Raw genomic sequence first — 72,089 nt, forward strand, 5'->3', positions numbered from 1 at the left:
GTGGAGAGCACAGTTACATGGTGCCCTATTAAACATTTTATTTACTTCGCTGACTATAGGATACTTCCCAAGGGCCAAAACATATCAATCTTTAACGTTATTTCCCACGTACGTTTATCTGTACTATCTCTACACTAGTGTTTTGTCGGTAGCATCTCATTCACGGTAGTCATTTCTTTCACAACTTCCCTGAGTTAAAGGTGGAAAAATATTTTTCATTTAAAATTCCGATGTTTTGGTCTTCCGCACGTTCCTTAGACAACTGTTCGACTAGCTTCTAGTCACCGTTTCTTCTTAGTCTCGGTTAGGTAAGTATACAGGGTGTTACAAAAAGATACGGCCAAACTTTCAGGAAACATTCCCCACACACAAATAAAGAAAAGATGTTATGTGGACATGTGTCCGGAAACGCTTAATTTCCATGTTAGAGCTCATTTTAGTTTCGTCAGTATGTACTGTACTTCCTCGATTCACCGCCAGTTGGCCCAATTGAAGGAAGGTAATGTTGACTTCGGTGCTTGTGTTGATATGCGACTCATTGCTCTACAGTACTAGCATCAAGCACATCAGTACGTAGCATCAACAGGTTAGTGTTCATCACGAACGTGGTTTTGCAGTCAGTGCATTGTTTACAAATGCGGAGTTGGCAGATGCCCATTTGATGTATGGATTAGCACGGGGCAATAGCCGTGGCGCGGTACGTTTGTATCGAAACAGATTTCCAGAACGAAGGTGTCCCGGCAGGAAGACGTTCGAAGCAATTGATCGGCGTCTTAGGGGGCACGGAACATTCCAGCCTATGACTCGCGACTGGGGAAGACCTAGAACGACGAGAACACCTGCAATGGACGAGGCAATTCTTCGTGCAGTTGACGACAATCCTAATGTCAGCGTCAGAGAAGTTGCTGCTGTGCAAGGTAACGTTGACCACGTCACTGTATGGAGAGTGCTACGGGAGAACCAGTTGTTTTCGTACCATGTACAGCGTGTGGAGGCACTATCAGCAGCTGATTGGCCTCTACGGGTACACTTCTGCGAATGGTTCCTCCAACAATGTGTCAATCCTCATTTCAGTGCAAATGTTCTCTTTACGGATGAGGCTTCATTCCAACGTGATCAAATTGTAAATTTTTCACAATCAACATGTGTGGGCTGACGAGAATCCGCACGCAATTGTGCAATCACGTCATCAACACAGATTTTCTGTGAACGTTTGGGCAGGCATTGTTGGTGATGTCTTGATTGGGCCCCATGTTCTTCCACCTACGCTCAATGGAGCACGTTATCATGATTTAATACGGTATACTCTACCTGTGCTGCTAGAACATGAGCCTTTACAAGTACGACACGACATGTGGTTCATGCACGATGGAGCTCCTGCACATTTCAGTCGAAGTGTTCGTACGCTTCTCAACAACAGATTCTGTGACCGATGGATTGGTAGAGGCCGACCAATTCCATGACCTCCACGCTCTCCTGACCTCAACCCTCTTGACTTTCATTTATGGGGGCATTTGAAAGCTCTTGTCTATGCAATCCCGGTACCAAATGTAGAGACTCTTTGTGCTCGTATTGCGGACGGCTGTGATACAATACGCCATTCTCCAGGGCTGCATCAGCGCATCAGGGATTCCATGCGACGGAGGGTGGATACATGTATCCTCGCTAACGGAGGACATTTTGAACATTTCCTGTAACAAAGTGTTTGAAGTCACGCTGGTACGTTCTGTTGCTGTGTGTTTCCATTCAATGATTAATGTGATTTGAAGAGAAGTAATAAAATGAGCTCTAACATGGAAAGTAAGCGTTTCCGGACACATGTCCACACAACGTTCTTTCTTTGTTTGTGTGTGAGGAATGTTTCCTGAAGGTTTGGCCGTACCTTTTTGTAGCACCCTGTATAGTAAGTATTTAAAATAACGTTACAATTTTCCCGCGTTAAATGGATCATACATCTATATGGTGACGGTATGTGACACTCGAACTGCTGATCCATCATAAGAATAGTGTAGTCCTAAATGATCCACGACTATCATGACTCATCGTTCCCTTGCGTACCGGAAGGTGATATATAGGTTTAGTGTTATTAAGTGCATTAATTATTCCTGATACGCAATAATAGAATTGTGATCGATGAAATGAAATTTCATTGTAGCCATAGTAACCACAGATACATCATTCGAAACAACTCATACCTTCTTGTTTTTTAAAGACAAAACGAAGGAGCTCCATGTTCAAGCCACTGGATAAGTGCCGGAGAGGTCCTGGTATCATGGTTCCCATTTTCTGTGGTTTCTCTAAATTATTCGATACAACTGCCTTGTCGGCTCTTTAAATGGGCTGCAACAATTTACTTCGCTCCGTCCTCCCCCCGTTCCTATTCAGTACCCCGTCTCTAATAGTTTCAACGCTGACGAGACAGACTCCTACTCCAAATTTTTGTCTTCATTTTTAAAAACTAGGGGGGATCGGACATCAATGTGATTTTGCAGAAGAATCGGTAGAAATGTATAGTCCGACTGTTGTGGTAGAGTGGTTAAGATACAGGGCTCTTAGCCGTGAGGAATAAGATTCAAGCCTCCTTCCAGCTACATTAATTTAGGATATTCACAGTTTCGCTACACTACTGCAGGCTATAGCTGATTCTTGACCCACCTGTGTCGAGGTAAACTTATACATTAGTCAAATGCTCAAACGTGTGTGAATTCCTAGGGTACCAAATAGCTGAGGTCATCTGTCCCTAACTTACACATTACTTAAAATACAAGGTGCATTCAAGTTCTAAGGCCTCCGATTTTTTTTCTAATTAACTACTCACCCGAAATCGATGAAACTGGCGTTACTTCTCGACGTAATCGTCCTGCAGACGTACACATTTTTCACAACGCCGACGCCATGATTCCATGGCATCGGCGAAGGCTTCTTTAGGAGTCTGTTTTGACCACTGGAAAATCGCTGAGGCAGTAGCAGCACGGCTGGTGAATGTGCAGCCACGGAGAGTGTCTTTCATTGTTGGAAAAAGCCAAAAGTCACTAGGAGCCAGGTCAGGTGAGTAGGGAGCATGAGGAATCACTTCAAAGTTGTTATCACGAAGAAACTGTTGCGTAACGTTAGCTCAATGTGCGGGTGCATTGTCTTGGTGAAACAGCACACGCGCAGCCCTTCCCGGACGTTTTTGTTGCAGTGCAGGAAGGAATTTGTTCTTCAAAACATTTTCGTAGGATGCGCCTGTTACCGTAGTGCCCTTTGGAACGTAATGGGTAAGGATTACGCCCTCGCTGTCCCAGAACATGGACATCATCAATTTTTCAGCGCTGGCGGTTACCCGAAATTTTTTTGTTGGCGGTGAATCTGTGTGCTTCCATTGAGCTGACTGGCGCTTTGTTTCTGGATTGAAAAATGACATCCACGTCACATCCATTGTCACAACCGACGAAAAGAAAGTCCCATTCATGCTGTCGTTGCGCGTCAACATTGCTTGGCAACATGCCACACGGGCAGCCATGTGGTCTCAGTCAGCATTTGTGGCACCCACCTGGATGACACTTCGCATTTTCAGGTCGTCATGCAGGATTGTATGCACAGAACCCACAGAAACGCCAACTCTGGAGGCGATCTGTTCAACTGTCATTCGGCGATTCCCCAAAATAATTCTCTCCACTTTCTCGATTATGTCGTCAGACCGGCTTGTGGGAGCCCGAGGTTGTTTCGGTTTGTTGTCACACGATGTTCTGCCTTCATTAAACTGTCGCACCCACGAACGCACTCCATCACCACATGTCTCCTTCAACTGTCGATGAATTTCAATTGGTTTCACACCATGCAAATTCAGAAAACGAATGATTGCACACTGTTCAAGTAAGGAAAACGTCGCCATTTTAAGTATTTAAAACAGTTCTCATTCTCGCCGCTGGCGGTAAAATTCCATCTGCCGTACGGTGCTGCCATCTCTGGGACGTATTGACAAGAACGCGGCTTCATTTTAAAACAATGGGCATGTTTCTATCTCTTTCCAGTCCGGAGAAAAAAAATCGGAGGCCTTAGAACCCGAATGCACCTCGTAACTAATGTTAAGAACAACACACACACACACACCCATGCCATAGGAAGGACTCGAACTTCCGGCGGGAGGGGCCGCGCAATCCGTGACATGGCGCCTCAAACAGCGTTGCCACTCCGCGTGGCTTTTGCATTACTGCTAATGATCTTGATGTCGACAGACCATTACATTGTGCGTGTATTTCCTATTAACACATCATCATACGAGAAATTTGAGTTAAGAAAAGAGATCGTCTGTTGAATCCCGTTACACAAAATGCACTACTGGTGAATTTGGTGTACGTTGCCAATCATGGCTGATGCAGAAAAGTGCCTTAACATAAACGACACTGAAAGGGGCGAGTGTTTTCTGTTTGCCCTTGCAAGTGTCGGATGACAGGTTCCGCCGCATTCCCGGAGTGTGCAGACGATGAACCGGCAACCCGTCCAGGCGGAACCACCTGCTCGCACCGCGGCTGACGTAACCGGAGAGCCGAGTTGCCCCACCGCTAGTCACCGCCAATTGTTTCTGCTCCCGGCTGTGATTGGCCGGCGGCGATTGCGCATACTCACTGTCACAACGGAATCGTAGCTTTCAGTACTTTGCCCTTCAGTTGTTCTTTCGACCGGACAGTCAAGCACTACTCGAAACAGTTTCGTAGACATCGCTGGTACTCTGGATGTAAGCACACTGGACAAAAAAATTAGTCACCGCCCAGGAAACCGAGTCCACAGGTTTCTTCAGGTACGCCATATGCAGATGAATATACTCATTGATGATCGGATACCCTAGAAATGTTAAATTCTGGGAATGTGGGTTGTTACGTTTCATCTGTTATTCCAAACAGTCCCAGACATTTTCTGTGGCTAATATAAAGCGGGCTAGCGGCGGTGGCTGAATATTTGTCAAACCGTGAAAGTATGCGTGCAGCCCTGTGAAGAAGGTAGTTGTCACTCTTGGAGTGTGCGGAGTATTCTCATCATGAAGGTGGAGAAAAAAGAGCATCACTTTGTTACCGAGAACATTGAGTTAACCCTACTTCTCGTACGTATTCTGTATGATTGGGTCTTTAGTCATGGTAAGAAAAACGCCGTCAAAACATCATAGAACAACCTCCGCATGAATTACAGCAGACATACACAGTAGGTGAAACACATCAATGGGCCACCGCTGCATTCGGCACCTTGCCTAATTTGATAACAGGCAAAATCTCAGTTTTTCGGACCACGCTGCACGCTAGTCAACTGCTGCCCAGTTTGTGTGTTGCTTGACTCACTGAAGCCGTGCAACTTCATATGTCGCTGTGAGCAACGGCGTTTTGCGACGTAGCCGCCAACTTTTGACTGCATGCAATTCCTGGCACAACTTCCGCTCGGAAACTGGTTGAGACGGACTTGCATTAACTGACAGCAGTAGTCCTGTCGGGTTTGAAACCGACTGTCATTGGCAGTGTCTTCTTAATACAACACCGTCGTTACACGGCTGAGAGTGGTACAGCATTCCTTGTAGACACACTGAGCACCTCGCATCGACCAAAAAAAAACGGTAAACAAATACACGGTGTTATCATGGGAACGTTCAGACGCGATAGTTTCTTTCTGTCTTGGCTCCACGTAGGCCACCTGTTACGAATTCTTCACTATCTACAGCTCGTTAAATCAAAGTCTTTCACAGCCTCGTCTTGCAAAATTTGTTTTGTGCCTCAGATATGCTATCATATAGTAACTTCTTGAATTCCTCTTCCACATTGCTATGGAACTATACTTAATCATCTGAAAAGTGAGCATGGTGCGCTGTAGCAGAACAGCGTTCTTCTCAGTCAGTTCCCAGCACATTGGAAATGATTGTGACCAGTTGGTAAATTTTACACACAAATGTCGATAATCCAACTGACCTACCCGCTACAGTAGCCGAGGTCGAGCACTCCAGTGGGAGGAACGCCGGTTCAAGTCCTGGAGGTGAATGAAATTTTCAATGCAAGTATCCATCCGGCTAGGGGAGAAGACGTGATGGGCCACTACCTTTTTTTTTTTCGCTGTACGTATTGTAAAACTTCAGTATTAAGCATGACGTTTTAATTTATTACTTCTTCGCTACTAAATCTATTCACAACCCCTTTTTGCAGTCAGTATCCACATCTACCACTGAATTTACCTGCAAAATTATGTCTTTGTATGACAGTACGAGATACGTTAAAAACTAGGTTTCCTAAAACGGAGCGCGTCGTCAAATATTCAACATATTAACTCATTTGTGAAGTAATTCAGACGTTTGAAGCGGTTTTCCAGGGGAGTTCGGTTCCTTTACGAGTCGGGGATAAGGGGTTACTGGCTAAGGAACGCTTTGCGTGGCGTATTTTTGCGCAGCTTGTTTTCCATAGTGAAATTTTTCCTTGTCGTGTGAAACAGTTATAAAAAATCGCTCAACTCAGTGGCACTAGTGAGACAGTTTACTGCGGACGTGCTCTTGTTTTCCGCCGGAAGGCAAAGAGACAGATCTCCCGAACACTCTCGCGGAAGACGAGGTGCAGAAATGACAGAAGCAAAAGGAAGAAATGTACTTGTGTGTGAACTTAAATGAGTTCTATTTTGAAGGAGACCACCGTAATTTCAACATTTTTGTTATGTACACAAATTGCAGCTTCAGTCTCTTGTCTTTTACCCCGCATACGATGTTGTTTTACCTCGACCAAAACATTGTCCCGCGGGCACAAGAACGTGTCTGTACCATACTACTCGTTCGTTATCGATGAGGAGATCGATTTTGAGGCAAAGAGGTTAAGGACACAGTCAAAGGTCGGAAAATAGTCTCGTTTTACGGAAAACAGTCTCGTTTCACAACAAATAAACGATTCGGGAGATAATCTGAGCAGCCGTCTTCGGTTGTTTGTAGATGACGCTGTCGTTTATCGACTAATAGAGTCATCAGAAGATCAAAACAAACTGCAGAATGATTTAGAAAAGGTATCTGAATGGTGCGAAAAGTGGCAGTTGGCCCTAAACAACGAAAAGTGTGAGGTCATCTACATGAGTGCTAAAAGGAACTCGTTAAACGTCGGTTACACGACAAATCAGTCAAATCTAAAGGCCGTAAATCCAACTAAATACCTAGGTATTACGATTACGAACAACTTAAATTCGAAGGAACTCACAGAAAATGTTGTGGGTAAGGCTAACCAAAGACTGCGTTTTATTGGCAGGACACTTAGAAAATGTAACAGACTGCCTACACTACGCTTGTCCGTCCTCTTAGAATACCGCTGCGCGGTGTGGGATCCTTACCAGATAGGACTGACGGAGTACATCGAAAACGTTCAGAGAAATGCAGCACGTTTTGTATTATCACGAAATATGGGAGAGAGTATCACAGAAATGATACAGGATTTGGGCTGGACATATTTAAAAGAAAGGCGTTTTTCGTTGCAACGGAATCTTCTCACGAAATTCCAATCACCAACTTTCTCCTCCGAATGCGAAAATAATTTGTTGAGACCGACCTACATAGGGCGGAACGATCACCACGATAAAATAAGGGAAATTAGAGGTACTGGAAGATATAGGTGTTCATTCTTTCCGCGCGTTTTAGGAGATTGGAATAACAGAGAATTGTGAAGGTGGTTCGATGAACCCTCTGCCAGGCACATAAATGTGATTTGCAGAGTATACATGTAGATGCAGGTGTAGATGAAATGGTTCCTTAGTAATGCGGGCAGCCTCGTGTCTCTGTGTCGCTGTACAATGTAGGAGAGTACTCGCTTTTTTGTGCAGGCAGTATTTGGGATCTATAGATATCTTAGGCAAACCCTGTTGTTCAAATCCTACCAGAGGAAATTTAATTTTAACTACTTCGCAAAAATACTATTTTAGAGAAGTTATTGAATCAGAAGACTATAACGTAGCATTTGAGGTTCATAATTTAATTCTATAAAATTTTGCTACACAATTTTTGGTTTAACGACTTTGTACACGTCGCCTAGGCGGTCTAAGGGACGTCACAAATTTATATTTTTTAGCCAAATTTTTCACTTAAATTGTCACCTCCGACGCCCAAGTATGATTCATTGTGGCCAACATGGCGAGTAGGATCACCGCTTCATCGAGATTGTTCATTCCTGTTGAACGTGCTGAAGTGCGCGTATAGGATGCTAGTGCGACCTATTCTTGAGTACTGCTCGGGTGTTTGGATCCGCGGCAGGTCGGGTTAAAGGAAGGCATCGAAGCAATCCAGAGGCGGGCTGCTAGATTTATTATCAGTAGGTTCGAACAACAAACAAGTGTTACGGAGATACTTCGAGAACTCAAATGGAATCCCTGGAAGGAAGGCGGCGCTCTTTTCGAGAAACGCTATAGAGGAGACTTAGAGAACCGGCATTTGAAGCTGGCTGCAGAATGATCCTACTGCCGCCAATATACGTTTCGAGTAAGGACCACGAAGATAAGGTACGAGAAATCAGGACTCATACGGAGAGGCATACAGAGAGTCGTTTTTCCCTCGCTCTATCTGCTAGTGGAACAGGAAAGCAAAGGACAAATAGTGGTACAGGGTACCCTCCGCCACGCACCGTACTGTTGCTTGTAGCGTACGTATGTGGATGTAGAAACAAGCCACCATTCACCGCTGTGAGTAGCCACTAGCGAGGGAATGAGAGAAATGACGTGCTGACTACTGACTGCTGCTGCATTGGACGGTGTCTGTGGCACCGGCTTTCATCTAGCAATTACGTGAACTATATCTCTCCTTATTTTCAGAACTTTGTTTCGACACTAAATAAAAATAACTTTCTTTGAACATCACTTTGACTGGCTAACTCGCGCCCGTACAGCATACCGTCACGAGAAAACATCTTAATTTTTAAAGAACTATTTTACTACAGTAACTCCCTTTATATGTCTACACCCTTAACCATCCTCGCCAGGACTCACTCTAACCTTGTAGAAATTCATGAAAAAATTAATTTAAAAATGAAAATAATTGAACTCATTAAGGATTTACTAAAATCACTTTGAATGACGATATTGATTAAGAAACAACAACAAAGAGTTGTGCCTCGTCGTATTGGAGCTATAAGCAAATATATTCCTTAAGGAAACGCAAGATAACAAAAGAAATGTAAGAATAAACAAATTTTACATATATATTGTGTTCAAACGAAATACTTTCTTACAATACATCGTCAACAAACAAAGGTATCCAGAAATTTATTATTTATTTAGTTTTCCATCACACGTGCATATAACACAACTGTGTTTGTCTTACAACAAAGGATTTGTAAATAATTTAGTGAAGCTTTTTGCGTTAGCTACTATGCTCCGTAGTAAGCTACTATGCTCCGTAGTACAGCTGCTAATGATAACTGTCAGTCGCTCATTCTTGAATACATGATCAAAATATGATCGTGCTAATATTGTAAATATTACCACAGTGTTTGTTTTTGACGGCCGGAGTGGCTGAGCGGTTCTAGGCGCTACAGTTTGAACATTTTTTTGGTTTGTTTTTGTATTAATATCGTTAACAACCGTTTATGCGGTCTAGTGGGCAGTGTCATTTGCTATCCGTGCGAGGTTAACTGTTAGGACTTTTCCGCTTACAGATGGTCTGGGACAGGAGCCAGAAAGCCTCGTGAAGTCAATTGAAGAGCAGATTGAATAAGCAGTGACATTGACACGCCAACTGCCGAGGTGGAGACGAATAAAGAGGCCTAAGACCGGCTGTGAATCACGCAACAATAAAGGGAGCTGTCGGCTCCCGTTCTGCAGCAGTAGGACTCAAATGCCCGACCGCACTGAGTAAGATTTCCCTCGGTTTTTCTAAGCCTTGCTGGCTGATTTACAGGCCCATCCTTGTCCAACCCGAGCTTGTGCTAAGTCTCCACTAATCTCATCGTCGACGAAATGTTAAACGCTAAATTTTAATTTGAAACGACGGGTAAGTTTCACTTCATTAGGCATGCCATTGAGTACTTCTCACGATGATGTTGTTGTCACATAGCTTTTACTGTCAAGAGTTAGATACTGTGTCGCGAATTGTCAATTTCACGTTTACGCTTGAACTGCTGCCCCAACTGACAGTCGCACAAGCGTTGCTCCTACTTTCCTGATGCGCCAGAGGTTGCAGGTATCTGCTCGTTGCCGAGTGCAGCGCCACAGCGAGGCGAGTAGTAGCGCGCTTTCACAAAGCGAACTGGAGTCTGACGAACGGAACTGAAGTGGCAACTTCAACTTGGTGCCAGTGTCGGACCACAGTGGGTGAAGGCCGGCCGACAAGTCTTCAGGACATCGCCGGGCCGGGCCGATGCATGGCGCGACGGCCGAGCTGGTTTGGATATTGGCATAGCTGGCCCAGGATTTGCCAGTTTCAGCGCAGTTCCGTATAGACAGAAGATGGGCAGTCACTGTCACTGTTGTCGTGAGGAGGCTGAGGTGGAGAAGAGTATAAGTTCGTACTAGCCAGAGAAAGCGGGAACAGCAAGCTGGAGATCGAGGGCGGACACTTGAATGTCGAGTTGGAAGCAGGGTACAGCAGCAAGGCAGTTGGACTGACGGACTGCCAAGGCTTGGTCCAACTTGCTGCCAACACGAGGCATGGTTCTTGCTGGAGCAGTGGGCGGTATTTGCCTACCTATGTCCAGCAGACACGGAGCAACTGAGAGCAGGTAAGTACTAGCTGATGTGTGGTTTCATTTATTACAAGTGGAAGGCAGCATGTAGTGTCTTCTGCTACATTGTCGTGCAAACCGTTGAGCTCGTGGTAGCATGCTTAAGTAACCAAGGATTTACGTTGGTCAAACTCAGCAAATCCACTGTTAGGACTAGAATTTGAAGAACAGTGCTATACCTGACCGAATCGTATTTTAGGGGCAAGATGCCTGTTATTAATGTTGCTTTTCTCTACATCCTTTCTATAGGATGTACATACACTGTCGAAAATAAAAATCGCAACACCGAGAAGGAGTTGTCCGACATAAATGAAAGATGGTAGGTGTGTTTCTACTTCTGAAACATGATGTCTGTCCAGATTTCGCGCCAGTCACATAGGAGTGGTGCTAGTAGCGCTAGTATGAGCATACAAATCAGGTTTGCTTTAAAGACACTTGTACCGGTCGTGAGGGTTCAAAATGGTTCAAATGGCTCTGAGCACTATGGGACTTAACTGCTGTGGTCATCAGTCCCCTAGAACTTAGAACTACTTAAACCTAACTAAGCTAAGGACATCACACACATCCATGCCCGAGGCAGGATTCGAACCTGCGACCGTAGCGGTCGCGTGGTTCCAGACTGTAGCGCCTAGAACCGCACGGCCACTCCGGCCGGCTCGTGAGGGTTAGTTACCTATGAGACTGGACGTGGTAAGTTGATGTCAGTCAAGAATTTCCTTAAGGCGATAAAGACGTCATTATCAACACTTCACTAAGAAGAGTACAACAGACGGATCGAAGCGTCGATCATTGAAGAAATCTGAAGAGGAGTATGATGCAATCTAGGTACTCATAAGATTTTATCATCAATATTTCTGAATCTTTCCGCCAACACACTGGTCTCTTCGGACCAATGGCAACCGCTTTAGTTACGGAAGAGCTTTTCTTTACTGCAATACTGCAGAAAGATTTGGCAGGAATGTTACCATTGTTTGTCATTGCTGGCAGCTGTGATCATAGGAATGTACGGTCGCATGAAGACAAGGCTGGTGTGCCACATGGCACTTTCGCGAGGGAAGATTATCGTCTTTGACGTATGGCTCTGACGCATCGTACTGTATCTGGAGCAACAACTGGAGCCAGCACAGCCACACAACGAACTGTTACAAATAGGTTATTTCAAGGACATCTACGAGCTAGAGTCTCTGTAGCGTGTATTCCACTGATTCCAAACTATCGCCGTTTGCGACTTCAGTGGTGTCAAGCGAGAGCTCATTGGAGGGCAGTGTGAAGGTCTGTTACGTTTTCTGATGGAAACTGGTTCCGCCTCGGTGTCAGTCACGGCAGTGTGTTGGTTAGAAAGAGGCCAGTCGAGGACCTACAACCAATTTGTGCGCGCGCTAGATGCAACTTCGTAGGACAGTGGTTATCACACGCACAGACTGCAACTCTGTTCCTCTTTCTGGTGATCCGACCTGTTGCGCTTCCATTAGTGAACAACATTCCAGGGGCTGTTTTCCAACAGGATAACACCCTCCCACATTCCAATGTCGTAACCCACATGCTCTACACAGTGACGGAATGGTGCCTTGGCCTGCTCGGTCACCAGATCTGTCTCCAATCGAGCACATGTGGGACATCATTGGACGACAGCTCCAGCGTCATCCACAAACAGCTTTAATCGTCCCTGTAATGACCGGCCATGTGCAACAGGCATGGAACTCTATCCCACAAACTGTCATCCGGCACCAGTACAACACAATGCATGCTCTTTTACGTGCTTACATTCAACATTCTGGCAGTTACACCGGTTATTAATGTTCCAGCGTTTTACTTGTGCAATGGCCTACCTTGCACTTACATGAATTTGTGATCCTGCGAAGTTAATCACATAGCTCATCTAGACAAATATATTCCCCAAATTTCATTACCAGCATTAATTACTTTTTGGTGTTGTGATTTTTTTTCGGTCAGTGTATGATTTATGATTTACTGCAAACTGTGTCTGTTAGTGTCGTCTGTCTGATGTTTGCTTAAGGTGTCGGCCTTTGTTGGAGTCCGCAGCTCGTGGTCGTGCGGTAGCGTTCTCGCTTTCCACGCCCGGGTTCCCGGGTTCGATTCCCGGCGGGGTCAGGGATTTTCTCTGCCTCGTGATGACTGGGTGTTGTGTGCTGTCCTTAGGTTAGTTAGGTTTAAGTAATTCTAAGTTCTAGGGGACTGATGACCGTAGCTGTTAAGTCCCATAGTGCTCAGAGCCTTTGTTGGACGCATTTATGATTAGGCTCTGGGAATCACTATGACTCACGATCATGATGTGATGCGCGACAGAAAGAAGGTCAGCATCGGTCGCCATGTCATCTGTCTTTTCTATTGCATTGCAGATCTAGGTTTCAGCTGACAGCGCTGTTATCAACAGTGTGTTTTAACTCTGTATCACTATTTATCACGCAATGCTGATAGCTACACTGTCAGCTGAAACCTATATCTGCAATGCAATAAAAAAGACAGATGGCATGACGACTTTCTTTCTGTCCTATATTGATATCTGATGCTGTGTATCAGATCTCCTTTGTTTACATGTTTGTGCCCTACAAGGCTGGTTACTCCAGTGGGTCAAGAGTGTCATAAGTATTACTGTATTATACCAGGTATCAAGGTAAAAAAAATGGCTCTGAGCACTATGGGACTCAACTGCTGAGGTCATTAGTCCCCTAGAACTTAGAACTAGTTAAACCTAACTAACCTAAGGACATCACAAACATCCATGCCCGAAGCAGGATTCGAACCTGCGACCGTAGCGGTCTTGCGGTTCCAGACTGCAGCGCCTTTAACCGCACGGCCACTTCGGCCGGCCTATCAAGGTCATCTGATAACCTTAACGACAACTCTTGGTTCGTGCTTTCTCAACATGCACTTTTATATTGTTCAGGTATTTAATAAAGTTGTCTGCGCTTACGCAGCCCCCAGCCACTTTCTTCTCCCACCGTCATCCTGAGCCACGATATAACTGAGATACAAGATACGTAGACACGCTCAGTGTTAAGATGTATCGTGGGACCTCCAGAGCATGGAAGGCCATTCCACTATAGAGTGCGGCACTGCGATCGTGTGTCAGTCGTCAGTCCATGTGAAAATCTGAATGTCCGCCATAAATCACTGTTTGAGAAATGCAGTGGGTGTTTCGACAAGCGCGAACAGTTCCAACTGCTACGATTGCTGCCAATCATTTAACAGTGTTAACGATTGTACGGCGAGCTTTGAGTAGCGCTACTTTTGGAAAATACGAAGGGCGTCCAGAAAGTAAGTTCCGATCAGTCGAGAAATGGAAACGACTATGAAAATCCGATAAAGCTTTGCACAGATGTGTTGGGCAGTGTCTCTTGTATCACATCACACAGCATCACGTCGCTCTTCTCATTTCTGAGCTCACAGTGAGCGCGTAAAGATGTCTAGAAAATAGTGTCTCCCGCCAAGTACGAGGTCCTGGTGAGAAATTTCGCCTGAAGCTATGCAGCCAACATTACATGTCTGTCGTGCTGTTACTTCTTCAAGACAATTCTCAGCCGCATTCTGCAGGGGCAATGAAGTTGCTCCTGCATCGTTTTCAGTTGGAAATGTTTGATTACCCACAATACAGCCAGTAATTGTCTCCCTCTGAGTTTCATCTCTGCTCACATGAACCGCTGGCTATGAAGACATCATTTTGGCACGGACAACGAGCTGTAGGCCAGCGTGGAGAATTAGCGGAAAGCACTGGCGGCTACCTTCTATGATGAGGGTCTTGAAACGTTGGTACAACGCTACGACAAATGTCTAAGTCATAACGGCGACTACGTAGCGAATTAGCTGGAAGATGTAGCTAACTGTTACAAATAAAACATTTCTGATATTCACCGTGGTTTCCATTTCACGATCAATCGTAACTTACTTTCTGGACAGGCCTCGTAGTTGCATGATGCTGGTTGAACTGTACTCTGACCGTCACGATTGCCGCTATTACCACAGCAACATAACACTACAGATTTATATCTTGTTCCAAATAGTGGTCGTTGTGTTTTGCCTTGGGGCTGACATGACCAGAACGTTGTTTTGTGTGAAACTTAATCGCCTTAAAGTTATTTTGACATTGCAGTCGTAACTATAACTACATCTAAACACCGTAAACCACCTTACGGTGTGTGGTGGAGCATACTTCTGGTACCGCTCTCACTGTTCCACTAGCGGACGCTACTTAGTAAGACCGGCTTTCGGTAAACCTCTGCACGAGCCCCAGTTTCCTTATTTTCCCGTCCTGGTCATTTCTCGGGGTGCGTGTGATAGGAAGTAATAAGTTGCGCAAGTCTTCTTGGAACGTACACACTAAGAATTTCAAAGGAAACATTTTCTTGATGCACAACGCTCCTCACTAAGTGCATGCCACAGATGTTTGATGAGCAATACCGTACCAATCTAATGTTTTCTAAACTAATTCGTGACGAAACTCCCACCGTTTCTTTGAATCTTCTCTATTTCCTCTAGCAAACCTACCTCGTAAGAGCCCCAGGTGGCCGGGCAGCATTCAAGGATCAATAGATCGATCAAGTATTTTGTAAGCCACTTCAATCATGGATGAATCACCATTTTCTTATGACTCTTTCCGTGAATCTCAGCCTGCTTTTCCTACAACTAGTTTTACATGGTTGCACCACTGTAGGTCGCTCCAGACGATTCCTTCCAAAAGTTTTATAAATGTTGCTGTGCCGGCCGGAGTGGCTGTGCGGTTCTAGGCGCTACAATCTGGAACCGAGCGACCGCTACGGTCGCAGGTTCGAATCCTGCCTCGGGCGTGGATGTGTGTGACGTCCTTAGGTTGGTTAGGTTTAGTTAGTTCTAAGTTCTAGGCGACTGATGACCTCAGAAGTTAAGTCGCATAGTGCTCAGAGCCATTTGATTTTGTTACTGTTTCCAGTGCCTTGTCGCCATCAGTGTAGCCAAACAGCATTGCGTCTCTCTGCCTATTTAAGCGTAACAGGCTACATTCATTTTTGTAGACAGTCCATTGTAACTCCTTGTACGAAGCGTCGATCCTCTACGTCTTCCTGCATTTCATCACAATTTTCTGTCACAGGAGTTGTCTTATCAACAACAACATCGGTCGTGAACAGCCTTATGGGGTTTCAACATTAATCAGTAGATCGTCTACATATTACGTGAACACTAACCGCCCTATAACACTCCTTTCGAATGTTCTCGAGATTACTTTTACGTCGGATGATTTCGGCCCCTCACGGACGACGTGTTGAGTTCTCTCTGCTGGGAAGTCCCGAGTCCAGCCACAAAGCTGGCCCGATACTTGCTCGTGTTTTGTTCTCTAAGCATCAGATAGGAACTGTATGAATAACAAGCGGAAGTTAAGGGAACAGGGTATCAACCTAGATGGCGTTCGACGCTCTGGATTTTATGAACGTGGAGAGTCAGCTGAGTTTCACAAGTTCTCCATCTGAAGAACCCATGTCTATTCCTAAAGAGCACATTATTGTTCTCTGAAACAGCCGAGCATAAAGTGTATTCTGTAATTGAATCAGTCGTTTCTAATAGGTCCTTTAACGTATTTTCTGGTAAAAGCGTTTTACCGTGGTTTGTGGTCGCCTGGGTGTAAATGTGTGATTGTGTGCTCAAGCGAACTGTCTCCGTGAGCCGGTTTGACACAGGGAGCCGACAATATTTTCATTCTTTTCTGGAAAGCTCCTTCCCCTGGAGGAAGCGACACTTCCCCAGAAAACCGTGCTTAGAATAACCACTTTAAAGCCCACGTGGTGAATACGGAGGAAATTTGTTACAGTTAGTAGCCGCCAAAAAAGGTGGATTTCCCACGGCACTCGAGGAAGAGATGCGTATCGTCAGTCTTGCTAGTTATTCACAATTCAAACAATTCACGTGTGGTGACGACCTTTGAATTTATGAATGGAATTTTAAAGCATATGTTTGGATTAAGATTACCAATATCAAAACGTGCGACTCTTTCTCGGTGACCGGTGCACAACAGAAGCGTTTGAACCAAACATAAGAAAATAAAAGGCGTAGGCAAGGCTATGAAATACATACCATACAATTAGCTACAGCATTATGAAGACATACTAACAATATCTGTAAAAAATGATTAGTATGAGAGACTAAAACGTTACTATATCCACTGCATATTCGTCATACAGTCAAATATGCTGGTTGTATTTAAGCACTGGATAGCAAACGCGTAATATATGTTCTTCCAACACTCTAGCGCAAAAAGATAAACTCTTAAATACAGCCACAAACAGCGAGGTGACGCTGTCGTTAAGAGTATGGAAGGAGGATGCCGTCGTAACGTGCAAAAATAATGTTGCACACTGCGTTGCGGATTATGTGTCGCTTCAACTGATTACGGATCGAATTACAGGCAGTGTGCAACTAAGAAGTACGGATATGATTGCGTAGTATACCATTACATACTGCTTCAGAGAGAGAAAGTTTCGGCAGAAGGAGAGAAGCTGCCGTATCTGATGGAGCCAGAGACGGTGAAAAGAAGCAATAAAAAATCAAAAAGTAATTAAAAAAAGAAAAATAATCAGTATAAGAAAAATAATCAGTGTTTTGACGAAGCATTGGTGTTCACGAATGAACTCACCTTCAGAGTTATTCTTTGCAATAATTGGCAAAATAGCAATCACAGGTAGTGAAATATACTAATAAATTAAAGCTAAATTGTATTCGTAATATAATCGGAGCTTTACATTAATCACTGACATTATTCCAGCGAGTTTACGTGAAAGAAGGCAATTCATAACACAAGGCAAAACACAAAAGAGTATTTTGTTGGTTTTCGACCAAAGAATTGCTGAGACGGTCAATACTAAATCGCTGACTGGTCAATACTTGAATGTTTGTTTAGGAGAGATGTTAAGATCGAAACAAAACAAGGGAAACCGCTCGTAATTTTCAAACGTCATTAAAAAAAGAGAAGACAATAAGTATATTTTCATATGAATGCGCTCGCTTTTTAATATAAAATCAAAATTTGGACTTTTCTCAGTGGCTGTCATAGGCTACTATTAATGTGGATTGAGAATTACTGCCACCAGCGCTGTCGTATTTTTCAAGGCCACGTATTTCTGTTAACTTAACAATACGATACATAGTGAACGTTGTAAAACATATGGTTCGTTGCAAACTCCTTGCTCAACTGGTTATCTTTAATTGAAAATATAAGCTTAATGTGACCGCAATACAGTGCTAAAGCGTATTTATCTAGTGTTTAAGCACAGTGGTCTCTAAATTAATAAATGGATACACTAATGTATAAAGCTACCCAAGCAGCACGTGCTCCTCCACAGTTTCAGACGAACAGTGTTCAGTCATAAAACCTGGCATGTCGCTGTTAGGCCTTGACCTTTTTACGGTATTACTGTTAATTTTTACTTATTACAAGTATCCATGTTTATGTGTTGACTTTGGATTGCATCCGTCCATATGAGCAGAATTTCATGAGTTGTTATTTTACAGTACGTTGTTTAGTCCTCCTGTGACAGAGTCCTGTAAGCGTTCTATGATGAACTGCCACTACACGGTTTTATGAGTATGTAATTTTTGTTATTTTGCTTTTGTGTATGCCCCAGTGATTTTTTTTAATGTAAGCCTATAATTTCGACATATTTCGTTTTTATAGATCTGAGTGTGGCGGAACATATTGCCGACACTAGGAATCCAACAATTGTGTTAACATGTCGGTCTTGGGAAATAAATTGGTTTTCAAAAGAAGATTACAATACATAATATTTTTGTATATGAAAACCAAAAAGCACACAAAGAATACATTCTTTCCTCAAATATTGTTTAGACCGAAGTATTGTAATGCACTGTAAATAACTTTGTTCAAAATTATGTGCATGAAAATATATAAACAAGGATGTATCACGTATTCGTTATTCCACGTCGTTCGGTTTTCATTTCCACAACTACTCCTACCCAAACGACTACACTTATCCCAGATATTGTCATAATTTAAAACTATAAAAGTGCGAAAGTTTCCTACAGGTCCCCTTGTGCAAATAAATTTAGGCTGCAGTACTTAGCCAGAAAGAAAGAGACGTGCACGGGGCAGATTAGCGTGCAGCGTTGCATCACAACAGTCTCCGGACTGTAGTCTGTAACAATAGTTTCCTTAAAACGCTTCAACCGCATAAAGAGGGAATTTTTTCCGGCAAGGCCACGGCGACTTTTCATTGCTTGCTTGATCGTCTACTTCGTTTCTAATGACCTTGCGTTCGCGACGAACGGTTCAAATATTCGCTCTGCCTTCCTGAGTTAAGTTTTCCTCGATATTCCTAGATCACTTCAGAAGAATGTCGAGGCGAAAGCTTAAAACGATAACTTTCCTTCTCCGTCGTTTGTTTTACGGAGCAAGTGATCTATCTCTAACGACCTCGATGCTAACAAGTTGCGAATTTCTAATTTACTTTCTAATGACCTTGATGTTAAGCTTTGTTTCCTTCCTCAGCCACAAGCCACCACCGCTTTAGTGATATACTCCTCATATCGAGACAGTGTGATTGTTTGCAGTGCAAGGAGTCTTCAGATACGCTTCATCGGGGAAATCTCCGTATGTGGCGCAAGGCGGAAGCGAGATGGCAGGAAAGATGATTACAGCTTAGGTTCCTGCAAACTACTAGGGAAACAGATAATCAAGTTTTTCCTTTCCTGTTGCCGGAAGTAAAGGCGAGCGGGTATTTCGTTTTACGTCATTTCCCATATCCGTAGGCGACTCCTCACCTTGGCCGCAGACCCAGAGCGCTAACCGCCTGATACATAGAAGTCCGTGTATGGCTTTCAGAACCTTGGCAGGCTTCCTGTACCAGGCATGAAGCCACTTACGTTGTGTGTGTGTGTGTGTGTGTGTGTGTGTGTGTGTGTGTGTGTGTGTGTCTGTGTGTATGTTCGTTCGTCCGTGTACGTGTTCCCGTGTGTCGGGCGTTTCTGAACTTTTAAAACTGGTAAGTATAGTTCGGTTCTACCTTGGATGTATGTCGGCTTAGCGGGGTTTAGATATCTTGAGTTTGGCTTCAAATCTTATGGCACCTGACAATTTTTAATTCCTGTAAATTCTTCTTATATGTGGTAAATATCAATCCACACTGTGTTTGGGATTCCTCTGATAATTTGCAGAGACAGCTCTCAGGTCAGTTAAAGGCAACGGCCTATCATTGCTTGGTTTTAAAACCTACTGCTAAACTTTTCTTTAACGTGAAAAGAACTGTTTTATTTCTGAAACTAACTTCGTAAATATATTTTGCAGCTGTCACTTCTCTATAAAAATGTCTGTCTTTGTCGCTGTTCTATGAGGATATTACTTCAATTTAAATTTTATTGAGGAAAACGACACGACTGAGAATCAGACATACTGTTGTCTATGATTCGTATTTCTCTGACAATGTAGCGATAAAGTCAGCAAGGTGCCCCAACCGTTTCTCGGATATTCTCTACTTTATTTTTTAAAAGTTTTTCCTGTCACAAGTATGGCATGTTTCAAGTGGCAACCGAATATTGGAATTAGAATGGCTGCGAATCTTAAATGACTTAGAGCATGAGTAAAATTTCAGCTTGCACAGTAATTGTTTGAAGAGTAATTGACTGTTATTGTTGAAAATTCAGAAATAAAATTTTTCTGAGGTTAGATAAATAATTCTGTTCTTTTAATTTCTCTGATCTGCAATGGAACCTTTTCTGATGAGGATGAAATTAAAATTACTTGCTCTTCCGTTGACAGTTCGTATAACGTATTAGCGGGTACCAACAATTTTTCTAAATCTCACCCATTTTATAGAGCTGACGGATGTCGATCTCTTTCGTGTGTCAAAGATAAATTGCAACAAGAAAATTTTAAACTTTATTTAAAATAAACATGTTTAAACTTACGAAAGGGACGAAGAAAAAAATTGACTCGTTCTGTGGCACACAGAGAATGTAGACCACTATAAAATTCCAGCAAATAACGAGAATATGACATGGTCAATTAACATTCCTGCCACACCAAAGCATATGACAATCGGTTTCAGTGAATTACATTGAAAAAGAAAACTTGAAACCTAATTAATGGTGAAAGATGAGAATAAGAAATCATATAGAAGAGGGCTAAAATAAAAAGTACAGGGTTATTACAAATGATTGAAGCGATTTCACAGCTCTACAATAACTTTATTATTTGAGATATTTTCACAATGCTTTGCACACACATACAAAAACTCAAAAAGTTTTTTTAGGCATTCACAAATGTTCGATATGTGCCCCTTTAGTGATTCGGCAGACATCAAGCCGATAATCAAGTTCCTCCCACACTCGGCGCAGCATGTCCCCATCAATGAGTTCGAAAGCATCGTTGATGCGAGCTCGCAGTTCTGGCACGTTTCTTGGTAGAGGAGGTTTAAACACTGAATCTTTCACATAACCCCACAGAAAGAAATCGCATGGGGTTAAGTCGGGAGAGCGTGGAGGCCACGACATGAATTGCTGATCATGATCTCCACCACGAGCGATCCATCGGTTTTCAAATCTCCTGTTTAAGAAATGCCGAACATCATGATGGAAGTGCGGTGGAGCACCATCCTGTTGAAAGATGAAAATAGCTCCCTGCTTGCTTTATTCGTCGACTTCCGCGGGCTACGCGTGAAACTTGCCCGCACGCGTTCAACCGTTTCTTCGCTCACTGCAGGCCGACCCGTTGATTTCCCCTTACAGAGGCATCCAGAAGCTTTAAACTGCGCATACCATCGCTGAATGGAGTTAGCAGTTGGTGGATCTTTATTGAACTTCGTCCTGAAGTGTCGTTGCACTGCTATGACTGACTAATGTGAGTGCATTTCAAGCACGACATACGCTTTCTCGGCTCCTGTCGCCATTTTGTCTCACTGCGCTCTCGAGCGCTCTGACGGCAGAAACCTGAAGTGGGGCTTCAGCCGAACAAAACTTTATGAGTTTTTCTACGTATCTGCAGTGTGTCGTGACCATATGTCAATGAATGGAGCTACAGTGAATTTATGAAATCGCTTCAATCATTTGTAATAGCCCTGTAAATGTTTTTACATGCAAACAATGGCTAAAATTCCATTAGGAGAGAAAATAATTGAAATTGCAAAGGTGTATATTGCCAAAAGAAAGTAAAAAGGTACTCAAACTGAACTTGAAAGATAGAAAGCATTGTTTTCAATCAGATGTTAGTGCAGGTGTCAGTACGTTATGCAGTACCGGGAGACTTGCTATTGATAAAAGGGAAAAAAGAATAAATTCAGTTCCAACGAAAGCTATAGTATAAAATACGAAATTTCATTTAAAAATGCTAATTTTTCGCAGAAAACTAAAATAAAGTAATACATGTTCACCAAGATATTAGCGTCGTCTGATTATTTTGTATGAGTAACTTAGGAAGTTTTGATTACCACTGCCAGACCTAAACGTCATTCAGGACTTGCAACTGGACACCCGCCTTTAATGGCGGTTCTCCTCCGATTGCGTCACCCGAGTATACCCACTGATTCAACCTGCCACCGGCTCCGCCTCATTACTTCCAAAATTTGCAAAAGTTCTCCTGTTGTGGGTCCAGGGGCCCCTGAAAGAACTGATACAGCGGGGAGTTTGTCTTATCCAGAGCTGCAGCAAAGAAATTCATTCTTTTATTCTTGGCGAAACACAACTGTGTTGACCATTCCAAAATTTGCAAAAGTTCTCCTGTTGTGGGTCCAGGGGCCCCTGAAAGAACTGATACAGCGGGGAGTTTGTCTTATCCAGAGCTGCAGCAAAGAAATTCATTCTTTTATTCTTGGCGAAACACAACTGTGTTGACCATTTGTAGCAAGTTGAGATTGCACATGGGGTCACAGTACTGCTCTTCCGTGTGAACCTGATTATTGGTAAGAGCATTTCTCGAGTCTCGAGTCACGGTCCAGTGTACGCTCAACTGCACAGTGAAATATTAATTATTGAAACAACCTTAGGCTATGTCAAATACATGCTCCATCACAGCCATTCCCAAAGCGACGCTATACTATCTAGGTACGCAATAGGGCCTGTGCAGAGTCACAGTGAAAAACTGAAGTTGTGAGGCGACCCACTACGAGTGCCTATATAATTCCGTCGGTAACAACACTGAATGAGAATATCTGGGGCCGAATCTTGGTACACACACACACACACACACACACACACACACACAGAAGTTTCATTGCAGCATACTACGGAGTTAGAAATTCATTTTTTATTGTTTCTCTATTTTTCTGGTAGTTCAAGGTTGTCCAGAAGAACAGGCCACTTGTGCTGTTTGTGATCTAGCTGATCGAGCCAATAAAAAAGAAAAATAAAGCGTTTCCATCGTTACAATAACAGAAATGTACTTCCTGTTCCTGTTCCTTAGAACGAACGTATGCGTTGAACTCTGCTGCTTGTTAATAGACTAAAAAATAAGTTTTTTTTGTTTGAATTACCTGCTGTATTAGCGCATTTAAGCATACCTGCAAAAGTCCACCATTTTTTCTGTAGTCAGTGGTATCAGATGTAATTATTTGAGATTACATAATTAAACTTACGTGGAGCTTTTTTACATGAATATTATAGGAGAAAAATAAATGTTCGAAGTTTGGTAGATAAAAGTTGTCATGTGCTGCTCTAGGAACGAGACGTTGCCAGCCAGACCAGAATCACGACTAATCTGATCATTGCACAAAAACCATCGAAATTTCACTTGGATAGTGACTGTAGCAAAGAATTCCCACATATCTCCTGATCGCTAGTTTATGTGGCAGACTACTAGGTAAAATTTTGGAAGTGATAAGCAACTGTCGAAGAATCGGTCATCGGATCGCAGCATCAAATTGAAGGCGCTATGGGATTTTTTAACTAGAGTTGGTATAGTGCCCCATGTTTGTTCGATTCCCACATAAGATCTAACATGTCATACTGAAAATTAGCCTGCACGTGACATCATTACCAACAACCTACATTTACATATTTGATATACACGGCAGCACCTCATCAACTGGATGTGGTAGGCAGTGTAAGAACAGCACGAGCGTGTATTTCTTCGAAATGTCAGTACGCGCAGTGGTCACAAGCTGAGAGTGGAAGTGTATTACACCTCTTGTCTAAATGATACACTTGTCATAAAGTTAGAAATGCGAATGGGCAGTCTGGAGGACTCCGACGCAAGTAGCATTGCGTGAGCCTGTCCCAAGAGTTGTCGCCGGCAGGAGTGGCCGTTCGGTTCTAGGCGCTACAGTCTGGAACCGAGCGACCGCTACGGTCGCAGGTTCGAAACCTGCCTCGGGCATGGATGTGTGTGATGTCTTTAGGTTAGTTAGGTTTAATTAGTTCTACGCTCTAGGCGACTGATGACCTCAGAAGTTAAGTCGCATAGTGCTCAGAGCCATTTGAACCACTTTGAGCCAAGGGTTGTCGATTCTGCTACCGGTTCCAAAAACGAATACGTCAGATCTGCCAGGCACTTGAATAGCGCTAAGGGCTGACTGAATTTGCTATCGTATTCTCTGACAGACTGAAACGATTTACCAAGAAAACCTGTACAAGAGCCGTTGGTCCACTTTTTCTTTCAAAATGATACCTCGCGGAGCGTTATGGCCAACTCACTCCTGTAATGAGTCACGTCCCGTTAATACTCGCGAAGGCACGAAAGAAATGTTAAGTATCGACAATAGGTTATGCATTGGCGAGGCAGCCAATTGCCGAATCACAGATGGGCGAATCAGCCAGCCGTAACGGATAGAGTTTAAGATGTCTCGTCGACGATATCAATAGAGCACTGATTGTAGTGAAAGAGTAAGACGGCTATTCTCTATTTAAATATACCAGCACCAGTGTTACGTGAATTAGGAAATTGGGGATAGGCGAGTGGTTCGTGGATATGTAACCTGGAGGACCCAGACGTAAGTTGCGGAGGCACTCTGCATGGGCATCTATTGTCATGGAGTAGCACGAGCGTATCTCACGTGTTGACGATGCAGCTATCGATTTAAGCAATAACAGGTTTCTTTCATCCAGAATGTAAGAAAAAATATGGATAATATATGCCTAGTCAGAATATTTTAGCAGTACAATCAACTGCTGTTTCTATGACACCGCCGAGGCCGGCTCCAAAACACCTGCCACAAGGAACACTGTGCTGCGTACGTGCTGCTGTCGGTAACGGGCATGCACGCAATTGAACTATAAAAGGAAAAAGTGTCTCGAGGGTGAAGAGCTATTTTCAGCTGTCGAGACCGGTTCGTTTCGTGCGTAATGTGCGTCTCAGTGTGCCTCTGGCTAGGCGCTGTGGCGAAACGGCGCCTCCTATCTGCGAGCCGGGTCGCGAGGTCACATAATCGCGAGGTCGACACGCGTGATTTCGGCAGTCTGCCTCTGGGCGTTTAGAGGACCTAATGAGGGTCGCCGATCCCGTAAACACGCAGTCTTGCCCCATCATCAGACGCATTTGTAAACATTAGCGCCGTATGTAACGCAGGATAAACAGCGCCTTATCTAGCGGCGAGCGCGCGATGCGAGTCGGCGGCGATTTCGCCACTGGGCGGTCAGCTAGCGCGTGCTCCTGACCTTCTCGCCGGCCGACCATCACGTAACGAGCCGAGCCGAGGCCCTTCGCTGTAACGACGCCGTCCGCGGCGAATAACGCAGTGAGCGCCCCAGGGGTGCTGAAGCCGCGGACGAGGTGATCGTTAAGCGAGGCGGATGTCTGCAGGCACGTGGGCGGCCCACGCGCTGTGTTTGCGCACCTCACCAACACTCGTATGCAGCCAGCTTGTGCGTCTTCAAACACGGCACACTGTTCCGTGAGAGTAAACGCAGTCAGAGTTTGGTTTGCAGTCTGTACACAGTACTCTTACGAGGAACAGCTCCACGGGTGTGTGTGCTCAGGCATCACCCAGCCCAAGGAGAACGTTATTGACCGGCGCGTCGTGTTCTAATTACTGACCCATTTGGAGCAAGGCGATCTAAATGACCTTCACGATCAACAGATTTAGTACTTAACTCGGCTTCTATTCACTGACTACGATGAGTTGCTACTTAATTACTGCGTATCTGGGAATACCGATGACATCTTGACCGCAAAAGTTAGAAGACCCAAGATGTTGACAACGGGCCTTCAGAACTACACTCTCTAGTAGGAAATTTGATACTGGTTTATGAGAGCGCCGTGTCTGAGAAGTTAGTGTGTCTTACCGCACACTCGAAAGATCCAGGTTCGATACCTAATCATGTAAGCGATTTTTCATCGGTCAGAGAGCTGCAACCAAGTGATGAGTCTGATGACACGAGCGAGGACAAGGAGCTGCTAGGAGGGAGTGTGACGACTTCGAAACACAAATTTACTGCCGCATGTGAATGATGTGTTTTTTTTTTCATTCATGTCTCCCGCAAACTTCCTATCAGTTACGCTTCAGGCGTAGGATAAAGAAGCGATCCAATTTGGACGACTCCGCCGCTGACTTCAGGGTTAAGGTGTGTTGAAGACAAAGTAAACACAGGAAGCTCTATTTAGAATTTACATTACTGCGTCACATCATGTGGAAGGAGAGGTGAAATCTGTATTGTATTTCTTGCTTCTACGGAACGAGGAGGTGAGATTATCAACAATCTGCCGTTTGAAGCATCGCCGTTGCATTTTCTTTCGAGAATAGTGAAAGAACATCACTAACATTAAGAAATATCTTGACTGTATTTCCTCAATAACGCGTCGAAGGTAAAAAAAAGTTACATTGTATGGTGAAAGAAGACGAAAAATCAGAAGAAAAAGAAGACCATGAAGGAGAAGAATTAAAAGATTTCTACGAATTTCGAAGTGAAAATGAATCACTGTGTCGACTGAAGATAGTTGGTATTGACATTTTTGCGCCGTTGTCATACAAACAAAGTGCATCTGCCACTTCCATCAGGCACAAAATTTTATCGTTGTTGTTTGTTGTTGTGGTCTTCAGTCCTGAGACTGGTTTGATGCAGCTCTCAATGCTACTCTATCCTGTGCAAGCTTCTTCATCTCCCAGTACCTACTGCAACCTACATCCTTCTGAATCTGCTTAGTGTATTCATCTCTTGGTCTCCCCCTATGATTTTTACCCTCCACGCTGCCCTCCAATACTAAATTGGTGATCCCTTGATGCCTCAGAACATGTCCTACCAACCGATCCCTTCTTCTGGTCAAGTTGTGCCACAAACTTCTCTTCTCCCCAATCCTATTCAATACTTCCTCATTAGTTATGTGATCTACCCATCTAATCTTCAGCATTCTTCTGTAGCACCACATTTCGAAAGCTTCTATTCTCTTCTTGTCCAAACTATTTACCGTCCATGTTTCACTTCCATACATGGCTACACTCCATACGAATACTTTCAGAAATAACTTCCTGACACTTAAATCTATACTGGATGTTAACAAATTTCTCTTCTTCAGAAACGCTTTCCTTGCCATTGCCAGTCTACATTTTATATCCTCTCTACTTCGTCCATCATCAGTTATTTTGCTCCCCAAATAGCAAAACTCCTTTACTACTTTAAGTGTCTCATTTCCTAATCTAATACCCTCAGCATCACCCGACTTAACTCGACTACATTCCATTATCCTCGTTTTGCTTTTGTTGATGTTCATCTTATATCCTCCCTTCAAGACACCATCCATTCCGTTCAACTGCTCTTCCAAGTCCTTTGCTGTCTCTGACAGAATTACAATGTCATCGGCGAACCTTAAAGTTTTTATTTCTTCTCCATGGATTTTAATACCTACTCCAAATTTTTCTTTTGTTTCCTTTACTGCTTGCTCAATATACAGATTGAATAACATCGGGGAGAGGCTACAACCCTGTCTCACTCCCTTCCCAACCACTGCTTCCCTTTCATGTCCCTCAACTCTTATAACTGCCATCTGGTTTCTGTACAAGTTGTAAATAGCCTTTCGCTCCCTGTATTTTACCCCTGCCACCTTTAGAATTTGAATGAGAGTATTCCAGTCAACATTGTCAAAAGCTTTCTCTAAGTCTACAAATGCTAGAAACGTAGGTTTGCCTTTCCTTAATCTTTCTTCTAAGATAAGTCGTAAGGTCAGTATTGCCTCACGTGTTCCAGTATTTCTACGGAATCCAAACTGATCTTCCCCGAGGTTGGCTTCTACTAGTTTTTCCATTCGTCTGTAAAGAATTCGTGTTAGTACTTTGCAGCTGTGGCTTATTAAACTGATTGTTCGGTACTTTTCACATCTATCAACACCTGCTTTCTTTGGGATTGGAATTATTATATTCTTCTTGAAGTCTGAGGGTATTTCGCCTGTTTCATACATCTTGCTCACCAGATGGTAGAGTTTTGTCAGGACTGGCTCTCCTAAGGCCGTCAGTAGTTCCAATGGAATGTTGTCTACTCCGGGGGCCTTGTTTCGACTCAGGTCCTTCAGTGCTCTGTCAAACTCTTCACGCAGTATCGTATCTTCCATTTCATCTTCATCTACATCCTCTTCCATTTCCATAATATTGTCCTCAAGTGCATCGCCCTTGTATAGACCCTCTATATACTCCTTCCACCTTTCTGCTTTCCCTTCTCTGCTTAGAACTGGGTTTCCATCTGAGCTCTTGATGTTCATACATGTGGTTCTCTTATCTCCAAAGGTCTCTTTAATTTTCCTGTAGGCAGTATCTATCTTACCCCTAGTGAGATAAGCCTCTACATCCTTACATTTGTCCTCTAGCCATCCCTGCTTAGCCATTTTGCACTTCCTGTCGATCTCATTTTTGAGACGTTTGTATTCCTTTTTGCCTGCTTCATTTACTGCATTTTTATATTTTCTCCTTTCATCAATTAAATTCAATATTTCTTCTGTTACCCAAGGATTTCTACTAACCCTCTTCTTTTTACGTACTTGATCGTCTGCTGCCTTCACTACTTCATCCCTCAGAGCTACCCATTCCTCTTCTACTGTATTTCTTTCCCCCATTCCTTTCAATAGTTCCCTTATGCTCTCCCTGAAACTCTGTACAACCTCTGGTTCTTTCAGTTTATCCAGGTCCCACCTCCTTAAATTCCCACCTTTTTGCAGTTTCTTCAGTTTTAATCTACAGGTCATAACCAATAGATTGTGGTCAGAGTCCACATCTGCCCCTGGAAATGTCTTACAATTTAAAACCTGGTTCCTAAATCTCTGTCTTACCATTATATAATCTATCTGATACCTTTTAGTACCTCCAGGGTTCTTCCATGTATACAACCTTCTATCATGATTCTTAAACCAAGTGTTAGCTATGATTAAGTTGTGCTCTGTGCAAAATTCTATCAGGCGGCTTCCTCTTTCATTTCTTAGCCCCAATCCATATTCACCTACTACGTTTCCTTCTCTCCCTTTTCCTACACTCGAATTCCAGTCACCCATGACTATTAAATTTTCGTCTCCCTTCACTATCTGAATAATTTCTTTTATTTCATCATACATTTCTTCAATTTCTTCGTCATCTGCAGAGCTAGTTGGCATATAAACTTGTACTACTGTAGTAGGTGTGGGCTTCGTATCTGTCTTGGCCACAATAATGCGTTCACTATGCTGTTTGTAGTAGCTTACCCGCATTCCTATTTTTTTATTCATTATTAAACCTACTCCTGCATTACCCCTATTTGACTTTGTGTTTATAACCCTGTAGTCACCTGACCAGAAGTCTTGTTCCTCCTGCCACCGAACTTCACTAATTCCCACTATATCTAACTTTAACCTATCCATTTCCCTTTTTAAATTTTCTAAGCTACCTGCCCGATTAAGGGATCTGACATTCCACGCTCCGATCCGTAGAACGCCAGTTTTCTTTCTCCTGATAACGACATCCTCTTGAGTAGTCCCCGCCCGGAGATCCGAATGGGGGACTATTTTACCTCCGGAATATTTTACCCAAGAGGACGTCATCATCATTTAATCATACAGTAAAGCTGCATGCCCTCGGGAAAAATTACGGCCGTAGTTTCCCCTTGCTTTCAGCCGTTCGCAGTACCAGCACAGCAAGGCCGTTTTGGTTATTGTTACAAGGCCAGATCAGTCAATCATCCAGACTGTTGCCCTTGCAACTACTGAAAAGGCTGCTGCCCCTCTTCAGGAACCACACGTTTGTCTGGCCTCTCAACAGATACCCCTCCGTTATGGTTGTACCTACGGTACGGCTATCTGTATCGCTGAGGCACGCAAGCCTCCCCACCAACGGCAAGGTCCATGGTTCATGGGGGGGATATTATCGTAACAGTTCTAATAACCCTGTCACTGTGAGACCGTGATATTTTCATACTTCTGTGCCTTGGACAGAATTTGAGTGTGTCGCCACATCTGACGCGAGTTCAGCGCTACAGACCCCTTTTTCGGCCAAGAAAATGAGGGACCGCAATATTCTTGGTTTTGTTGTCGATGATTTCGTAGAAGTCGAAATTGCTTGGTTAGTATCTCCAGGTTCGAAATAGCAGATTTGTACAAATTTACGTAATGATTTTTAATGTTAACTGCAACAAATTAAGAAAAGGTAACTACGAGATTTTAGTAATATTCATTTGTCGATTCTTATTCCACTTATGTATCAGATATACACTCCTGGAAATGGAAAAAAGAACACATTGACACCGGTGTGTCAGACCCACCATACTTGCTCCGGACACTGCGAGAGGGCTGTACAAGCAATTATCACACGCACGGCACAGCGGACACACCAGGAACCGCGGTGTTGGCCGTCGAATGGCGCTAGCTGCGCATCATTTGTGCACCGCCGCCGTCAGTGTCAGCCAGTTTGCCGTGGCATACGGAGCTCCATCGCAGTCTTTAACACGTAGCATGCCGCGACAGCGTGGACGTGAACCGTATGTGCAGTTGACGGACTTTGAGCGAGGGCGTATAGTGGGCATGCGGGAGGCCGGGTGGACGTACCGCCGAATTGCTCAACACGTGGGGCGTGAGGTCTCCACAGTACATCGATGTTGTCGCCAGTGGTCGGCGGAAGGTGCACGTGCCCGTCGACCTGGGACCGGACCGCAGCGACGCACGGATGCACGCCAAGACCGTAGGATCCTACGCAGTGCCGTAGGGGATCGCACCGCCACTTCCCAGCAAATTAGGGACACTGTTGCTCCTGGGGTATCGGCGAGGACCATTCGCAACCGTCTCCATGAAGCTGGGCTACGGTCCCGCACACCGTTAGGCCGTCTTCCGCTCACGCCCCAACATCGTGCAGCCCGCCTCCAGTGGTGTCGCGACAAGATTGAATGGAGGGACGAATGGAGACGTGTCGTCTTCAGCGATGAGAGTCGCTTCTGCCTTGGTGCCAATGATGGTCGTATGCGTGTTTGGCGCCGTGCAGGTGAGCGCCAAAATCAGGACTGCATACGACCGAGGCACACAGGGCCAACACCCGGCATCATGGTGTGGGGAGCGATCTCCTACACTGGCCGTACACCACTGGTGATCGTCGAGGGGACACTGAATAGTGCACGGTACATCCAAACCGTCATCGAACCCATCGTTCTACCATTCCTAGACCGGCAAGGGAACTTGCTGTTCCAACGGGACAATGCACGTCCGCATGTATCCCGTGCCACCCAACGTGCTCTAGAAGGTGTAAGTCAACTACCCTGGCCAGCAAGATCTCCGGATCTGTCCCCCATTGAGCATGTTTGGGACTGGATGAAGCGTCGTCTCACGCGGTCTGCACGTCCAGCACGAACGCTGGTCCAACTGAGGCGCCAGGTGGAAATGGCATGGCAAGCCGTTCCACAGGACTACATCCAGCATCTCTACGATCGTCTCCATGGGAGAATAGCAGCCTGCATTGCTGCGAAAGGTGGATATACACTGTACTAGTGCCGACATTGTGCATGCTCTGTTGCCTGTGTCTATGTGCCTGTGGTTCTGTCAGTGTGATCATGTGATGTATCTGACCCCAGGAATGTGTCAATAAAGTTTCCCCTTCCTGGGACAATGAATTCACGGTGTTCTTATTTCATTTTCCAGGAGTGTATTAAAGTGTCATCATGGCCGCTACACTGGGCGACACTTTAACATGCCTAGATATTACGAGACACGTCTTTCTGACAAGCAACTACTTTCTCCGTTTTCCCGTGCCAAACACGAGGTACCCCTGAAAGTCACCGTCCTCTGTGACCGAGCGGTTCTAGGGGCTTCAGTCTGTAACCGCTCGACCGCTACGTCGCGGGTTCGTATCCTGCCTCGGGAATGGATGTGTGTGATGTCGTTAGGTTAGTTAGGTTTAGTTCTAAGTGTAGGGGACTGATGACCTCAGATGTTAAGTCCCATAGTGCTTAGAGCCATTTGAAGCTTGAAATTCAAACAAATTTTTCACGAGGACTTCCTTATGTAGATTCATAATTGTTCAGCTTTAGGTTAGATACACTGAGGTACAAAACTTGAAAATGAAAGTAACTTTCAAATGATGTATCACTACTAAGTAACATAGTTCGATGAAACTTTGTCCATACATAGAAATAACTACCGTAGGTAACTGAAAGAAATACGCAGCGATATGAACAGAAACTACACTCTGATTCAAAGATAGTAAATACATTAATTCACCGCGATTCATGATGGTCCCCTTGGGCATTGCAAAAGGCGGGTGTATTGTCACCAGGGACCGTAATACATGCTCTGTAACGTGCTCCCATCCTGGCCACAAGGTTGGGAAGGAGTTATTGTGGTAGAGGGTTCGAGTCCTCCACCAGCGCCATCAGTAGCTGCTGTATGGTCACTAGTGCCCTTTGTCGTGCTGAAGGTCATCTCCGCAACGCATCCCAGACGTGATCGATGAAATTTACGGCGGGGGGACGGGGAAGTCAGTCCATTCCCGAATATCCTCTCGGTCCAAGAGCTCCTCCACTTGCGCAATTCGAGACTGTCGTGAGTTGTCATCCACAAAATAAAGTCAGGGTCGAATGAAGCCCTGGAAAGACGCACACGGGGAAGGAGTACAGTGACACAATAACGTTAACCGTTGACTGCACAGTGTCCAGTGATATGGAGGTCAGTATGCTCACGTTTCATTATGCATATCCACAGCATAACGCCTGGACCACCAAACCAATCGTGTTCGACCATGTTCTTGGGTGCATTACGTGTTCCCACCTCTCGTCAATGAGAGTACGTTTGGCAGCCGTATTGCAGCAGGTCCACTTGCAGGAAGGACCGTCCAGCAGTTCTTGAATGCGGCTAGTGAAGCAATGGGAAGCCGTACCACAAGAAGTCCTTACCACCCTCGTGGCCAGAGTGTGAGCTCGCTTCTGAGAAGGCACTGCCGTCCATGGTGATCGCACTTCCTTTTAAGAACCGTGTTTTACCTTTTGTAACATCCAACGCGGGGATTTCAATGCAATAATAATCTTTGACTGGAAGTGTACATTTGTACTGGTTTCAGTTACCTCCTGTACTGTACTGTAGCAGCTTTTTCTATGTAGGGATCAAGTTTCATCGAGCAGTCTACTTGGCACTTGCTTTCGTCCTCAAATTTTGGACACCAATGTATTAAACAGATGTTCGTAACTTTAACGTAATACGAGGGACATTCAATAGGTAATGCAACACTTTGTTTCTCTGCCAATTTTGGTTGATAAAAATGCAGAATTTGTTGTTGGACATCGTGAAACATTCACGATTCAGCTCATATACTTCATGAAGATCCGATTTGTGGCGGTGCTATACATAGCCTTCAAAATGGCGTCTGTAACGGAGCTGCGTTCCAAGCAGACAGACGTCATTGAGTTTCTTTTGGCGGAAAACCAGAGCATGGCAGGTATTCGCAGGCGCTTGCGAATGTCTACGGACATCTGGCAGTGAACAAAAGCACAGTGAGTCGTTGGGCGAGACGTCTGTCATCATCGCAACACGGACGCGCAAACCTGTCCTTTCTGCTGCGTCCCTATTAGGCGTACACAGCTGTCACTGCTAAAATGTTGGAACGTTCCGACACCCTCATTCGACATGTTAGACGGGTCACAATCAAACATCTCGCTGCTCAACTGTGCATCTCTGTTGGTAGTGCTGACACACTCGTCCAACGAATAGGGTACCCAAAGGTGTGTGTCCGCTGAATTCCTCGCCGCCTAACACAAGGCACATTACGAGGCTGATCGTGACAATATTTATCGAACATCATCACAGGCGATGAAACATGCGTTCACGACTTCGAACCGGAGACGAAACGGCAATCCATTGAGTGGCCTCACACCAAACCTTCTCCGAAGAAAAAGTTCGAAGCTGCACCCTCAGCCGGTAAAGTCATTGCGATGGTCTTCTGGAGCTCTGAAGCGGTTATTATGTTTTATGTCCTCCGTCACGGTGGGTGCAACGATCAACGGTGAAGTGTATTGTTCTGCTTTCAGGAAGTTCAAGAAACGACTTCAGCCTGTGCGTTGCCACAAAAATGCAAATAAAATTCTCCTTCTCTGTGACAAAGCAATGCCCCATATAAGCCTGCACACCCGAGAGGATCTCACAAAACTTTCTTGGACTCTTCTTCATTATCTGTCCTGCAGTCGGGATCTCGCACATTCCATCTGTTAGGCCCAATGAAGGATGCACTCCGCGGGAAGCAGTATGTTGGTGATGGGGAGTTATTGATGCTGCAAGACGTTGGCTCTGGCGTCGACTAGTAGAGTTGTACCATGGCGGGCATACAGACCCTCCCAGTAAGGTGGAGTAAGGAACGGTGTTTATATTGAAAAATAAAGTTATCCTAACTAGAACAATGGGGAATAGAATAGTGTACTGAAATCCTGAATGAAACCAACCTACTTGCAGCCACTCTACTAGGTCCAACATTCATTACATCCATGAAGGAATACTGTCTGCCAACATGAGGATGCTCGACCTCATGCTACAAACAGACAAATATGTCTCAGAAATTATCGTGTGCCTTTCTTAATTAGGTTTGGTTTCCTCCGATTGCCACTCTTAGGGTTTTGTTAATGATCCGCTATGAGGGAGTCGGTCGACAGGATTCTCAAAATGGTACATAAAGTTTTTGTGTCCTCCATGTGCTACAGAGCTCTGCAAAGTAATTATGAAGTGCAGTCAAATGGAACCGAGACAAATGGAAAAAAGTAATTGATCTCTTTATTATTTCAACAGAAATCGTCGTAACTCTTAATACATTTATTCTGCTGTGAGACAAGACCGTCAGATTCTTCATGGAAAAATGTTTGCGGTTGCCAACGGAACCATGAATGTATACAGGCGTGCACCTCTTTGTCCGAAGCAAATCGATGGTCATAAAAGTCTTTCTTCAGCGAGCCAAAGATATGGAAATCGGATGGGTAGAAATCGGTACGGTGCGGAAGACGTGTAGGAGCTTCTCAGCGAAACATATGCAGCGTAGTAAAAACAGCCTTGCCATGATGTGGACTGGCATTATCTTGCAACAGAATGATGCAGTTGACTGTGCGCTTCATTTTTTACAAAGACTCCACGTACCGCTGTGCTTTAACTGTGACGCCGTGTTCCAGAAAGTCAATAAGCAGCCGACCCTTCCAGTCAAAGAAAAAGGTCATAATGACTTACCCGGATCTGGCGTGCCTGTTCTTTCGAGTAAACTGCAGAAGTTTCGCTGAGAAGCCCTTACACATCCAATGTTTGCTTCGACCAGTGTTGAAGGCGATGTTTTAAGAGAACGAAGTTATGATATTGTAAGTAGCTTCAGTGGTATGAGGGGTAGGCATTTATCAATTAGCCAATAAGATTACTTGAAACTACTATTTTAAGACAGATTATCTGGGAAAATATTGTATTTGAATCTTTATATAAATAAAATTTGTTTTTTTAAAATTAGTTTTGTTGTCTTGGATTTGCCTAACAGACACCTTTGCTTGTAGTTCAATGATCCTACAACTTCTTATAAGTGTGGCTTCCAGTGGACGCTTCTTCTATGCTACTTTCTCGAGGGATTCACTGCAGCTGAAAAGGATATATGAATACTGACTAACGTCTGCTCCACGGTATCGCTCTCTATTGCTTACTTCAGTCCCACTTTTCAGTGTTTCTGAGATACCAATAATGTGACAAAAGCACCACAAAACAGTGCTAAGATAGTGAAATCGTCAGCTACATCAGGTAGTGTAGACAGCTGAACTCGTGGAAGATGTTTGGATTTCGGAGAAATGTAGGAACACGCGAGGCAATACTGAACCATGACTTTTCGTAGAAGATAAGTTATGGAAGGACAAACCATGTTTGTAGAATTTTTAGACTTAGAGAAAACTTTTGACGATGTTGGGTGGCATATTCTCTTTGAAATTCTGAAAGTAGTAGGTGTAAAATACAGGAAGCGAAAGGCTATTTACAAGTTGTACAGAAATCAGACCACAGTTATAATAGTCGAAGATCACGAAAGGAAAGCAGTGGTTGAAAAGAGAGTGGGACAGGGTTGTAGCCTATCCCCGATGTTATTCATTCTGTACTCTGAGCAAGTTGTAAAGAAAACCCAAGAAAAATTTGGAACAGGAATTAAAGTTCAGGAAGAAGAAATAAAAACTTTGAGGTTTGCCGATGACATTGTAATTCTGCCAGAGACAGTAAAGGACTTAGAAGAGCAGTTAAACGGAATGGGCAGTGTCTTGAAGGGAGGATATAAGATGAACATCAACAAAAGCGAGATAAGGATTGTGGAATGTAGTCGAAGTAAATCTGTTGAGGCTGAGGAAACTGGATTAGGAAACGAGACGCTTAAAGCAGTAGATGAGTTTTGTATTTGGGCGGCAAAATAACTTATGAAATGCATTTCCGAAGGAGAGAAATTTATTAATATCGAACATATATTTAAGTGTTAGGAAGTCTTTTCTGAAGGTATTTGTATAGAGTGTAACCATGTATGGAAGTGAAACGTGGACGCTAAAAAGGTTCAGACAAGAAGAAAACAGAACCTTTTGAAATCTTGTGCTACATACGAATGTTGAAGATTAGAGGGATAGATCATATAACTAATGAGGAGGTACTAAATAGAATTGAGGAGACAAGAAATTTGGGGCACAACTTGACTAAAAGAAGGGATAGGTTGATAGAACTCATTCTGAGACATCAAAGACTCACCAATTTAGTACTGGGGGGTAAAAATTGTAGAGGGAGACCAAGAGATGAATACAGTAATCAGATTCAGAAGGATGTATATTGCACCAGTTAGGTTGTAGTAGTTATTCGGAGATGCAGAAGCTTGCACGGGATAGACTAGCATGGGGAGATGTATCAAACAAGTTTTTGGACTGAAGTCAAAAACAAAAACAGTGTAGACAGTTCTGATAATAAACTGACATCAAAGTAGATTTTAGTACGGTACAGTTTTTGTTCACCTTAACGTATGCGTTTCGATGCGACAATTTTGAATCTATTTTAGTTCGTCACGGTTTAAGTTGGACATATATTTGATAATCAGGTTTCAAAGTGAATGTTTGATAAACAGACATCAGGACCATTTCGCTGGACCCAAATTGCTCCGAACTCAAATACCACATCCAGTCAACATCCAATCTGAATCTAAGGAATAGCTAACGCCGTAGGAGGGACCAATTATGCCTGTAAAACAGAGTCGCACATTAGGAACATCGAAACAGGCACCAGCCTCTACAACCCCAATGAGGGTGGGGCAGCGTCTTGTTAAGAAATTAACATCTCATCGACACACAAGTAAACTGGAGGACAGTAAACGGTTACAACATGCCAATATACACTTTAAATGTGTACTCAGAGAAGAAGATTTTTACTGCAAAAGTGCCGACCAAATCTTTATTTTTAACTTCTATCGTGCTTTCTCTCAGTTTAGGAAGGCCTTATGAACTGCTTGTAACATCTGAAGTCAGATTTACAAAGTGTGCGGCGCAGTGGCGTGGAGTAAGTCCGTCGTCACTTCTACCACTCACTTACATAACACAATGAGGATCATTTTGTATTAAAGAGCACATTTTTTTCAACCAGTTCTTTATGAGTTATTCGAGTTGCGCATTAGGCATAGCACAGAACGCATCACAGCAAAGGCCGCTAAGGCTATTTTCAAATGGACGTAACTCGACGTAAAGCTATTTCTGAACAATTTTATTTTAGAAAATGGCCTGCACCGTTGTTGTTTGTTCATAAGTAACGTGCATTCTCCGTTTCAGGATCGTGGTTTGGAAGAAACGTCTTGCTTTGTCTAGACTTATCTCTCATCTACACGGTGTCGGCATGTTAATCAGTATTTGGCAAGATCAGTGGTAGAGTGTGGCCGGAGGCCATCCCTATAGACTATTTATTGCCTCTCGTGGTAGCCGTGCGGTCTCAGGCGTCTTGCCACTGTTCGCGCGGCTCCCCCCGCCAGAGTTTCGAGTCCTCCCTCGGGCATGAGTGTGTGTGTGTGTGTGTGTGTGTGTGTGTGTGTGTGTGTGTGTGTGTGTGTGTGTGTGTCTTGTCCTTAGCGTAAGTCAGTTTGTTAGACTAAGTAGTGCGTTATCGTAGAGACCGATAACCTCAGCAGTTTGGTCCCATAGTCCTTACCACAAATTTCCAATTTAGACTATTTATTCAGCTCTCCTTGAAATAAGATACGTTATTTGTCTTAAGAAAGATGGGAACCCTAATAATGGCTCATGCAAGAGAAGCGCGAAAAAGTAAAGTAATTGAAGCGTCTCACAGAGCGAGGTGGCGCAGTGGTTAGACACTGGACTCGCATTCGGGAGGACGACGGTTCAATCCCACGTCCGGCCATCCTGATTTAGGTTTTCCGTGATTTCCCTAAATCGCTCCAGGCAAATGCCGGGATGGTTCCTTTGAAAGGGCACGGCCGACTTCCTTCCCCCCTTCCCCGTCCTTCCCCAATCAGATGAGACCGATGACCTCGCTGTCTGGTCTCCTTCCCCAAACAAACCCCAAATGAAAAGTCTCAAACCCAGAAACTGAACCGAGAGATTCATACATCTGCCGTAGGCAGAGAGTACACACTATTTCTTATAAGTAGATAGGTAGGTAGTAGTGAGACGATAGATAGGATGCCGTCTGTAGGGAAAGACGGGTAACACAATATTTACAAGAGCCAGGACGGAACAACAAGAGTGAAAGACCAAGAACGAAGTGCTCAGCTGAAAAAGGGAGTAGTCTTCCGCCCCTATCGTTCATCGATGAAGCAATGACGAAAATAAAAGAAAGGTTCGAGAGTGAAACTGAAATTAAAGATGAAGATATCAATGACAAAATTCCCTGATAAAATTGCTATCCTCAGTGAAAGTGAAGAAGAATTACGGGATCTATTGAATCGAGTGAACAGTCTAATAAGTACAGAATGTGGACTGAGAGTCAATCGAAGAAAGACGAATAAAATGGTTCAGATGGCTCTGAGCACTATGGGACTTAACATCTGAGATCATCAGTCCCCTACAACTTAGAACTACTTAAACCGAACTAACCTAACGGCATCACACACATCCATGCCCGAGGAAGGATTCGAACCTGCGACCGTAGCAGCAGCACGGTTCCGGACTGAAGCGCCAAGGACCAGTCGGCCACAGCGGAAGGCTGAAGAAAGACGAAAGTAATGAGTGGTAGTAGGAATGAGAAGAACGAGAAAATTAACATCAGGATTGATAGTCACCAAGTAAATCAAGTTAAGGAATTCTGCTACCTAGGCAGCAAAATAACGAATGGCGGAAGGAGCAAGGAGGACATCAAAAGCAGACTAGCAAACGGCAAAAAGGGCATTCCTGGCCAAGAGAGGTTCAAATGGCTCTGAGCATTATGGGAGTTAGCTTCAGAGGTCATCAGTCCCCTAGAACTTAGAACTACTTAAACCTAACTAACGTAAGGACATCACACACATCCATGCCCGAGGTAGGATTCGAACCTGCCACCGTAGCGATCGCACGGTTCCAGACTGTAGCGCCTAGAACCTCTCGGCCACGACAGCCGGCACCAAGAGAGGTCTACTATTGAAGAAACATAGGCCTTGAGCAAGAAATTTCTGAGTATGCACGTTTGGAGCACAACGTTGATGGTAGTGAAACAGACTGTAGGAAAACTGGAACAGAAGAGAATCGAAGCATTTGAAATGTGATGCTACAGAAGGACGTTGAAAATTAAGTGGACTGATAAGATAAGGAACGAGGAGGTTCTCCGCAGAATCAGCGAGAAAAGGAATATTTGGAAAACACTGACAAGAAGAAAGGGCAGGATATTAAGACATCTGTTAAGACATCAGGAATAACTTCCACGGTACTAGACGGAGCTGTAAAGGGCAAATACTAAAGAGGACGGCAGAGACAGGAATATATCCAGCGAATAACTGAGGACGTAGGTTGCTAGTGATACTCTGAGATGAAGTGGCTGGCACAGAAGAGAAATTCGCGGCCGGCCGCATCAAATCATTTAGAAGAGTGATGACTCACAAAAAAATAAAGCGAAAAAAAAAAAACAAAAAAACAAGAAAGCTAACCCGTAAGTGTCAGAGATTTGTGTCAGTCGGTTGTGTCATATTATCAAATTGAGTGGAACCAGTGAAGCCCAGATAGTGAGTGAAAACATTCATATAGTCGACATGGCCGCAGACATTAAATACTTGCGGTGGTTCCATTCGACTGAAAAATCCGAATGATCGGCAGAGCTATCGATTGTTAGACCAGTGTAGTGTCCCGCCACTGGAGACTCACCGTATCGAGCTGCTGCTCTGTGGCGACGTGCTGGCGTCGACCGTACATGTCTGCTGGCTTGTGGGTGGGTACGGGGAGGTCTGTGCGCGCCGCGGTGCTGGGCTGGAGTGGCGGGAGGCGCGCCCACCGCCGCTCTTATCACGGCGGCCGGCCTGGGTCAGCGCGCAGGTCACCACTGCCGCTGCCGCCCAGGGACGCGGTAGCCGCGTGTTCAAGACTTTCGCTACTGGCCGTCAGCAGGAACGGAAATAGTCCAGATAAGGCGCAGGCAGTTTGTGAACCGCAGTCCACTGTCAGTCCATTATGCAATAGCAACGAGCGGCTAATAAACCTCAAATTATATATATATATATATATATATATATATATATATACTACTGGCCATTAAAATTGCTACACCAAGAAGAAATGCAGATGATAAACGGGTATTCATTGGACAAATATATTATACTAGAACTAACATCTGATTACATATTCACGCAATTTGGGTGCATAGATCCTGAGAAATCAGTACCCAGAACAACCACCTCTGGCCGTAATAACGGCCTTGATACGTTTGGGCATTGAGTCAAATAGAGCTTGGATGGCGTGTACAGGTACAGTTGCCCATGCAGCTTCAACACGATACCACAGTTCATCACGAGTAGTGACTGGCGTATTGTGACGAGCCAGTTGCTCGGCCACCATTGACCAGACGTTTTCAACTGGTGAAAGATCTGGAGAACGCGCTGGCCAGGGCAGCGGTCGAACATTTTCTGTATCCAGAAAGGCCCGTACAGGACCTGCAACATGCGGTCGTGCATTGTCCTTCTGAAATGTAGGGTTTCGCAGGGATCGAATGAAGGGGAGAGCCAAGGGTCGTAACACATCCGAAATGTAACGTCCACTGTTCAAAGTGCCGTCAATGCGAACAAGAAGTGACCGAGACACGTAACCAATGGCACCCCATACCATCACGCCGGGTGATACGCCAGTATGGCGATGACGAATACACGCTTCCAATGTGCATTCACCGCGATGTCGCCAAACACGAATGCGACCATCATGATGCTGTAAACAGAACCTGGATTCATCCTAAAAAATGACGGTTAGCCATTCGTGAACCCAGGTTCGTCGTTGAGTACACCATCGCAGGCGCTCCTGTCTGTGATGCAGCGTCAAAGGTAACCGCAGCCATGGTCTCCGAGCTGATAGTCCATGCTGCTGCAAACGTCGTCGAACTGTTCGTGCAGATGGTTGTTGTCTTGCAAACTCCTCCTCACTTGCACTGAGGATAGCAATCTCATCAGCAAATCGGATCATTGACGTCCTTTCACTCTGAATTTTAATTCCACTCCTAAACCCTACTTTTCTTTCTATCATTTCTTTTTCGACGTACAGTTTGAATGGTAGGGGCGAAAGACTACATCCCTGTCTTACATCCTTTTTAATCCGAGCACTTCCACTCTTACTATTCCCTCTTGGCTCTTGTACATATTGTGTATTACCCGTCTCTCGCTATAGCTTACACCTATTTTTCTCGCACCAATTTAAATTGTGAACGCTTTTTCCTGGTCAACAAACGCTATGTACATGTCTTGATTTTTCTTCAGTCTTGCTTCTGTTATCAACCACAACGTCAGAATTGCCTCTCTGGTACCTTTACATTTTCTAAAGCCAAATTGATCGTCATTTAACAAATCCTCAATTTGTTTTTACCATTCTCTTGTATATCATTCTTGTCAGCAACTTGGACACATGAGCACTTGTCAGCTCTTGCCGTCTTCGGAATAGTGTGGATGATATTTTTCCAAAAGCCAGATAGTACGTCACCAGATTCATACATTCTACACACCAACGTAAATAGTCGTTTTGTTGTCACTTCCCCTAATGACTTCAGAATGTCTGCTGGAATGTTATTTATCCCTTCTGCCTTATTTGATCTTAATTCCTTCAAAGCTCTTTTACATTCTAATTCTAATACTGGATCCCCTATCTCTTACCTATCGACTCCTGTTTCCCTTCTATCGCACCAGACAAATCTTTCCCATGATAGACGCCTTCAATCTACTCTTTCCATCTATCCGACGTCTCCTCTGCATTTAACAGTGGAATTCCCGTTGCACTCTTAATGGCACATCTTTGCTTTTAATTTCACCGAAGATTGTTTTGACTTTTCTATATCCTGAGTCAGTCCTTCCGAAAATAATATCTTTTTCGATTCTTCACATTTTTCATGTAGCCATTTCATCTTAGCTTCCCTGCACTTCCTATTTATTTCATTGCTCAGCGACTTGTATTTCTGTATTCTTGAATTTTCCTGAACATTTTTGTACTTTCTCCTTTCACCAATCAACCGAAGTATTTCTTCTGTTACCCACAGTTTCTTTGCAGTTACCTTCTTTGATCCATGTTTTTCTTCCCAACTTCTGTGTTGGCCCTTTTTAGAGATTTCCATTCCTCTTCGAATGAATGCCCACTGAGATATTCCTTATTGCTGTATCTATAGCCTTAGAGAACTTCAAGCGTATCTCGTCGTTCCGCAGTACTTTTGTATCCTACTTCTTTGCGTATTGATTCTTCCTGACTAAAGTATTAAACTTCAGCCTACTCTTCATCACTACTACATTGTGATCTGAGACTATATCTGCCACTGGGTAAACCTTACAGTCCAGTATCTGGTTTCGGAATCCCTGTCTGACCATGATGTAATCTATCGGAAATCTTCCCGCATCACCCTGTCTTTTCCAAGCATACCTCCTCCTCTTGTGATTCTTGAACAAAGTATTCGCTGTTACTAGCTGACATTTATTGCAGAATTCAATTGGTCTTATTCCTCTCTCGTTCTTTGTCCCAAGCCGTTATTCTCCTATAACCATTTCATCTGCTCCTACCAGTACAACTGCATTCCAATCCCCCATAACTATTAGATTTTCATCTCCTCTTTTGTACTGTATTACTGGATTAACGGTGGATATCGAAAAAATTCAAAGAAGGGCAGCTGGTTTTGTACTATCGGGAAATAGGCGAGAGTGCCATGGATATGATACTCAAGTTGGGGTAGCGATCATTAAAACAAAGGCATTTTTCGTTGCGGCAGAATCGTTACACGAGAAAGTTGGTGACATTTCTCCTCAGAATGCTTTCTATTTCGTGGGCGCCCACCTATAGAGGGAGGAATGATCGTTGTAATAAAAATAAGAGAAATCAGAGCTCACACGGCAAGATTCATTCGTTTCTGCCGCGCTCTCTTTGAGAGTGGAATTGTTGAGAAATAGCCTGAAGGTGGTTGGATGAAATCTCTGCCAGGCACTTATTTGTGAATTGCAGAGCACTCATGTAGATGTAAAAGTAGATGTATATCTTGTCAGAAGTGAGATTGACTGTGTCTAACGAATTCATCGTCGACAAGTTGTTGCGCTCTAATAAAAACGAAAGGATTACATATAATCCTATTGACTGCGATAAAATGTTTGATTATTATGACCGCCTTATATACCACAGTGTACGTTTGCGTGTCCTGTATTTTTAAAGAAAACGAGAGACTTAATATAGTCTCGATGGTATCAAACCTCAAAATATTGTTGACCAGTTCGTAGTTCCATGTCCCAAAAAAAAAAACTGTCATGACTTCCGTGTTATTAGGATCAATGTTACGTGAATCGCATTCCAGCAGTCCCAAGAGGAAAAAAAGGTAAAATAGTACTATGAGAATAGTAATTTATCACATCTGTAACTAATTGGTTTATATACACAACATCATGGGCTATTAAAACGGAATAGACGGGAAAATTGTAAGTATAACTTCAGGCCTCGACTGTTGGATGTTGATAAGTAAATTGTTGGCACGTATATTCTAGCATTTGAATGAATATAACTAAATGCATCCAAACGTGCATTCTACTCTAAATATTTTTACATCCAAACGCACATATCGTCTCGAGGAAGACATCCTTTGCAACTGTGATAAATGTACACTATTTCATCATATAGGTTCCACGTTATTGCAGAGCATTATCAATGGGCAATATAAATATCCAGTTTTTACCTGTAACTCACAGAATAATGTTTTAAGTTATCAGACCTAAGTGGGTTCCTTATACTGCTTAAAGTTTCGCCAGTGTCAGTATTATCAAAGTACTGGTGCTCGTTCGCTTCAGCCAGTGAAGTGAAGGGGGTTACGCGGACTATTGTGTTTATGCGTTGATGGAATTCTGCTTTCCTTACGTTCGCTAATATGATAAAATAAAGTTATAATGTAATTCTGCAATGAAATAATGTTTAGTTTTAGACACTGTTTCCTCCTGCAAAATTATTGATATATGATTCAAATGAAGAGCGTTTCCCTGTAAATCACTGAATCAACTGTCTTAAACTTAAATGAAATGGATTATACTTTCACCCCCACGTGATGCATATTTGTATCGTTACGTTTGTATTGTAGCGCTACATGCACGTGACTGCGCGAACTCAAGTTGACCTCAAACACTCAGTATTCATCGGTCTGTGGACCGAATTTATATATTACTGCATCTGTGATTACTGCATGTTTTTATGTGTCATTCTACCAAGAATAAGGTTGGGACTTAACATCTGTGGTCATCAGTCCCCTAGAACTTAGAACTACTTAAACCTAACTAACCTAAGGACATCATACACATCCATGCCCGAGGCAGGATTCGATCCTGCGACCGTAGCGGTCACGCGGTTCCACACTTAGGCACCTAGAATCGCACGGCCACACCGGCCGGCCAAGAATAAGGAATGAAGTTTTTTTTTAAAATTTAGTTTTACGCCAGTAAGACATGATTTATGTTGACTCGTATTCAAGGTGTTTGCGTTTTGCCGGCCGGAGTGGCCTAGCGGTTCTAGGCGCTACAGTTTGGAACCGCGTGACCGCTACGGTCGTAGGTTCGAATCCTGCCTCGGGCATGGATGTGTGTGGTGTCCATAGGTTAGTTAGGTTTAAGTAGTTCTAAGTTCTAGGGGACTCATGACCTCAGAAGTTCCATAGTGCTCAGAGCCATTTTTTTTGTTTGCATTTTTTATTCATTTTTGCTAAGAAGAGAAATCGTGAAAACGTGCAGCGTTTGTAACGCAATGAAGTCAACTTGCAAGGTCTTCCAGAGTGCGCTTGAGGAATGGAAAGCACTTAAGGGAAAACAATGAAAAAAGCGTATTGACCCAAAAGAAGACTGCGTTGCATAGCGAGAATTTTTGATCTTTTCCTGGTATGATTGCGTGCAAAGAAACACAGTGACACATTTTTCCGTTGCAATATTCGCGAGCTGAACGGGAAACCCTGTGGCAGAAAAGCTTTGACATGCCCCGTATAAATCTTGCGAACAACACTGTATACAGAGTGAGTTCTGTGATGTGTCTCAGATACAGGGACTGGACAAAAATATGGAAACACCGCGAGAAATGCTTGCTTAGATATAAATGCAGACGTTAGCCGAGCCTGCAATTTGCGCTGCTGTATTTGACGACGAAAGTCACCTGTGCAATGTACCTCAGTACATTGCAACTGTCAGTCGTGGCCAGAACAGTGTTCTATGTTGTTGTGAGTGCATTATGTCGGAGATAAGTGAATTCGAACGTGGGCAAATTGTTGGTGTTCGTATGGTAGGTGTTTCCGTCACCCAGGGAGCTGAAGTGTTTGGTGTTTCAAGAGGCATCTTATCGAAAATTTATATCGCATACAGGGCAAACGAAAATACATCATCCGCTAAGTCACAACGTGGACGAAAGTATTTGTTGATGGATCGGGACAGACGGTCATTGAAGAGGACTGCGACTAAAAATACGAGAACGACAGCTGTAAAAGCCACTGCAGAGCTGAATGTCGCACTCGCAAACACTGTCAGTACCAAAACAACACGAAGAGAGCTACATAAACAGCGAAATGCAGAGCGAGCTGGAATTCCGAAACCATTCATCAGTGATGGAAATGCCCGTAACGGGAAAACGTGGAGCCAAAGTCATAAGACCAGGTCTGTGGAGCAGCGGGAGAAATTCATTTGGCTGCATGTGTCTTACGGATATTCACACTGTTTTCAACTTCTGGCCTAGTTTACGTCCCTAGAGTGGGGTTCAGTTAAGATTTAAGCAGCCATATTATGCTATTTTATGGGTCTCATGGTTAGTCCCCAAGGTCGCATTACTGCCAAAGATTATGTGGCCATTTCGGCTGATCATGTCCATCCCACGGTCCAGCGTTTGTTCCCTTATGGTGATGGTGTGTTTCAAGACGATAGAGCTCCTGTTCACCCATATTGGATCGTTCAGAAGTGGTTCTGTGAGCACGAGGATAAATTGTCACATCTCTTCTGATCATCACAGTCTCCAGATCTCAGTATTATTGAATCTTTATGGTTCGCTTTGGAGAGAAGGATGTGTGATCGCTATCCACTTCCATCACCGTTAGCCGAACTTTCCACTACTTTGCAGGAAGGTGGGTATAAGATTTCTTTGAAAACCATTTAGGACCTGAATATGTTCATTCTGAGACGACTGGAAACTGTATTGAATGCCAACGGGTTTTATGCGCCATATTGAGCATGATAAAGTGCCGAGTTTTTGGTATTTCCATATTTTTATCCTGTCTCTGTATATCCAGGAGAGTTGAAGACGTCGAAACTGGGCTTTCAACGTTAGTACACAAAAATGGTTCTTGTTACGTCTTCATCTACCAAGAATTTGAAACAGATGTAGTATTCCAAATTTATATTCAGATACTTTTTAATTATATTCGATAACTCCTGGGAAGAACTGTAAAGTGAAACTGAGATGGTGGGTTCTGCTCTGCTATCCAGTGTCAGCGCGTGGAAGAAGCTGCAACTGCAATGTCAGCTTTGCACATGTTATTGAGAGGCTTGAACAGATACTGTCTACACCTCCATTTAATCTGAATTATAAGGTCTATATTGTTTCTTACTGTACTATTCACAGATGGAGCGTGTTGGGAATGACCGTTTGTATTCATCTATGCCAACTATCATTTTCTAGTTTTATTTGCTAACTCTTTGCAGCACAGATACGTGAGGGACTGGAGAATAATGGAAGTTTCCGCACTGGAAACCCGATTTTCGAGTTTTGTAACAGGTTCTTGCGAGATGTATGGCATCCTTCTTCACGTGTCTGTCAGCTTAGATTTTTCAGTATTCTGTTAGCCTCTCTAACCTTTACATTCGCATCTCTCTTGTTTATATTTTCTTTATGGTTTCAGTTAGTCCGACCTGATATAGGTTCCCTGCACTTGAGATGCATTTAATTACAGTCCGTACAATCGTCGTGGGTGCAACCTCTTTTGAGGACATACTGTTGTCTTACAGCGTCTTAAGGATGAAGACGGATGAGTCCTTTAGCTACACCGGGTTCTATGTGATCGTCAAATTTCATATCTCTGCACATCTGCTTCGAAATATCTAAATGAGAAGACAGACTCTAATCTGATCCATCAATCCTGCAGTCAATAGGAACTCTGCTTGTCCGTATCGTGCATTTTCCTCCATTAATAGCTAGTTGAAAGTCGTTACATCAGAGGTTTCTTTTTGTAAAATTATAACTGAATATTACTGCAGTGATGAGTTAGTAATTCGTTAAGTTTGTGGATTGACGTCGATGGCTTCTTATCATCATACAATTAGTGTATATCCGCATGCGTACTATAAAATGACACATAAACATACGGAGTGCAGATAGTTGATCTCCATAGCAAAATCCCACCGTATAGTAGAGCATTAAAGACAAAAACGACAGAAACAAACATCTACGCGCTACTCATATACAAGCACGAAATGATATCTCGTATCCGAGAGTGAGAACATACGGCGTCGTGTCCGAGAGTAAGAATATACAGCTTTTTCAGATCTAAAGTTGAGGAACGTTAAATACACAAAAATGCAACTTTCATACTATATGATGTGTATGTATCCTAATGTACTGAAACATCATCATCATATCCCGCTTGTTCCAATTCCAAGTAGACTGCAGCTGATCTTCCCATCTCTTCTTAGGACACCCAACATTCATTTTACCTTCAGGTGTGTATTTGAATACTATTTTAGGTATTAGTTCTTCTGACATCTTGTGAATGAGCTCATGCGTTTCTTTCTGTACTCCTCTATTTTTTGAAGTGTGCTTTTGACACCCATTTCATTCCTTATCTCAATATTTTTTACCTGATCTATAAGTTTGCAACCAGATAGAATCTCATCTCTGCTGTCTCAACCCTACTCCTTTGAGTGGCGGTTAGGGTCCAAGTCTCTGACCCATATGTTACAATAGGCACTGCCATCACATTAAAAAAATTGTACTGTCTCATTTCTAGCTTCTTTAAAGAGACTGCGATTTGGAGTACCTACCAACTGCTGGGACTTTTTCGGTATGTATTCTTGATCATTGTTTGTACTATATTAGACCTTAAATCCCAGTCTTTAAAGGTATTTATTTTTCTAATAGCTTATCATCAGTTATTATTTATGGTCTTAATTGCTCTTTACCATGGAATTCCATTATCTTAGTTTTACTTTTAGATATTATCATTTTACAATCGTCTGCCATCTTGTGCAAGAACCAAATTGCTCTCTGTAATTTATCTTCTGTGTCCGCTAAGATTATTTGATTATCTTCAAACATAAGTGTATTTATAACTTCAGTAAGACCAGGCATTGGCTCCAGGGGCAGCGACTTTTAAAAATAAGTTTTCAAAACAGCCACAAATCACTCATTGTATTTCTTATTTACAGGTTTCGCACTTCAAATGAACAAGAGCATCACCAGAATTTATAGTTTGAAGTTGGCTGACAGCATTAACGACTGCGTTTAAAGTTGACTGGCAGCTCTAAAGATTAACCTGGGCATACTATATTACTTAAATTTACGTTTAAAGTACAGTAGCATACGATGACATTGACAGCGACAAAGATGAAATTCATCATCTGAAGAAGAAAAGCAGTAAGTAAAAAATACAAAGTGCTAATTGTGGGTGTTTTCAAAAACTTATTTATAACTTTATTACTAAGCTTATAATGGCGCACTACTTTATTGTTCCATGTCTTTACGACGTCATTTATGTATATATTAAATAACGTGGGTGATAAAGGAACACTTGTCTCACTCCTTGACGTATGTTTCTCGCAAATGGACTGTCTTTTTGTACTTTAATTTTATTGTGTGTATACATACTTTGAATTACATTTGTTAGATGCTAGGGTATACCACTCTTTCTAAAATTTCCCATAATTGATCTCTGTTAACTTTATCAAAAGCTTTCTCATAGTCAATAAATGCTATATATGAGGGATAATTGTGTTCTCTGTGTTTTTCAGTAATTTGGCAGAATGGAAAAAACACTATCTAAAAAGATCTTCCCATCCGAAACCCATTCTGTTCTTCGGTAAGAAACGTTTCCCAAAGTATCTTAAGTGTATTTGTTATTAGTTTTGGGTATATCTTTTAACCAGAGTTCAGAAAACTAATACTTAGATCACTGTCACATTTTCTGCGATCCCATTTTTTAAATAATGGAAGAACAACAGCTGTTTCTCAATTTTCTGGTATGTTACTGTTTTTCAAAAAAGTATTTACAAAATTCGATCGTTTTGTTAGTAATGATTCTCTACATCTACGTCTGCATGGATACTCTGCAAATCGCACTGAAATACCTGGCAGAAGCATATTTAAATAATTCCGCGAGAGTTTGTCTTCCCCTGAGAAAACAGTTGCTCAGAACAAACGATGAACAAAACGGGCGGGTAATCCAAGACGTAATAGAAAAGCAGAAAGAATTACCTGTGTTTCGTCCATCACAGTGTGGTCGTTTAGAGCCATAGTCTTCCCAGACATCAGACCTCCAGGTACCTGAAAATGAATTCGTTTTTTGGTATAGTAAGTTCATTAGATGCAATCAACTCGCGATAAAGGAAAAGTTTTTCAGTTTTCGAAATATTAAAGACCATACTTGGTAGGTCATAACACACAGGAGAATCGATTTGCCTATAAGTGTAAATGCACATTATGGAGCTTTTAAAGAAGGAAACAGTTCAGTTTGCAGAATGGCTTATGATCAATGAAGAGCTGTAATTATTAATTTCATAATATACTTTATGAAAAAAAGTCAAGAGTTTTTCATGAAGACAAAAAAATTCGAAGAAATCGAATAGAAGTGTTGACAGGTTCTCTGTCCTATGGTACGGATATGCCCAATTACTGTGTGTGTTTGTAGCTGAGAAAATGTGCAGCAAACAGTCGCTAATAATCTGTTTGTTGCAGATCTAGATTTCAACCATTGTATGGCTATCATCAGTGCGGTAAGGTGCAAGTCAGATTATCATTACCGCTGTTCGTGTAGACAAGCGATAATGCTGATTTGACTTGCATCTTCCCGCACTGATGATAGCCGCATAACGGTTAGATCTGCAACAAACAGAGTATTAGCGACATAACTTTATAAGCATTCCATTGACTAAAACTGAAACAATGCCAGGTCTCAACACGTCAAGGGCACTGTCAAGGTTATAAACTGAGTCTTTCTCCATAAGCATTTTTGTAAAGTGTCGTCGATATTTCCCATTACTTGCTGCGACGTCTCAACTAGGACACCTCGAATTTCGTCTTGAACTCCTTGTTTTAATTCATCCAATAACCTACGCAGTTGTGCAAACCAGAAGATTAAGCGAACTATAAGGAGAAAAACTATCAAAAAATCTGAAGATGTCAGTGGGAAGGAATGTCGAAATTTAAGTTGAAGCTTTTTTGAGCAATTGTCGCACGTCTGCCACAGCCTTGTAGCGTGCGATGTCGAAACATCCTATTAAGATGACATGCTCCGATGGTGTACAAATTTTCTTCTGCATACAGAAAAAGTACTGCAACAGCTCTACATACGGATAAGCTCTTTGAAGGAGTAATCTCCGGCGATTCCGCATCATGTTACTGTACAACTTAGCGACGGCTTGTAGCAATAGAAACGGTGGTCCTGAAAATGCATTACGGCTGTTTTAATACCAGCACTTAATCAAATTTTAGTTTTCACGTCACACTGAAGACTTCTGCCTTCGTGTAGGGTAGAGAATTTACAGTAGGGCAGTTTTATTTATTAGGGCGAAAACTGCAAACCTATAAACAAAATTAATCAGAACTCGTAGGGGCGCCAGCAGTAAGCGACTCAGACTTCAAGTGAATGGCCTGGAGGACTACAACGTCTCTCCTTTGCGTGACTGGAAAGGCCCGTGTTACTTGAAACTCATTCCGTGAACGGCCATCAAAGCAAGTGTAAATGCGAAAGCGGATGCAAGGATGGCTCGTCGAAACCATCATGAGAGTGAATTACAACAGGGCAGGGTGATCGATTCGGAAAACGTGTTTCTCATATCGTGCCACTGCAGCTCGTTCAGGATATGCTGTTGTGACGGGTTATCGATGAGGAGGTAGTTGACCACGTAATGTGACCGGGATACTGGATGACCACCATCTTGTCCCCACGACCATAAAGCACTATATTATTCGACCACAGTATTCCCTAGACTCTGGAGTGTCGCAGTGGTTGGGAGGACCTGTCGAAGACTGTGGCTCGGCGGCTCCTGATGCTAGAGTCTGATTAATATTGCTCGTCGTTTGGTAGTTGCTCCAATCAGCGCTCGAAAGATCACAAGCGGAATGTCCACCGTTGCACAACAGAGCGTCAGTTCACTTGCTCTTTTCGAGCAGTACGGTGTACACACGTAGCCCGTTTTTGGGAACTGCCGGCAGAATATTTAACTGTCGCCGATCGCAGTTTTGATCATACTAATAAGCATGCTTGTCTCGGATTTATTCTAAAGAAACCACAAAAAGCGTCATTCTGCGCTGGATACATGAATGCCGTCGCCGTGAATGGCCTTTTCAACCAGTAAAATTTAAAGTTTTGGTGTGTCACTTCAGCCAGGATTGCGGATGTGGCCACGTGCTTGTTACACTCTGCAGGAGTGGCCGCAATCTGACGGCCTGCATCTATTAATGCCACAGCAGATAAATGGTTTCGGAAGCCATTAGGTTCGAAATGCAACCTCGACTCATGTTTATTGCGGGCAGTCTGAACAGTATCCTTTACGTCAGGAAGGTTTTGGAGGCGGAGGTACTTGAACCACTCCACATGCCACACTTCAGCATGACATGCTTCTCTTCAAGTGACGAGGAAGTGATGGCCTTTTTTCATAGAACTGTGGGTACTACTGGATCTCTTATGTGAGCGTATGCCTGACGTGTCGCTCATGGAACACGGCTGCAGCAGGTGTGGTCGGCTAATTGCTTCTCATTGCACCTCTAGCAATAACTGTTAATGCTTTATAGGCGTTCACGCAACTGCAAGCAGCAAGAGGAAAGTGTACAGAGTCGCTGATTGCATGTCACGTGTTAAGAGCCCTTTGCACGATCAATATTTATTGCGCAATAATAAGTATTGATGAGTAATACTGTTCAATATTACTAATTAATATCCATTATCTGAGATCGATATTGACAGTTTGCGCAGTAGACTGAAGGATGATGGGAAACTTTAAAAACACTGAAGTTCGTTCTACATATTGTGTAGTATAATGTGCCCAGTGAGGGCGCCATTGCGCAATACACATCAGTTCCTGCTAAGACCGAAAGATATTCAGTTCAGTTCAGTTCAGTTCACTCCTAACGATTTTCCACAAGGAACTGAAAGACGTAAATGACAGAAGATTAGGAGGTAGTGCCACGTGGTACTTTGAAAAAATGAAGTTTCTGATTTATCAGGAAAACGACAGATACCTCATTGTCCACAATTGCAGAGGAAATTGAAGATGATGGCATCGTGGCAGTAAGAGGAAATGTTTATTTTACTTGTAGCACTTCTTAGAACTGACAAATAAGACAAGGTCAGCTGTCAAGCGAACATACATGTATATATTTCTTCCAATAGTTGTCACACTTTACACATAATATCACGTAAACTTTCACTCAACATCATCGTTTTATTTCATTAGCAACAGTAGTTACAGTATAGAAATACATAGACAACAGCACTTTACCACGATAAATTATTCATTAAGTTTTTTGACATTGTCAATCATGAGCTATGCGATCTGCTGTAAATTTGTTATTTATGTTAGGAGTTCAGAACCCATGAAGTCAGGCTCGCACGTGGAATCTTCCTTATTTGGTTAGGTTACTGGTTTCGGCTAACAATCTAGCCGTTATCAGATCACAAAACATTCTTGATTAGTGTTGGTGCTATCACGGCTTCACACATAGTTAAAATCTTGCTTAAAATGATAACATCACTACATGATGTAAATACTGATTGTGTCCGTTATTAAGTTTTAACGGCATAACGCCTTTGTTTTATGACCATCATTCAATTACGTTGGCTACGAACAAAGAGACTGTTCTTAAGTATGTTATATATGGACTTGATTACAATGTTTATGCCTCTGATACAGCACAACCAGGAGTAGTTTTTCGATAAGCCGATAAATATTTTTATCTCACTGAAGTGAAGCTTTATTTGAGAACCAATATAGTTTTCAAAAGATCTGGGCTTAAATGAAATTCATTATAGGCCTGTGATATATGCATAGGGCCCCAGTAATAGGGGAGGAGATAATTCCAACGTTTCTCGAGAGACCAACCCGAAATATTTATGAAATTTTTACTGCACAATTCACCAACAACAGCTGTGTTATATTGACAAATTTTGTAGATAAAAGTATTGAATTTAGCAAGTCATGTGTTCCAAATTCTCCTCCCCCCTCCCCCACCCGCCAAATTTAAGTAGTACTTGACAGAAATAATTTTCCCAATTATTAAGATATGTCTTATTGTTGTGAAGTAAAGGGTTATGTGAAATGTTAAAAGAGTTTCATAGTCTGATACAAGAAACAGGAGACTGAGATTGCATGTGTGATTTACAATTCCTTATGGATTTCATCGGTCACTTATGTGAACTTAATTAAAAATTGCAGTAACAACGACAACTGGTCATCAACTACATGAACTTGTCAAATCGTAATAAACCAGATTGTTGGAAAGTCAGGTACGAGCTAAAACTTGTTATAATTTTTTCATTCAAGTAACTCTTGAAAAATAATCATTCTAACTACGTCTACATCATCTATATCCACACTCTTCAAAGAACTGTCAATTGTGTGGCAGAGGGAACGTCCCACTGTACCAGTTATTAGGACTTTCCATTCACGCAAGGAGCGTGCGAAGGATTATTTGCTTAAACGGCTCTGTACGCGCTACAATTAGTCTGGTGTTGATTTTGCTATCCCTACGAGAGTGATACTTTGGGGGTTGCAGTACATTCCTAGATTCATCACTTTAAAGTTGGTTCTCGAAACTACATAAGTAGGCTTTCACGGGATAGTTTGCTACTATCTTAAAGGGTTTGCCAATTGCGTTCTTTCAGAATCTTCTTCACACTCTTCCATGGGACAAACAGACGTGTGACCAGTCGCGCTGCCCTTCTTTGTAAACGTTGTACATCCCTGTTGGTCTTATTTGGTACGGGTCCCACGTACTTGAGAAACATTCTAAGATGGATCGCACGACTATTTCGTCTGCAGTCTCTTTTGTAGACTGACTGCATTTCGCTGTTATTTTATCGATGAACCGTAGTCTGTCACCAGCTTCACCTACGATGGAGAGGATGTGATCGTTCCATTTCATATCTCTACAATATGTTACACTCCAGTATTTGTGTGAATTGACAGCTTCCAACTATGACTCACTGATGCCATCTCCTTTTTCGTTTTGTATATTTCTGGGCATTTGAAACAAATCGACATCTTTGCACCACTTTGAAATATTATCGAGGTCAGACTGGATTTGAAATATTGTCGAGATCAGACTGAATATATGTGTAGCTTCATTACACATAAATGCATAGTCTGCAAAATGTTTGAGGTTAGAATTAATATTGTCCGCATGGTCACTAATTTAGAACATGATCAGCAAGATCCCATGGGTACACCTAAAGTTACTTCTACACATGTCGAAGAGTCTCCAACCAAGACAACATGCTGTATCCTCCCCACCGAAAAATCCTGAGTCCAGTCACAAAGGTCGATTGACACCCGTTATTACCGTACTTTTGATGATAACCGTAGGTTTGGTACTGAGTCGATTGCTTTTTGGAAGTCAAGAAACACTGCATCTATCTGACTGCCTTGATCTATGGATGTCATGTCGTCAAGTGAGAAAATCGCAAATTGGGTTCCACGTGATCGATACTTTCGGAGCCCATGCTGGTTGACTTGGGAGCTCAGAGTATGTTCTAAGGCTCTACAACAAATGGTTCTCAAGCGTATTGGGCGGTGCGTATCACTTCTGCTGCCCTTCCTGTAGACGGGTGTGACCTGTGGTTTCTTCCAACCACCGGCCACTGTTTCCGTTCAGAGGATCTTCGGTATGCTACTGATAAAAGAGGTGCTAACTCAGATTCAAATTCGCTATAGAATCTGATAGGGAGTCATTTAGGCCCTAGAGCTTTGTTCAGTTTTCACGACTTCGGCTGTTTCTCAACGCCATTGGCACTAATATCAATTTCATTCATCTTTGCAGTGATACAACAACTAAAGTGGGGCATTACAGCTGGGTTTTCCTATATGAAGGAACATTTAAAAACGGAGTTAAACGTTTGTGCTTCTGCTTTGTTGTCTTCAGTTTCAGTTTTTCCAGAAGGAAATGATAAAAATCATTTGTATTGATGGCAGCACGTACATTCGTCAACAGTCTTTGCCGAGGATAAAATACAATAAATAAACTAATCGAAGAAAAGCAAGGGAGTTTAACGTCCCACCGACAGCACGATCGTTAAAGACGGACTACAAGCCCCGATTACGAAAGGACGGGGAAGAATGTCGGCTGCGCCTTTTTCAAAGGAATCAAAGCCCAAATGTGGACAGTCGGATGGCGATTTGAAATGTCAAATGGTTCAAATGGCTGTGAGCACTATGGGACTTATCATCTGAGGTCATCAGTCCCCTAGAACTTAGAACTAATTAAACCTACCTAACCTAAGGACATCACACACATCCATGCCCGAGGCAGGATTCGAACCTGCGACCGTAGCGGTCGCGCGGTTCCAGACTGAAGCGCCTAGAACCGCTCGGCTACTCCGGCCGGCATTTGAACTGTCGCCATCGTGAATACGAGCCCAGTGTGCTAACCGCTGCGCCGCCTCGCTCGATGAATTAATCGAACCATAATACGCCAATAAACCTTTAAAATTCATTGTCATTAATTAAGATAAACATCGATACTTACGATTTCGTGATTCTATAAAACACCGATCTCCATATTAACTTTTCATTCATCATGTTAAAAATATCCCATGTACGTTGTTAATACCTAAACGTTATAAATAAACTAAACATGAAATAGCAAGTCATCCTCTCCGGCAACATCTTTTTGAACTACTGTATGGTGACGGTATGGTGTACAGTTTCGCCACCTGGCGTAATCTTCAGACGACGTATCACAGTGACTGTACTCTCGGGTCAATAAGGAGAGCCAATGATAATCTGATGACCGATTTAAGAAAAGCTTGTCATGCTTCAGAATATCAAGAGTTCTATTTGCAGTTGAACCTACTATTAGATCTGTAAGAGCCTTTGGTTACAGCAATCGGGATGAAATACGCCTTCCCTATGTATCTCGGTCCTGTTATACAGAATTCAGTTAGCCAATATATACGATAAGTATGTTCACCCAGGGATCCCTACGTTGCTGACTCCATAATAAGGGTGCCTGTCTCTATACTCTACTGAGAGAAACACACAGTGCCGAATCTCTGAAATCCAACGGAACTGCTGTGAGCCTTCGATACACAGTTTTCCGGGGAATTCTTAATTGCTGAGGCAGCTGTATACAAGGCAGGCATCGTTGTATTTTATAATTCACTTGCACAGCCAGGTTACTGTCTTGTCACGGAGTAAGAGGAACATTTCGTGTGTCTGTGAATTGTCGCTAAGGCATTTAAATGACATTGTGACGTATTCAACGACGCTGAGATTGATGTCTGTGTCTGGCCTGCTTCGAAGCGTCCTATGATTCTACCTTGCAGTATGTAATACTAATGAAGTCTTCGTGATTTACTATTTAAAGCTCACTAAAGAAGTAATCTCTGCGTTCAAAGACTGTGTAAACATTGCTTTAACCACATTTTTTTCTTTATCCTTCAATCTAGTGCCAATTCGGAGCACGGAGCACTTCTCCCTGTGCGGAAATCTTGCTGTTTTTTCTTCCCATTTTTCTCGTTTCCGGGTTATGCTTAACATTTGGCTGCTAGTATAACATGTTTTTAAAGAATAACCGGAATATTCCGCCTGTTATAGCAGAATCTCTTAAAATTATTAACAAAGTCAATTCTCATAGGCGTGATAAATATAAATTTTACTTCGTGCCTTTATTAAGATTTCCTTACGCAAAACGAATTGTAATTGTCATTACTTTTATTATTTTATTGAACTAAAGGAACAAGTGCTTAAGTTTGCGTCTGAAGTAAAAATTTATCTAAAATTCGTGCAATATTGTCCATAAGACACGTCACATGCCATGCCGAAACATTAAGTACATTGAAAATAAATTTCATTCTATGCTTGTTACCGTCTGGACATAACAGAATTAATCGAAAGACTAATGTGGGGCCAGAGAACGTAATGTTAACGGTCACCGTCACAGACTTGAAAAGAATGCCGGAAATGTAGTTATGTTTGTTTCTTCTGCTGTGTCTAGAGGAAACTACCTGTTAGCACGTCAAGGACTTGCTTTCCTGTTTAAAGTGCTGCGGTGGCTGACCACTCTCATAAATGTTGCAGATATGATTGCGACAGATACTAAAGGCGATACAGATGTAAATATACACGTTACAGTGTACATACCTAGCTAGTGCTTTCTCTCTTATAATGGCAGGTTGCACTCCTCAGCTTACGACTTGAACCTCCAGAGATGTCCCCGTAGATGACCGTACTGTTGGCCAAAAAGTGAGGAAGTCTGAAGCCTTAGCTGTTATACTCTGGACTGTAGCTCATTGGATGAGGTTTTTGGTCACTAGCGGAGGGGGGGGGGGGGGGGGGGAGTGACGCATGATTGCGATGTGGCAGTTAAGGTTTTTTATTTCACTGGTTGCACAACTTGGCTTTATGCTGCCCACGGTTCAGTTGTGCTTAGATGGTGATCTTACTGCTACATGACAGAAACAAAGTATCACTTCTACGTCCATCATTAAGTTGCGAAATGATTATCTCTAGTGACGTAACGTTGTTTATTAACTCTATAAGGAAAATAGAAGGTCAGAACGCAAGAAATGAAACAGGAAAAAGATGTGGCAGTTGTGTAAGCTCATAAAAACGGGAGTGCGTAAATCACTCTGACTTTATTACATTTGCCCGCATCTCGTGGTCGTGCGGTAGCGTTCTCGCTTCCCACGCCCGGGTTCCCAGGTTCGATTCCCGGCGGGGTCAGGGATTTTCTCTGCCTCGTGATGGCTGGGTGTTGTGTGCTGTCCTTAGGTTAGTTAGGTTTAAGTAGTTCTAAGTTCTAGGGGACTGATGACCATAGATGTTAAGTCCCATAGTGCTCAGAGCCATTTGAACCCAGCCTTTATTACATTTAGTACCTGCCTAAGGATATGTATCAATAACGCACACGCACCCACAGTTATCACATTGAAGAGTGAACTGGTTTAATTACTGAGTAAATCGAATGGTAATTTAATTGAACTGGTCATCTTAGAAGGCAATCAATTGAAGCTTAAACTAGACAAAAATATTTAATTATTTCGAACTACGGAAAAGGGAAGTTTTTAAATGACACAAAATCTTTTTACATCAAAGGGTGGAGTATCTCAGTCTCAGAAAGAAATATTCATGTCCGGGAGAGAAATCAGGCATTTCTTAAAATTTATTGCAATCTTTTTTCAGTCTCGTTATTTCACTGAAGTCCTTACGCCCGTGTCTAAGCCCATGTCTCATACAAAATTTTCTGAACCACAAAAATCGAGTGTAGTGGCGCAATGGTTAACGGCCTGGGGGTAGCGGGATTCACCGTCAGGAGAACCAGATTTAACTTTAATGTGGTGCCCCTAAGCCGATTACAGTAAATACTGTCGTGCTTTCTTCGGAAAGATTTCTTTCCCATCCTTGTCCTATCCGATCTTGCTACCTATCACTAATAATTTTATCTTCGACGGGGCATTAAAACAAATCTTTTCCGTTGCTCGCCCTGTTAGCCGTGCAGTCTGACACACTGCTTTCCGGGCGGGAAGGCGTGCCGGTCCCCAGCAAGAGTCTGCCCGACGGACTAGTGTCTACGTCCGGTGTGCGGACCAGTCTGTGGATAGTTTTTAAGGCGGTTTTCCGTCTGCCTTGGCGAATGTGGGTTGGTTCCCCTTTTCCTGCCTCACTTACACTGTGTCGGCGATTGCTGTGCAAACACTATCTCCACATACGCGTACGCCTTAATTACTCTACCACGCTAACAATAGGGCTACACTCATCTGGTGTGAGACGTTCCCGGGGGTTCCACTGGGAGCCTAACCGCACATAACCCTGGTTTCGGTGTGGGGTGGCGGTGGGGTGAGTGGACTTCGGCAGCCTGTTGCGGGGCTACGGCGGGGACGAACAATGGGGCTACACTCGTCTGGTGTGAGACGTTCCCCAGAGTTTCCACTGGGAGCCGAACCGCACATAACCATGGTTTCGGTGTGGGGTGGCGGTGGGGTGAGTGGACTTCTGCAGCCTGTTGCGGGGCTACGGCGGGGACGAACAATGGGGCTACACTCGTCTGGTGTGAGACGTTCCCGGGGGTTTCCACTGGGAGCCGAACCGCACATAACCCTGGTTTCGGTGTGGGGTGGCGGTGGGGTGAGTGGACTTCTGCAGCCTGTTGCGGGGCTATGGCGGGTACGAAGTCTCTCTGTCGTTTCTAGGTCTCCAGTTCCATACAATACAATACAATACAATCTTTTTCCGCTAGTCCCTTGATTTGCGAAAGCAACACGAATTCGTGAGTAGTAGAGTTGCACAGCCAGCACTTGATTTCAGCTGGGAAGGAACTCACCTCCATTGCGGGACCATCAACCATATCCTCAGATTGTGTTTCTCAGGATTTATTCCAAGTTTGAACCTTAATATATGAAGATGGTATCTGTTCCCGAAAGAACAGATACTATTGATGACCGTGCAGCTTATCTAGAATGAAATGATAATTAAATCGAAACTCTTAGCTGCCTTCAGGTGTTGTTTATATACATAAATGGAGACAGCTAAAATGTGTGCCACGACCGGGACTCGAACCCGGGATCTCCAGATTACATGGCAGACGCTCTATTCACCTGTCCCCATTGATGAATATCAACAACACCTGTCGGCAGCTAAGGGTTTCGATTTAATTATCATTTGACCCTTAATAGTTCATGGAGAGAGATCATTTTTTTTCTCATTGTATTCAATTAGTTGTTGCACTTGATGTTATGGATACCTTTCAACAGGGTATTAGTGTGTTGCTTGATAGTTGGTATTACACTGTTTTGAAGAATCATAATTTTGAAGAAAGAGAAAAGAATTTTTGTGTCAAATGCTTGCAAGTGATCTGTGTAAGATACTTAACTGCGTTTTCGGAACGCACATCGTCCGGCTGGTTCTCTTAGACTAACGGCTAGTTACAATTTACTCTATTGTTATTTTATTATTACATCACTAAGTAACATGTCACATTGCAAGCACTGGCGTGAATTTTCTTTTCTTGCAGATGGCCCACTCAGTTAGTGTTCAAAATTTCTAGCGCTATGGCCGAAGTATATAATGAATAAAAGGACAAACGTATGTATAAATACTGTTTCTGTTAATGGCGTGATGACGTGCGCCACCTATTTTAAACATATGTTTTGGTTTCAATAAAAACTTTGTGTTTAAGTGCCCAATCGTCATTTTTATTCAGTTCGCAGTTATTCAATATCAATACAAAAAGAGAGAAAAGTTTGTGAGCTTTTACTGCAGAAATTAAATTCCGAGTAAAAGTTATTGAAATTAAACACAGTACATCGTTTGGTTTCTCCGTCTTGTTAATAGGCGCAATATTTGGAAGAGATGTTATAGCAAATTTTCTTTTATAGTAAATTTTCCCTAAGAACACTTCTGGAATGTCGTGTGGCTAGGGCCTCCCGTCGGGTAGACCGTTCGCCTGTTGCAGGTCGTTCGATTTGACGCCACTTCGGCGACCTGCGCGTCGATGGGTATGAAATGATAACGATTAGGACAACACAACACCCAGTCCCTGAGCGGAGAAAATCTCCGACCCAGCCGGGAATCGAACCCGGGCCCTTAGGATTGACAGTCTGTCACGCTGACCACTCAGCTACCGGGGCGGACTACTTCTGGAATAACAAAATGGCTCTGAGCACTATGGGACTTAACTTCTGAGGTCATAAGTCCCCTAGAACTTAGAACTACTTAAACCTAACTAACCTAAGGACATTACACACATCCATGCCCGAGGCAGGATTCGAACCTGCGACCGTAGCGGTCGCGCGGTTCCAGACTGTAGCGCCTAGAACCGCTCGGCCACCTCGGCCGGCCAGAAATAACACCCTCGACGTATTTAATCAGCTTGGACACTAGGAGCAACTAAAGCTCAGTTGTTATCTAGAAGGTTCGTGTGTTCTAACACTTCTTACATACGAACAATTTCTACAGAGCGACTACTAACAAAGTATTGATAATAATCTAGCGGTTTATGTATGATGGGTCACGCCAGCACACTGAAGTTGCGTTATTTGAGGTGTACTGGCTCGTATTTATCATGGAAGAAAGATGGATAATGGTGAACCAGTTTCTCTGCGCTGCACATTCACCACAGCACTGTCCCTCTTACTTTATTTGCGAACATACCTAAAACAATTAGTTTATGCAATGTACACTCTAATCGCAGAGATACTTAATCAGTTTATTTTTTCCTTTATCACTGTATTTATTTCATCCGGAAAGATTAGGGGCTTCAGCACCTTCCTTACATCTAAACAGACTTCTTTAGCGAGTACGTATTACAAATCGTACCGTACGTGGGTGGTATAAAACCATAACGATAATAATAATAATAAGATAATATGTCTCATAATGAATATGTAGAGTTTAAGAAATATCAGTATTATTAACATTACGCAATTTCCTCATCACGTTGTTGTCGAACGTCAGTGGCAATATCTAACAAAAATATGTGACAACACTACAGAAAGAACGATAATATGTCTCATAATGAATATGTAGAGTTTAAGAAATATCAGTATTATTAACATTACGCAATTTCCTCATCACGTTGTTGTCGAACGTCAGTGGCAATATCTAACAAAAATATGTGACAACACTACAGAAAGAATAAATATGGTGAAGAAGTTGACTGCGCAGAGGAGCGAGAAACAGCATGATAAGGTTAGCAGATGAGATGGAAAGAAGGAAACAAAAATGAAGAGGGATGAGGAAAGCCTAGATAGTTTACAGTGCGTCTCCTAGACAGCAGTAAAACGGCTGGGTTATGCCGAGAGCAAAGCTACGCCACTGATAACTGTTGACTCTTGAATGGAGAGTGATATGGATAAGACACAGGCTACAGATTAATTTGTTCCACAGCGGTATCGCTGAAATTGAGGAGATCGAGAAAGGTTTACTGTTTTGCAACCGTAAAGCCAAAGTGCTAGAAGTATTTGATCCGGTGTTGCAGTTGTGAAATGATGATAAATGTAATCGGATGGTCACGAAACGCTACGAAAGCTTTCAACATGGTGTGAGGGTCTTGGAGAGGCATGCAACAGCAATCCAGCGTGTTCATAAGCGTGTTGACAACTGTCAATGGGTGTTTTGACATACTGCAATACTCTTTCTATAACTGACATACAATTTCTACAACACTTTTACATATCATATCTTTCTCGTTGTAATATTAGGAACATATTCCCAAAATCTGTCCAAGTGTTATCGGTATACCCATTACATTATGGTACCCTCACATGCCATCTGCGGACAGAGCACAGGAATACGACAAGCCTTATGCCTCTGTGCACGCAGTTACTGTGGTATTTTATAGTCGTACTCCATGTGAGAATGATTTATACGGAAGTCTCTAAGAAATTTTCTGAAGGTGGCAGGGGTAAAATACAGGGAGTGAAAGGCTATTTACAAAATTGTACAGGTACCAGATTGCAATTTTAAGAGTCGAGGAGCACGAAAGGGAACCAGTGGTTCAGAAGGGAGTGAGACAGGATTGTAGCACATCTCCGATGTTATTCAATCTGTATACTGAGCAAGCAGAAAAGCAAACAAAGAAAAATTTGGAGTACGAATTACAGTCCCTGGGGAAGAAATAAAAACTTTGAGGTTTGCCGACGACATAGCAATCCTGCCAGAGGCAGCAAAGGACCTGGAAGAGCAGCTGAACGGAATGGACAATGTCTTGAAAGGAGGATACAAGATGAACACCAACAAAACCAAAACGAGGAGAATGGAATGTAGTCGAATTAAATTAGATGCTACTGAGGATATTGGATTAGGAAATGAGACTCTTAAAATAGTAAATGAGTTTAGCTATTTGGGGAGCAAACTAACTGATGACAACCAAAGTAGAGAGGGTATAAAAAGTAGACTGGTTATGGTAAGAAAAACGTTTCTGAAGAAGAGAAATTTATCAATATGATCGAATATAGATTTAAATGTCAGGAAGTCGTTTCTGAAAGTATTTATATGGAGTGCAGCCATGTTGGACAAGAAGACAATAGAAGCTTTCGAAATGTGGTACTGAAGAAGAATGCTGAAGACTGGATGGGTACATCACGTAACTAATGAGGAGATACTGAATATAATTGGGGAAAAGAAGAATTTGTGGCACGACTTGACTAGAAGAAGGGATTGGTTGGTAGATCACGTTCTGAGGCATCAAGCGATCACCAATTGACTTCTGCATGGAAGCGTGGAGGATAAAAATCTTAGAAGGAGACAAAGAGATGAATAAGCTAAGCAGAATCAGAAGGATGTATGAAGTTTCAGTAGTTATTCGGAGATGAAGAGGCTTGCACAGGATACAGCATCATCAAACCGCTCTCTGGACTGAACACCATAACAACTACAAACCTAAGAAATGATCCTGGATTTAATTAAAATCCGGTTTTGGAATTTTGTAAATAGGATTTCACAGGATGAGCTTCTTTCATCAAGTGCCTGTCAGTTCATATTTTACAGTATTTATATTTCCTCTGCCGTCAAATAGGACCATGGCCTTTTGCGCTTTATCTAAGTTGAGTTCCTCTTTAAGGCCATACTGATATGCATCTAGCACACTTGAGATGTTTTGTTGTTGTTTTGGTCTTCATTTCAAAGACTGGTATGACGCAGTTCTCCACACTACCTTCTGACTATACTCAAGCATCCTCCTCCTACTCCTCCTCCTCCCCCCTCCCCCCTCCCCGCACCCCACACTTTCTCCATTGCTAAACTGACGATTTCTTCATGCCTCTTTTTTCCAATTTGATTTCGTACCTTCTTATTAGTTATTCGATCTACTCATCTAACCTTCGCTTTTCTTGTATATCATCATATTTAAAAAGCTTCTACCTCTTCTTGTCTGAGATGTTTACCGTTCATGTTTCATTTCTGCACAAGGCATTATCCACTCCAGTCTGCTGATTATCCAAGCCCTTTGTCCTCTGTGACAGAGTTATAGTGTCTTTACTATACCCCCTAATTTTGATTTCTTTACCCTGAACTTCAATTTCCTTTCGAAATTTCTCGTTGGTATCCTTCACTGCTTGCTCAGTGTGCACATTGAATACCATCGAGGAGAAGCTAGAACCCTGTCTCACTCTTTTCTTAAGTACTGCTATCCTTTCACGTCCTTCACCTCTTATAATCACTGTCTGGTTTCTATACGAGCTGTGGATAACTTTTCGCTCTCTATATTTTATCTATGACACCATCAGAATTTCCAAAGATAGTGTTCCGGTCAACTTGAGTTGTAGGCCGTATAAATGTTTTTCTTATAGAAACTTCATTTTCCCACTATGTTACCATTGAAATAATTCCTGCTACTTGTTTTACCTCATACTGAGCTTACAAGATTGTTTTAATTGATACAAGACGCTGATTCTGATACGTTTCGCTTTTATTTTTAATGTATTTTTTAAATACAATCTAGCTGATCAATTTCTAATTGCGTACTGAGGTCCACTGTTGAGATTCGAAGATTTCAGCCACATTTCAATACAATTTATGACATTACTGTCACTTACCGCCGTAATGGTCAGTAATGAATATTGACACGTTTCCTTTATGTTACTTTGTGTGTGAACATTTTGTAACCGAATTCAGTATTTCAGCTATTGAAGTCTATTTTACCGTTTGCTTTAGAGCCGCTAATCATAAGATATCGAACTCTTATCGAGTAGTTACAAAGCTGAGGCTGTAAGCAGTCCATATTTTCCAAGAGTAATCTACGGGGACCATCAAGTTAAATCTAGATAGTTCGAAAGTGAGCAGTGTTTGGACATGTATCGAATATGAATCCAGTGTCTTATCAATATGAAACTGCGGCACCTAAACACTACACGTGCTGCTGATAGACTTCCAAGGAACACATTAATTCATCGTAAGTGAACGTATCTGGGCTGAGACGGACGTAGTCTTCAAACCCTCATTTATACACTGTCTGATTACTTGTAACGCATTGCCTAGACGTAGAAGTAATTCTTCTTTGTTATTTAATTTATCGAGAATATACAATGGAGTAGTTCATAGCTGGTTTGAGAATCTGATACTTTGTAAACAAATGTTTATGTTGAATAAAAACAAACAAAATTTCAGTGCAAATTATAAGTAATATTCTTTCCATCAGAGACAGTTTAAAAATGAATTGGGTGTATGTTATTAATTTCTACATCTACATCTACATCTACATCCATACGCCGCAAGCCACCTGACGGTGTGTGGCGGAGTGTACCTTGAGTACGTCTATCGGTTTTCCCTTCATTGTAGTGCAAAATGTTTGAGAACGACTTAAATGAAATTTCACAAAAAGAATGAAATAATGTCCTCGTGGCAGTCATGTACCAATGTTCTGTACTTAACGGCTTCGCAAAGGTGGCGTGAAAGCAGTCTTTTTCTGTATCCGAATAATGTTATTCCTGACCATAATACTACAGTTTGTATAACGAAATTAAATTTCAAACGGTACCCTCCAATGAAAACGCTTAGAAGCTATGAGATATGAGCGAAAATTTAGTTTGAAGTTGGTTGTGAACGCAATGAGACGAAGCGAAAGGAAGGAAGATCAGTGTTTGGTGTCCCGTCGACGACAACATCATTAGAGGCGAAGCACAAGCTAGGGCTAGGGAAGGATGGGAACGAAAATCGGTCGTGTCGTCATTATCCACGTTTTTACTCACAGATATTTAGAGAAACCGTAGAACACATGTCTGGATGACCAGATGGGGATTTGAACCGACGTCTTCCTGAATGCGAATCCAGAGTTTTACCATTGTGGAACGACTCAGTGAAGATTAGAGTTTCTGCGGACAGTCTACAACATCTACTCTACGTGATTACTCTGCTATTCACAATAAAGTGCCTGGCGGAGGGTTCAATGAACCAGCCTCATGCTGTCCCTTTACCGTTCCACTCTCGGACGGCACGCGGGAAAAACGGGCACTTAAATTTTTCCGTCCGAGTCCTGATTTCTCTTATTTTATCGTGATGATCATTTCTCCCTATGTAGGTGGGTGCAAACAGAATGTTTTCGCGATCGGAGGAGAAAACTGGTGATTGAAATTTCACTAGAGGATCCCGTCGCAACGGAAAACGCATTTGTTTTAATGATTGCCACTCCAATTCACGTATTATGTCTGTGACACTATCTCCCCTATTTCGCGATAATACAAAACGAGCTGCCCTTCTTTGTACTTTTTCGATGTCATCCGTCAGTCCCACCTGATGCGGATTCACACCGCACAGCAACACTCCAGAATAGGACGGACAAGCGTAGTGTAAGCTATCTCTTTGGTAGACTTGTTGCACCTTCTAAGTGTTCTGACAATGAATCGCAATCTTTGGTTTGCTCTACCCACAATATTATCTATGTGATCGTTCCAGTTTAGGTTATTTGTAATTGTAATCCCTAAGTATTGACTTGAACTTACAGCCCTCAGATTTGTGTGACTTATCGTGTAATCGAAATTTAGCTGATTTCTTTTAGTACTCATGTGAATAACTTCACATTTTTCTTTATACAAGGTCAATTGCCACTTTTCGCGCCATACAGATATCTTATCTAAATCATTTTGCAAGTCGTTTTGATCATCTGATGACTTTACAAGACGGTAAATGACAGCATCATCTGCAAACAATCTAAGACGGTTACTCAGATTGTCTCCTATGTCGGTAATATAGACCAGGAACAATAGAGAGCCTATAGCACTTCCTGGGGAACGCCGGATATTACTTCTGTTTTACTCCATGACTGTCCGTCTATTACTACGAACTGTGACCTCTCTGACAGGAAATCACGAGTCCAGTCGCACAACTGAGGCGATGCTCCGTAGGCACGCAGTTTGGTTAGAAGACGCTTGTGAGAAACGGTGTCGAAAGCCTTCTGGAAATCTAAAAATATGGAATCAATTTGACATCCCCTGTCGATAGCACTTATTACTTCATGAGTATAAAGAGCTAGTCGTGTTTCACAAGAACGATATTTTCTGAATCTGTGCTGACTATATGTCAATAAATCGTTTTCTTCGAGGTACTTCATAATGTTCGAATACAGTATATGTTCTAAAACCCTACTGCAAATCGACGTTAGTGATACAGGCCTGTAATTCAGCGGATTACTCCTACTTCCCCTTTTGGGTATTGGTGTGACTTGAGCAATTTTCCAGTCTTTAGGTACGGATCATTCTGTGAGCTAGTGGTTGTATATAATTGCTGAATATGGAGCTATTTTATTAGCATACTCTGAGAGCAACCTGACTGGTATACAATCTGGACCGGAGGTCTTGCCTTTATTAAGTGATTTAAGCTGCTTTTTTACACCAAGGATATCTACTTCTATGTTTCTCATCTTGGCAGTTGTTCTTGATTAGAATTCAGGAATATTTACTTCGTCTTCTTTGGTGAAGGAGTTTCGGAAAACCGTGTTTAATAACTCTGTTTTAGTGCACTTTCCTCAGTGACTTCACCGTTGTTATCGCGCAGTGAAGGTATTGACTGCGTCTTGCCACTGGTGTGCTTTATGTATGACCAGAATCTCTTTGGGTTTTCTGCCATATTTCAAGACAGAATTTCGTTGTGGAAATTATTAAAAGCATCTCGCATTGAAGTAAGCGCTATATTTCGAACAAAGAGATTGTACTGGCACGCAACAAAAAGAAAATGGCTCTTGGCTTATTTTCTGAAATACACTACCTAACAAAAAAAAAAAAAAAAAAAAAATGATGCACCCTAAGGGGAGAAAGAAACGAAATGAGACATCACGGGTTGAGAGAATACGTGAGGCTATTTTAGTGATAACAAAATCGATTCGAATTTACAAAGAACTTGGCAGTATGAGCCTATGAGCCTACTTATTTGTATAGAGGATAAATGGCTCTGAGCACTATGGGACTGAACTTCTAAGGTCATCAGTCCCCTAGAACTTAGAACTACTTAAACCTAACTAACCTAAGGACATCACACACATCCATGCCCGAGGCACGATTCGAACCTGCGACTGTAGCGATCTCGCGGTTCCAGACTGTAGCGCTTAGAACCGTTCGGCCACTCCAGCCGGCACTTATTTGTGTAACGTTGCGCCCTCCCCCCCTCCTCCCCCGGCCTTGATGCATGATCTGATTCGGTTGGGAAGGGTGTCATAAAGCCGTTGTATCCTCTCCTAAGGCTCGCCGGCCTACAACTACTGTTAATGGTCCTTGATATCATGGATACTGACACCAGGACGGAGTTGACGTCCTTATTGGTACCACAAACGTTCTATCGAGGACATGTGTGAAGATCTTACAGGCCACAGGATTACTTCAGCATGCCGCGGACGGTTAATTGAGATACATGCCACGTTAGGCGAGCACTGTCCTGTTCACGAATTCTACCACGATACTGTCGCTTGAGAAGTAATACACGGGGACGCAGGGTGTGCGTGACGTACCTTTGCACCGTCAGAGTTCGCTCCATCATTACTAGCCGCGGCCTGTAGTCATGCCCGATTGTTCCCTACACCATGACGGCAGGAGTACCATCACTGTGCCTCTCCAAAATGTTGGAAGAATGGGAGCTCTCTCCAGCTGCTGACATACTCGCCGACGATAGTCATCCAGGATAGTGCAGAACCTCCATTCATCGTTGAACAATTCGAAGTCACTCTTTAACATTCCATGCTTCCCGGTCGCGGCACCAAGACAAACGCAGTCGTTTGTGTTGCAGTGTTAACGGCAGCTTACGCACGGGACAGTAATGCTCTAATTCTTTAGCCCATCTGCTGCTAGCCTTCGACCAATCGTGCGGGGCGTCACATAATGTGATACTGAGTCCATTATTTGTTCTCGGATGGCAGGCATAAATGTGTACTTAGTGTACAACACCGGGACCTTGAGGACGGGTACCCTGCCCTCATTTCCCACGAAGTCCAATACCGGGCCACTGTGATGTCCGAATTCCCCATAAACCTGGATATTGCACGACTCGACCAACCGGCCAAAATTCAAATTTCGAACTCTGTAAGGTGCTGGGAACGCTGTCTCATACGAGTACGCGGCATCTCCATGATCCTCACAGGGACCACTCAACAGCTGGCGCTGCTCACGCCCCTTATACACTGAAACGCCAAAGAAACTGGTATAGGCAAGCGTATTCAAATACAGATATATGTAAACAGGCAGAATACGACGCTGCGATCTGCAACGCCCATATAAGACAACAAGTGCCTGGTGCAATTATCGTAGATCGGTTACTGCTGCTACAATGACTGGTTATTAGGATTTAAGTGAGTTTGAACGTAGTGTTATAGTCGGCGCACGAGCGATGCGACACAGCATCTCCGAGGTAGCGATGAAGTGGGGATTTTCCCGTACGACCATTTACGGGTGTACTGTGAATATCAGGAATCCTGTAAAACATCAAATCTCTGACATCACTCTGGCTGGAAAAAGATCCTGCAAGAACGGGACCAATGACGACTGAGGAGAATCGCTCAGCGTGACAGAAGTGCAACCCATCCGCAAACTGCTGCATACTTCAATGCTGGGCTGTCAACAAGTGTCAGCGTGCGAACCATTCAACGAGACGTCATCGATATGGACTTTCGAAGCCGAAGGCCCACTCGTGGAACCTTGATGACTACACAACACAAAGCTTTACGCCTCTCCTGGGCCCATCAACAAGGGCATTGGACTATTGATGACTGGAAACATGTTGCCTGGTCGGACGAGTCTCGTTTCAAATTGTATCGAGCGGATGGAGGTGTACGGGTATGGAGACAACCTCATGAATCCATGGGCCCTGCATGTCAGCTGGTGAAGGCTCTGTAATGGTGTGCGGCATGTTCAATGGGAGTGATATGGGATCCCTTTTATTATTGTGTACATTGTATATTGTATACTGAGTAAGCAGTGAAGGAAACAAAAGAAAAATTCGGAGTAGGTATTAAAATTCGTGGAGAAGAAATAAAAACTTTGAGGTTCGCCGATGACATTGTAATTCTGTCAGAGACAGCAAAGGACTTGGAAGAGCAGTTGAACGGAATGGACAGTGTCTTGAAAGGAGGAAATAAGATGAACATCAACAAAAGCAAAACGAGGATAATGGAATGTAGTCAAATTAAATCGGGTGATGCTGAGGGGATTAGATTAGGAAATGAGACACTTAAAGAAGTAAAGGAGTTTTGCTATTTAGGGAGTAAAATAACTGATGATGGACGAAGTAGAGAGGATATAAAATGTAGACTGGCAATGGCAAGGAAATCGTTTCTGAAGAAGAGAAATTTGTTAGCATCGAGTATTGATTTAGGTGTCAGGAAGTCGTTTCTGAAAGTATTTGTATGGAGCGTAGCCATGTATGGAAGTGAAACATGGACGATAACTAGTTTGGACAAGAAGAGAATAGAAGCTTTCGAAATGTGGTGCTACAGAAGAATGCTGAAGATTAGATGGGTAGATCATGTAACTAATGAGGAGGTATTGAATAGGATTGGGGAGAAGAGAAGTTTGTGGCACAACTTAACTAGAAGAAGGGATCGGTTGGTAGGACATGTTCTGAGGCATCAAGGGATCACCAATTTAGTATTGGAGGGCAGCGTGGAGGGTAAAAATCGTAGAGGGAGACCAAAAGATGAATACACTAAACACATTCAGAAGGATGTAGGTTGCAGTAGGTACTGGGAAATGAAGAAGCTTGCACAGGATAGAGTAGCATGGAGAGCTGCATCAAACCAGTCTCAGGACTGAAGACCACAACAACAACATGGGATTTCTTATATGTCTAGATATGACTCTGACAGGACACACATACGTAAGCATGCTGTCTGATCACTTGCATCCTTCATGTCCATTGTGCATTCCGACGGACTTGGACAATTCCAGCAGGACAAAGCGACACACCACATGTCCAGAATTGCTACGGAGTGTCGCCAGGAACACTCTTCTGAGTTTAAACGCTTCCGCTGGCCACCAAACTCCCCAGACATGAACATTATTGAGCATATGTGTGATGCCTTGCAACGTGCTGTTCG

At 42.9% G+C, this 72,089-nt stretch overlaps 1 long non-coding RNA gene across 1 annotated transcript; it reads left to right on the forward strand.

Moving 5' to 3' along the window:
• The first annotated feature begins 9,809 nt into the window (after positions 1-9,809).
• LOC124713969 lies at positions 9,810-49,241 on the forward strand. The gene is made up of 3 exons (XR_007005638.1): positions 9,810-9,964; positions 10,154-10,691; positions 49,076-49,241. It is a non-coding gene; the product is annotated as an uncharacterized LOC124713969 (long non-coding RNA).
• Positions 49,242-72,089: the final 22,848 nt, after the last annotated feature.

The sequence above is a fragment of the Schistocerca piceifrons genome, chromosome 1 (assembly GCF_021461385.2).
Source record: "Schistocerca piceifrons isolate TAMUIC-IGC-003096 chromosome 1, iqSchPice1.1, whole genome shotgun sequence".
Taxonomy (NCBI): Eukaryota; Metazoa; Arthropoda; class Insecta; order Orthoptera; family Acrididae; genus Schistocerca; species Schistocerca piceifrons.